Source organism: Photinus pyralis, unplaced genomic scaffold (genome assembly GCF_008802855.1).
Source record: "Photinus pyralis isolate 1611_PpyrPB1 unplaced genomic scaffold, Ppyr1.3 Ppyr1.4_LG10, whole genome shotgun sequence".
Taxonomy (NCBI): domain Eukaryota; kingdom Metazoa; phylum Arthropoda; class Insecta; order Coleoptera; family Lampyridae; genus Photinus; species Photinus pyralis.
Genome location: NW_022170250.1, coordinates 16,871,708 through 16,939,172, shown reverse-complemented (window position 1 = coordinate 16,939,172; position 67,465 = coordinate 16,871,708). Strand labels below are relative to the sequence as shown.

At 42.3% G+C, this 67,465-nt stretch overlaps 11 protein-coding genes and 1 long non-coding RNA gene across 15 annotated transcripts in view; 6 read left to right on the top strand and 6 right to left on the bottom strand.

Annotated features, from left to right (window-relative positions):
• LOC116161157 (flotillin-2) overlaps positions 1-1,719 on the bottom strand; it is a 376,423-nt gene extending 374,704 nt beyond the window's left edge. The window contains exon 1 of the mRNA XM_031474399.1: positions 1,522-1,719. Coding sequence (XP_031330259.1) covers positions 1,522-1,570 — 49 coding nt within the window. The 5' untranslated portion in view covers positions 1,571-1,719. The remainder of the gene's footprint in view (positions 1-1,521) is intronic.
• A 6,786-nt stretch (positions 1,720-8,505) lies between these two features.
• LOC116161138 (serine/threonine-protein phosphatase 4 catalytic subunit) lies at positions 8,506-10,282 on the top strand. The gene is made up of 5 exons (XM_031474374.1): positions 8,506-8,921; positions 8,966-9,118; positions 9,164-9,464; positions 9,609-9,798; positions 9,846-10,282. The coding sequence occupies exons 1-5, from the start codon at positions 8,772-8,774 to the stop codon at positions 9,973-9,975; spliced, it is 924 nt and encodes a 307-aa protein (XP_031330234.1). The 5' UTR covers positions 8,506-8,771; the 3' UTR covers positions 9,976-10,282.
• Positions 10,283-14,449: 4,167 nt separating this feature from the next.
• On the top strand, positions 14,450-19,961 carry LOC116161137 (phosphoglucomutase). Its single transcript, XM_031474373.1, has 10 exons — positions 14,450-14,601; positions 14,730-14,980; positions 15,042-15,123; positions 15,168-15,367; positions 18,346-18,502; positions 18,550-18,743; positions 18,794-18,948; positions 18,993-19,428; positions 19,482-19,610; positions 19,661-19,961. Exons 2-10 carry the CDS (start codon positions 14,738-14,740, stop codon positions 19,748-19,750), a joined length of 1,686 nt encoding a protein of 561 aa, XP_031330233.1. The 5' UTR covers positions 14,450-14,601; positions 14,730-14,737; the 3' UTR covers positions 19,751-19,961.
• Positions 19,962-20,980: 1,019 nt separating this feature from the next.
• On the bottom strand, positions 20,981-45,662 carry LOC116161128 (tyrosine-protein kinase transmembrane receptor Ror-like). Of its 2 annotated transcripts, none has more exons than XM_031474362.1 (15): positions 45,526-45,662; positions 26,710-26,799; positions 26,480-26,661; positions 26,287-26,431; positions 25,925-26,237; positions 25,505-25,878; positions 25,264-25,408; positions 25,130-25,209; positions 24,955-25,076; positions 24,708-24,909; positions 24,450-24,661; positions 22,419-22,515; positions 22,104-22,372; positions 21,862-22,057; positions 20,981-21,812 (listed from the first exon to the last, which is right to left on the bottom strand). In XM_031474362.1, the coding sequence occupies exons 1-15, from the start codon at positions 45,566-45,568 to the stop codon at positions 21,454-21,456; spliced, it is 2,829 nt and encodes a 942-aa protein (XP_031330222.1). In that variant the 5' UTR covers positions 45,569-45,662; the 3' UTR covers positions 20,981-21,453. The 2 variants fall into 2 exon arrangements, with proteins under 2 accessions (XP_031330222.1, XP_031330223.1); XM_031474363.1 differs by having other exon boundaries at positions 25,925-26,204.
• On the bottom strand, positions 28,418-29,240 carry LOC116161136. The gene is made up of 3 exons (XR_004143374.1): positions 28,939-29,240; positions 28,684-28,887; positions 28,418-28,636 (listed from the first exon to the last, which is right to left on the bottom strand). It is a non-coding gene; the product is annotated as an uncharacterized LOC116161136 (long non-coding RNA).
• On the top strand, positions 29,766-41,006 carry LOC116161129. Of its 3 annotated transcripts, XM_031474364.1 has the most exons (5): positions 29,766-29,933; positions 32,335-32,576; positions 36,180-36,268; positions 36,329-36,480; positions 39,274-41,006. In XM_031474364.1, the coding sequence occupies exons 2-5, from the start codon at positions 32,512-32,514 to the stop codon at positions 40,906-40,908; spliced, it is 1,941 nt and encodes a 646-aa protein (XP_031330224.1). In that variant the 5' UTR covers positions 29,766-29,933; positions 32,335-32,511; the 3' UTR covers positions 40,909-41,006. The 3 variants fall into 3 exon arrangements, with proteins under 3 accessions (XP_031330224.1, XP_031330225.1, XP_031330226.1); XM_031474365.1 differs by lacking the exons at positions 29,766-29,933; positions 32,335-32,576; positions 36,180-36,268 and adding an exon at positions 37,432-37,540 and having other exon boundaries at positions 36,343-36,480; XM_031474366.1 differs by lacking the exons at positions 29,766-29,933; positions 32,335-32,576; positions 36,180-36,268; positions 36,329-36,480 and adding an exon at positions 38,672-38,799.
• LOC116161132 (solute carrier family 46 member 3-like) lies at positions 42,426-45,602 on the top strand. The gene is made up of 3 exons (XM_031474368.1): positions 42,426-43,867; positions 44,936-45,419; positions 45,467-45,602. The coding sequence occupies exons 1-3, from the start codon at positions 43,042-43,044 to the stop codon at positions 45,531-45,533; spliced, it is 1,377 nt and encodes a 458-aa protein (XP_031330228.1). The 5' UTR covers positions 42,426-43,041; the 3' UTR covers positions 45,534-45,602.
• Positions 45,663-46,219: 557 nt separating the features above from the next.
• Positions 46,220-47,451, top strand: LOC116161133 (NAD-dependent protein deacylase Sirt4). The gene is made up of 3 exons (XM_031474369.1): positions 46,220-46,435; positions 46,484-46,905; positions 46,959-47,451. Exons 1-3 carry the CDS (start codon positions 46,300-46,302, stop codon positions 47,277-47,279), a joined length of 879 nt encoding a protein of 292 aa, XP_031330229.1. The 5' UTR covers positions 46,220-46,299; the 3' UTR covers positions 47,280-47,451.
• A 35-nt stretch (positions 47,452-47,486) lies between these two features.
• Positions 47,487-48,435, bottom strand: LOC116161134 (vacuolar protein sorting-associated protein 37A). Its single transcript, XM_031474370.1, has 3 exons — positions 48,246-48,435; positions 48,021-48,198; positions 47,487-47,969 (listed from the first exon to the last, which is right to left on the bottom strand). The coding sequence occupies exons 1-3, from the start codon at positions 48,375-48,377 to the stop codon at positions 47,587-47,589; spliced, it is 693 nt and encodes a 230-aa protein (XP_031330230.1). The 5' UTR covers positions 48,378-48,435; the 3' UTR covers positions 47,487-47,586.
• Positions 48,436-48,451: 16 nt separating this feature from the next.
• Positions 48,452-51,928, top strand: LOC116161135 (transcription initiation factor TFIID subunit 7-like). The gene is made up of 4 exons (XM_031474372.1): positions 48,452-48,567; positions 51,258-51,665; positions 51,713-51,764; positions 51,810-51,928. Exons 1-4 carry the CDS (start codon positions 48,523-48,525, stop codon positions 51,887-51,889), a joined length of 585 nt encoding a protein of 194 aa, XP_031330232.1. The 5' UTR covers positions 48,452-48,522; the 3' UTR covers positions 51,890-51,928.
• A 986-nt stretch (positions 51,929-52,914) lies between these two features.
• Positions 52,915-65,596, bottom strand: LOC116161127 (myb-binding protein 1A). Its single transcript, XM_031474361.1, has 5 exons — positions 65,238-65,596; positions 65,002-65,190; positions 64,765-64,947; positions 64,503-64,715; positions 52,915-55,664 (listed from the first exon to the last, which is right to left on the bottom strand). Exons 1-5 carry the CDS (start codon positions 65,394-65,396, stop codon positions 52,959-52,961), a joined length of 3,450 nt encoding a protein of 1,149 aa, XP_031330221.1. The 5' UTR covers positions 65,397-65,596; the 3' UTR covers positions 52,915-52,958.
• Positions 58,998-61,018, bottom strand: LOC116161130 (trehalase-like). Its single transcript, XM_031474367.1, has one exon. It carries the CDS (start codon positions 60,713-60,715, stop codon positions 59,072-59,074), a length of 1,644 nt encoding a protein of 547 aa, XP_031330227.1. The 5' UTR covers positions 60,716-61,018; the 3' UTR covers positions 58,998-59,071.
• Positions 65,597-67,465: the final 1,869 nt, after the last annotated feature.

The window sequence follows — 67,465 nt, the reverse complement described above, 5'->3', positions numbered from 1 at the left end:
TTCGCCATGGAAACCTAGATGACTACAATAAAAACATTTTGTTGCATAAAATGCAATATTGTAAATAATATTTAATAGAAATGTAATAAGTGGTACACTAGGTGATGCATCGAAGTTTAGGAAAAAATTTAAGCTCTTTTCAAAAACTCCAAAATATATAGGGTGGTCCATATGAAAAAACATAGTTTAAGGTTGTATAAGAAAAACCCTCGGAAAAACCAATAATGAGAAAGTTATGGGGCATTAATCGATCAAATTCGAGAAACGACCTCTAGTGGCCGAACGATTAATGATACCTGAATTCTGTTTGCACCAGTGATTTTCTGTTTTAAATTGTGCTGCCGACACCTAGATCCATTTTTTTTCTAACTCTTAAGATAAAGGGTGTTTCCAGAAGAAAGTGTCCAATTTGGACCACCCTGTACACCAAATGTTGAAAAACCCAGCGCCATAAATCGTGATACTACAAATTAATACAATTTTTACAAAGATGCAAAGGCACATTCGGCAGTGTGTTATATCGCTTTTATTGCGACTTTCAATTACATTATGTTCTGAAAATATGTGGCATTCAGCAAAATTTTAGTTCGCACACCTACATGAAAATGATAACGGTAAGTTATCTTTGAGATCGTGTTACAATGCTTTATCAGTAATTAGTCAGCGTCTGCATCTTAGGTTTAACAATCATAAGAAGCAACAGTCTGTATCTGTAGCTAATGTTGACGTCGAAATTTGTTATATTATTTGATTATGATTATCTACATTTGCGGAACCCACTTAAAAAAGATATTCGTCTTTACCCCAGTGCTTGGTGAAATCTACAGCATACATCTTTCATTTTAGCTTGTTTGATTTTAGATTAATAAATAAATAAATGAAACCCAAACATCACCTTGTATTTTTTTATTGACAGGGGGCGCAGGCTGACATTTTGCACCCCGGCGCAGAATATGCTTGAGACGGCCCTGATTTTAACCACCCCCTACTGTCCAGCCCTTTTCCGCATACAACAGGAATAAAAGCAATTCATTGTTGCGGTCATAAACCAACACCCTGTATAAGTTACGTACTTGATTGAGAAAACTTTCCAGCTTCACTAATGATATGCGGTTACGTAATCGGACTTTGATACTGGAATTAAATTAAGAAAAATTATAAATACCGCGTTACTATCAAAAAAATGAGAGAAAAACTTCCTGCACATAACCTAAAAACCAAATTTCGGCTCAACCAATTAAGATCGGCTAATTTGCCAAATGAGGTTAAATGAAATGCGCCAATCGCATTGACGGAAATTGTTGTTGATCATTATTTAATTGCTCAAGGTCGCATTTACAACTCGAAGTGAAAAGGAAAAAAAAACACGGCGGCCACTCCTCCTTTTTAAATGTATGTCAAACAGGTTCTTCTAACGGATTTTCGAGCCCTGATGCGAAACACACACTCGCAAAAAACCGATTAGTTCCATTCAATTCGCAAACGTAAACAAATGTTTTAAATTTTCGGGGGGGCGCTTACCTGATACTATAAGAGCCTCATTTGGTCCGACCGTGTGAATATTTCCCATTGCAACTCCTCGCACTAACAACAAATTCACTCACAACAGACAATTCACTAATTAATTGCAATAAGAGGAGAAGCACGCGCGCGTTTGACAAACCGATTTTAGCGAATAATTTTTGACACGGCCATTCTTCTAATCAGCTGCGCGTGCGCGTCGCGCGTATTGTTTTTATTTATTTCGTTTCAATTTTGTCGCGGAAAAATCGTTTCCGTTTCGCGAGTTTTCCTTCGCTCTAGATCGACGGCGAAATTTCTAAGTCGGCGACTTTGGATTGCAGGGGAGTTGATCAATCGGGAGGTTGAAAGGCGCCAGAAGTGCTAAATAGGGATGGAGTCGTTGACTTGTATGAAAAAAATCAATATTGACGTCATTCCACCCGCTTTTTTCTGCATGCATGTATGCGTAAGGGTGAATAGTTTGTGCACCACGTCTTGGTGACTCTCTTCTAGTAGAATTGTACAGGTGGAAAGGACCTCTTAATTTATTAATTTCTAATTTGCGAAAATTCTAGAAAAGCTTCTGGAAATGTAAGAAAATACACACTGTGTCCAAGATATGGGGATCTCCGAGATACACAATTAAAACAAAATCCAGAAAATTCCGATTACTTCCGAAGATATACCACAAAATCCGAGATTGCCCGACTTTTTTTTATTGCCTTCTGAGGTTATTTGAACAGATTAAAAAAATGATCAAAGTCCTCGTGTGAGATCGAAGGGACTTCAGCGCATTTTTGTGTGGCAGATCAGTGTTTTATTAGCCAATATTGACTCCACCATCAATAAGATCTTGCCGAAAGCTACCACGTTCACTTTGTCGGTACCATTTTCTCACTTACCGTGCACTCGCAATTCGCGTTTGAAGTTTTGACGCCACCATCAGTAAGATCTCGTCGGGGGTTACCATATTCCCTTTGTCGACACCCACTTCCGATCACCCGCAACAATTCGGATTTGAAGTTTCGACTCCACCATCAGTAAGATCTCGTCGGGGGTTACCACATTCCCTTTGTCGATACACAGTTCCGACGTCCCGTTCATTCGTAATTCACATTTTGGTAGATTTCGCTAAAATCCCGGCATAAAATCGTATTCAACTTTTGGGTACTTCACATAGCTCGACCTTCTATTAGTGACACGAGAAAGAGAGACCGCATTCGCGCTGTAAGAAACTTTTGGGCGCCCAAAGTCGACTACCCCTCGAAGCGCGCCGCGCAAAAGATGGTTTATTTCGCCCCTAGGAAAAAAAAACAAAATTCCGCCACGCAGGAGTTGTGCGCGTTGACAAGATCTTCCCGACGACACCAATTTGAAAACAATCGGAGAAAAACTGTAGAAGAAGATAGATAAAAACTGAAAAATCTCCAGGTTAGTATAATACGCTCGGGGATGGCGTCCAGATGTCGTCGACTCCACATCTTGTAGCCCCATCCCTAACGTTCTTAATTACACGGCCCCGATAGTTACATGTACACTCCTTGTCTTTTTACAAGCTTTTTTCTACGGGCGCGCATTTACTGCCAGCCAGCCAGCCAGCCAGCCGACCAGCCAGCCAGCCAGCCAAAGTGAGATTAAAAGCTACTTTTTACAAAAAAATTTTTTGCAAAAATGCGCTAAAAAAATAGAAAACACTTTCTCCTCGCCACTTTTTGAGCATTTGAGCCGTTGAGAGGTTTTCGAAAAATCATCAGCAACTTTATTTTTTTAATATGGCCCGTAAATAAAGTACACACTGTATTGAGTAGCATTTTTCATTACGAATACGGCGATATATGGCACACAAAAAAGAACAAAAGTTGGAAAAATAGAAACTGTTGGTTTCAACAGAATGGTGCAACCGCGCACAACGCCCTAATCGTGCAAGAATGCCTTTTCCTTCCCCTTTCAGGCTTTCTTCATCATTCCTCCACTGCATCGTGCCCTCTCTTATGGTTTCTTTACGACCTCTTTACATCTCCCTCTGATTGCACCTTCACATTTCTGTCACGTCTCAGTGTTCCCTTACATTTCGCTCAGTTTTCCACTCCCACTCCATCCCTGCCAGCATTCCTGTCGTCTTGTTTGTCTCTTTTGCACTTCAGCCAAATCCCATCGCACCTCTCTTTCACTTCTTCTCCAAACTTTCACCAAAATACTCTCCCTATAACTTATTTACGTCCCTCTGTCTCTTTCTGTCTAGTCTCCTTCCCTTCCAGTTTTCCTGACACCTACCTTCACGCCCCACATCCATGCTTCAACAACATTCACGTGTTTTTATTTGACGTCTGTTACACGCCTGCTTCGCGCGTCATTCAAAAATGTTTTCTTCAAGATCTCTTCCCGCCTCCTTTTTCAACTGATCTCAATTTCGCACTCGCCATTTTCCCGCAGTCCGCACACGCCACTGCTTCTACATATTGTTTATGACAACCTCTTCCTTTACTCTACATTCGCACCTCCTCCTTATCTTCACGCGCACATCATGTTAAATTCACCTCCTTTTTAGCGCATTTCCACAAAAATAAAAAACAAATGCGCTATTGTGGCCACTTTGTCCGTCCGTCCGTCCGTCCGCTCGTTTTGCGACGCTACTAGTTCTTTATCTTAAGAGCTATTGTTCTACTTTTTTCGCTATTTGGTTTGTTATGGTGTCGAGGCTTGCACCAAGGAAGGAATTTTTTCTGCGTTTATTGCTAAAAAAGTTATTGTAAAAAAACCAACAAACCGTTTTTTACATGTTCCATAATTTTACACTCTTGCGGTTTACTAACCATCCTAGATATCATTTATAATTTTGTATTGTTGTCTGCCGTCTGTCTGTTGGTCTGTCCGTCTGTTCCTTTGCCTGTCTGTCCCTCTATCTGTCCGTGTGAACGATAATTTTGTTTAGAAATGTCCGATCGCTTTTACATCTCCGTTAGTTATGAACTGAATTGCATGAAATTCAATATGGGCATAGCCTTAGCCATATAATACGCAATGCCAAAAGTTGAGTCGAATCGATTCAAAATTCACAGTGCCCTTTTCGCATCCCGACCATTTATAAACCAAATTGCAAACTTTTTTTCTTATAAAAGTATTTGAATGAAATTTGATACATAGGCACTTGGAATAAAGGAAAATCTAACGCCAATTTCAAAATTTGGTTTTGCGCATGCGCAGTGTCAACTTTTTTATTTATGGAAGAATTTAAACGAAATTTGATACATAGGAACTTGGAATAAAGGAAAATCTAGCGCCAGTTTAAAAATTTTATTTTGCCCATGCGCAGTGCCAACTTTTTTTATCTATGGAAGCATTTAAGTGAAATTTGATACTTTGGCGCTTGGAACAAAGGAAAATCTAACATTAGTTTCAAAATTTAGGTTTGCGCATGCGCAGTTCCAACTTTCTTATTTACAAAAGCATTGAAATGAAATTCTTCTTATAAACTGAAATTGAAATAGCATGTCAAAAATGGATTGCTCATGTGAAACGCTATCTTTCATATTTGTGGGCGGATTTTTACGATTTTAACAGAAGTTGCATCTTACAAATAGGAAATGAATGCAAGTGGAAATGCGCTTTATGTAAATCGTTTACGATTACTTTTTAACTTGTTCTTCTTCCTTTCGGTCTGCTTGGTTCGGACCTCCTCCCCTAAGCTTTCCTCACATCTCACTCCCTTTTTGCTTTTCCTTCACGTTTTCCCGACGTGGAGTTCAGGTATCCATTACGTCCTTCTTTTTTAATAAGCAATTCCCTCTCGCCTCATTTTTACACCTACACCCATCAATTCTTCTACACGTTCCAGCTTTCATCGCGCTAAATCCCCCCCCCCCCACCTTCAGTCTTCGTAAACGCATTCTGCATAATGTCCGTTACGCCTGCTTCACATTTCCTCCACGCATTCTTCAGATCCCCTTCTAGTCCTTTGCACACGCTTCCTGCACCTTTCCTACATGCCCACTTTAAGCCCTCTTCCTTCACTCCCCTTCATGATACTTCAGTGGTCCAGCGTTGGGTTACGTAGCCGGAGGTGGAGAGTTCGAACCTGGGCTGAGGTAAGAATTTTTTTATCTGTAACAGAGATGGGAATTTCACTGGATTAGTCTCGAGCATTCGGCCGGCACGTTCGAATTAAGTTTTCCTAATTCTTAATGTTAACCAGAGTAGTAAAGAACAACTTAAAACCTTCGGCAAGGGCACCTCCAAGGAGCATTATACGGCTCACTCTGTAATTGGGCGAGAGACCGTTGAGGGCCTAGAACAAGAGGTACAATAAATAAATAAGTAAATAAATACACATTTTGATAACACACTTGCATCTTCTTTTCATTTCGTTCACCCCTCGTTAAGAAATAGGAAGGTCTCCACTTTCACATTTATTGGCTGTTCTCCACGAGGACGTGTCCCCTTCAAACCTCGCTTACGACTTTCCTTTCCAAGTCCTTTGAGCCTTCTTCGCACTTCTGTGTCGTCTTCTTCGCCATCACCTCCACCCTTTTCAGCTGATATTTATAACTGCAAAGTTTCCAAGCGCCATAAAAGAACTCGCGCGGGGGGCTCTTGAACAGACGGAAAGGTGGTGCAGTAGCCATGGCCTAGTGCACCTCACTCTTTGAGGACGTTAACTTGGTCTGATCAATTAAGTGAAACATTTGGGAGCCATCATAGACTCCCACCTGACCTGGAAAGGGCACAGTGAGCGAATAAGCAAAAAGGCCACTACTGTATGTCTATGGGCATGTGTAGAAGGACTTCTGGCTGTATATGGGGATTGAACCCTCGACTGGTATATCACTTGTCAGGAGCTGGGAACCGAAAAGAACCGGTACTGGAACCGAAACCGATTGCATTTTATAAATCCCTCACTAGGAACCGGAACCGATACCGGTCCCAAAGAACCAGTATTTTTCGGTTCCATCCATGTTGAAGGTAGAATGGACACGTTGCGCCTTATGAGAATGAGGTCCATCTTATATTGTTGCTCTTAAACTTTGGTTCTGAAGTGGTGGTGGTGGTTTTCTTACATGTAAGTTTTATAACACAAGCGCGAATTTCACTATTTATCACTTCGGCATTGGAACACGATTCAATTTGCTTATGTAGCAAACGAAAAGCTTCTAGAGACTAGAGTCCAAGGCCAATATTCAAAGTTTTTCAGCTTTTAATCAGAGCTGCCACACTACTAGATCAAAAGTTACAGCCCTTTGAATTTTTTGTCGAAATTGGTTTTTTGCCCATAACTTTTGATGGAGACGTTTAATCGAAAAAGTACGAATCGTTTTGGATTCTACGCACCCGAATTAATAAGGAAAAGTTTTTTCCCGAGAAATTTTGGTGCAGTCGATTTTTGGTAAAAAAGGAAGGTAATAACTGCCTTTTTTTCCCAAAAAAAAAAATTATCTCAGATCGACCGGAAAATGTGCCTGTAGAATCCATAATTTCAAACAGTTCCAAGATCGGACTACTAGATCAAAAGTTACAGCCCTTTGAATTTTTTGTCGAAATTGGTTTATCATTGAATAAAAACACTATAAGAAGCCTAACCCCGTGGAAATAAAGCGCGACAGAGATTGAACTGAGAATATAATGGAAACACTGTCAATAGTGTCGATTCTTGAACTGAGAAGAATGAGAATTTGCTTTCCTCCTATTTACCGCAAAGGTGATCACAACCAATGCGGGTGCAAGGGGATTTGTCGCGCTTTCTTCCATAAGCGTTAGGCTTCTTATAGTGTTTTTATTCAATGCCATTATTCAAAGTTTTTGTTGACAGCAATAAAGGGGCCTGTCAGCAGTAAGAAATAAAATACCGTTCTGATCTAATCTTTTTCGCCTGTGCAACCCAATTTCTATTTCTTACCCCCCCCCCCTCCCACTTCTAGTACGCACTGGGTGACTGTATGTGCCACGAACTTGTTTAATCCCCCCCAGAATAAATTTCTACGTACGCCACTGGCTGGGCTGTTTTCGTCAGAGATAGAGCCAAAAATACAGAGCTAGAGCTAAAGATCCTAAGCTCCACTCTCTAATAGTGTGGGATGTTTTTTTCAAGTAACAGTTTGAGATTTTGTGTTCTGCTGACCTGGCACCAGCTAGCGCTGTTATAGATTTTACAATAAATACCTTTACTTTCGGGAAATACTTATTTTAACTTCATCGGATCTAGAGGTAGCTAACACCACTCCCTATTTAGTAGAGGGGCGGCGGGCGGGCATTTGTTCTCCAGCATCACCATTTTGTTTTTTTGTTTTTTAGTAAAATTTTGACGTTTTTTCTTCCGCTGTCCTAGCGTTAATATACAATCACCAAAAAACACATACTTATATAAAACAATAAAACAAACTTTGACGCTTCAATATAAATAGTTACTATCAGAACAACTACGAGTAACGAAAAACATAAAAAATACATAAAATTATACAGAACAGAACACATCAAAATTTTACTCGAAAAGACAAAATGGTGGTGATAGAAAAAAATTGACCGTCACACTATTGGGGGGTGGCGCTAACTCTAAAATTAGAGGCGCTAGGTCAATAGACAACAAAACGTCAGAATTTTACCCGAAAAAACAAAATGATGGTGCTAGGAGAAATTGCCCCCCACACTATTGAAGGGTGGTGCTAGATCTAAAATTTGTGACGCTAGGTCTGACGAACATAGCGCTTGCTTTTGGAAGAGATCGGACGCAATGGTGGTGCTAGCGTTAACATGGAACCCCCCGAAAGTCAAGAGCTTTTTTTTGCAAAATCTATAATGGCGCTAGCTGAATTCAAAATGGCGCTAGCCATAGAGATTCTAGCGCAGTCTTTTTTTAGCCGGAAACGTAAAATGGTGGTGCTAAGTTAACGGACCCCTCTGCGTCTTATTCTCTGACTGTCACTGTCCTTTGTTTGTTTGTGACGCCACTGATTCAGTCGATGACGTCATTAAAATGCGTCACGATCGGTAAATTTTTGTTAACCAAGTCCTACTTTTCAAAACGAGAACGCATGCGCGCGCGCGTAAAACCGTAAAATTAGCGAAGAAAAGTAGTGAATTTTCTAGTTTTTTTTACAAATTTAAATCAATTTCGTGGCCTCAAAAATTCACCCGCCTTGCACATTCTGGCACCTCACATGTGCGCGAATCGCGATTTGCCAAAAGGTCGCTGCGCTGTGTTTTTTAAAACCTAACCTCAAATTTCCCATTTCCCAATAACTTGTACATTTCTAGTTTTTAAAAGGACTCGTCGAATAATGTCGGATACAAGCGATCTAGACCGTCAAATTGAGCAGCTGAAACGGTGCGAGATCATTAAGGAGGCCGAGGTGAAGGCGCTATGCGCGAAGGCACGGGAGATCTTGGTCGAGGAGAGTAACGTTCAGCGTGTCGAATCGCCGGTCACAGTTAAGTATTACCACACGACTACTCCGTACTAAGCGCTTCGTAGGTATGCGGCGACATTCACGGCCAGTTCTACGACCTGAAGGAGCTGTTTAAAGTCGGAGGCGACGTACCCGAAACGAACTACCTATTCATGGGGGACTTCGTCGATCGCGGATTTTACAGCGTCGAAACTTTCCTACTACTACTAGCATTAAAGGTAGGGCCCCGATCGCGTTTCCACCACTAACCGATCGCCCGACAGGTCAGATATCCCGACCGCATCACGTTAATACGCGGCAATCACGAGTCGCGACAGATCACTCAAGTGTACGGATTTTACGACGAGTGTCTTAGGAAATACGGTTCGATTACCGTGTGGCGATACTGCACGGAGATCTTCGATTATCTGTCGCTCTCGGCGATAATCGACGGTAAAATATTCTGCGTTCACGGCGGCCTATCGCCCTCGATACAGACGCTCGATCAGATTAGGACGATCGATCGAAAGCAGGAGGTGCCGCACGACGGGCCGATGTGCGATCTGCTTTGGAGCGATCCCGAAGGTTCGTTCGCGTGCGAGCCCAATAGAATAACTCCGCCTCTGACTTACTTTCACGGGTGCCTCTGGAAAACAGTCGCATAAAAAAGAGGCGGAGTTATCTTTTGGGTTGGCTTTGATTGGCTGTCAATTAATGATCTCATTACAGACACACAAGGCTGGGGTGTATCGCCGCGCGGTGCCGGTTATCTCTTCGGCTCGGACGTGGTGGCTCAATTCAATGCGGCAAACGACATCGACATGATTTGCCGGGCGCATCAGCTCGTTATGGAAGGATACAAATGGCACTTTAACGAGACCGTGCTCACTGTGTGGTCCGCGCCAAATTACTGTTACCGGTACGTACTCGTAATTAATTAAATTAGCGTCAATTGTTTACTTTCAGTTGTGGCAACGTCGCCGCCATTTTAGAATTAAACGAACACCTACAGCGTGACTTCACAATCTTCGAGGCGGCGCCTCAGGAAACGAGAGGGATACCGTCGAAGAAACCGCAAGCCGATTATTTCCTTTAATTTTTAAGTTTTACGTATACGGTCGGACTTGATTTTACAATTGAAATTAGCCTGTTTTAATTACGTTCTAATTAGCCTATTTATTAAATTGTGTTACGAAACGTAAGTAAGCACTCTGCTTGGGTCCAATTCATCAGCCTCGGACGCAGTCGGATAAAAATACTAACAAGATAGGGAATGCTATCGTTATCTATTTGACCAACGAAGTTAGTTTCTTGTTACTCGGTTCATTGCTGTCATTTTAAAGTCGATTGTGTTAAAATGTGTAATTTTGTAACCATTTTTAGTAAAGTTCCAATAAAAGAAATCTGTTTGTTTTGTAAGGCCCCCTAACAAAGTGTGGGCAGATACTAAAAAGAGCCCTCATGAAAATCCTCCTGGGCTGGTTCTTAAAACTTCCTTGAGACCTCTGACAAAGGTTACTTCGGAAAATCTTGAGTCACTGAAAGAAAAACACCATTTTGAAGGCGTAAAAGATTTTGAGAAAAAAGTAGGGGCATGTGAAACAATTCAGGAAGGAGAGGAAACGAAAGCGAGAAAGCATAAGACACAAGTAAAAAGGAAAGTGAAGGAAAATTAGAGGACGGGTTGCGAGGACAATGTAAAAAGGACGTGAAGAATGCGTTAAGGAGGTTTTTACTGATTCGAAAGTAAAGAAGAGATTAAAGTAGAGCAAATGAGATATAAAAGGGCGTTAATAAGGAGGTATGATGAAAGAAAGTTGAAAGGAGGCTGAAGGAGACGTGGAACAGGTGAAAAGGGAGGGCAAACGAGCGTCAAGATTGCTTGAAAGACGCCTGAAGCAGATGAACCTGGGTGTAGGGTGAATAATCAAATCTAAAAGAACCACGAGGAAGGTCTCCTGAAGAAATCCTTGCATCAGAAATCCGTGTACGGAAGGTAAAGAAGCGTCAATAAAACGTAAAAAAGGAAGATATAAGTGGAGGTTCGTTCGGCAATAACGCGCCCTGTATTACTGCTCAGGATAATGTGGGTGTAATATTTGTTCTTTGTATAAGGTGTGCTCAATATAAATGTCATTATTACTGTTATTATAAATTGGTATCAATAGAAATTAATGCGGAACGAGTCGAAAGGAAAGTTCGGCATAAACCATGGCCTGTTTCTTCAACTTTTTGCAGTTCTTCAGGCTATAATCTTTCACAAATTGCATTTTGCTATCGATTTATAGAATGCCAGCTTTTTTTATGAATTTTAGAGGTCTTTGTTAGATTTTTTTGTAGTTTTTCGCTCATGAGCAGTTCAGGTTTTAAAATCTTTCAGCAATGTGGATAGGAGACGAGGGCGGTGAGAAGGAGACGTCAAAGAAGGCGCGTAGAAGACATGCAGTCTTGAATTAGGCCTGAGGAAAGCCTAACAAACACGTACCTAATCAAGAAGTTAGGTGTGAGACAGACGCAGGAAGCGAAAGAAGCGCAAAACAAGGTAAAGGTTGCTTTAAACGTGCCCAAAGAAATGCATACAAGATGTGAAAAAGTGTACAGAGTACGTCAAGAAAAAGTTCGAAGTATGCTTGGTTTTGGAGGGAGGGGGAGATATACAGCCACGTAAAGAAAACTTAAAAGAAATGCGCGAATGATCACCCATGTGAAGTTGGCCCCGCCCACATGAAATAATGTGACAAAAATGCGCCGACAGTTAGTGCTTGAAGCCTATCGTTAGTGCTGCTACATACAATAAAAACGAGTGATGGGCGGGGTCAACTTCATATAATATTTTGGTTTTTTTCGTTTTCCTTGGAAAGATAAAACGTTAGACTCGCAATATTCACACAAACAGCACTAATGATTGTATTAGTTTTTTTTTAGACAACTTCACACAATTGAGAGGTTCCACCCTGTATATACAACTTACGACGATACATACATTTTGAGAGTTGGCAACCATGCAATTTCTAGGTGGGGAAAAGCTGCCTGCGCCACCTAGAAAGCACGAAAGGGAGTTACGTTTGGCATCTTGTCTTGAATGGCGGTCGTGAACGCGTCGCTTCATAAATGTTTGTTGTTATTTTGTGTTATTTAATGCAGGTAGTAATTTTTGCATTTCTTTATATCGTATTTGTGTTTTGTTTGCCGCATTTTATATTTTTTGTGTTTCAATATTTGTTTTTGAAATTTACTTGGTTTAACCGCAATGCAATCATATGTGTGATACCGTTATGCTATTGTTTGTAATTGTTTACATTTTTGGTGTAATGTTTGCTTAATTTATGTTTATTGGTGTTGATAACTTGGTTTTGTCCCTGAAGTAACATTCATGTAAGTTTGGTTCATTTTATTGTAATATGTGGAAATTACTGATTCGTTTGATGTATGTACTGACTTGTTGTTTGTTACTAACAATTTTCTCCGTGAATGAAGCAGTCACGGGGGTGGAAAAAAACTGTAGTCAAATTTGTGTTACGACACCTAATTCCGTGATTGTCTTCGACATCCAACTGTAGGTTCGAAACCCCGAAACCAGGGGCGGACTACCCATCTTGCAGGAGCGAGATTACGCTAATCAAAGCTCTTCAGTTTAGAATCTATGTGCGTTAAATGAGTGGCGATTCAATAAATTCCACATATCTTGTTTTTAGTCAAATTTGCCTACAAGGCCATGTAATTTTCCATTTTGCTTTCAACAAAAGGACTATATTGCACCAAAGATGAGTCACATCCTGTGTATTTCACCCTTCCTCAGAATCTTGGTACCTGTTCCTACCTGACCCATTGTCACCAAAAACTTGCCTTTAACCTTGAGTGTAACCATCCTTGTGTATATGCATTTACTATCTTTGTTAATTACTGCTTAAATTTTTAGAAAATATTTTGTTAATTAACTTTTGGAATGTTTTAATCAAACTGCAAGGTTTTTCTTCGTCGTACTCTTTTTACCCTTGGCAGTGACTTTTGCGAGAGTACGACACATTTTGGCTTTGTTTGTTTTGTTTATATTAATGTACATCAACTAAATTTCCGGGCTTTCACAATCTTAATAATTGCTATCATTATTAAACAATTTTCAGTGTTTTATTTAACGTTCCTTCCCTATTGGACGTGCTTCAGGTCAAAGCGTTGTGTACAACTAACGTAAGGGGGCCCTGCCTTAGATGTTTTATCAAGTGCCACTTTTCCAATTTAAGCGGGATCTTGTTTAGTTTTACAGGGAATAGTCATTCGGGTGGCCATTTTTAAACGTTGCCTGGTTGATTTTATTTCCGTGTTTTTGTAGTGTGAAGTTAGCGTAGAACCTGGGGGTTAAGTACACTACACAATATTTGAGTTTTTTTCGTTTTTCTTGAAAAGGTAAAACGTGAGACCCGCAATATTTGAGCGCAAAAAAGCACTAACGATCGTATGTGCGTTTCTTTAAAAAACGAGTGATGGGCGGGGCCTACTTAACACTATATTTTAGTTTTTTTCGTTTTTCTCGGAAAGATGAAATGCTGAAATCGCAATATTCGAGCACAAAACAGCACTAACAATCACATGTGGTTTCATCTAATTAAAAATGTTTGGGGGGGGGGGGGCTAACTGCACACTTGACTTTTTTAAGAACAGCGAAACAATTTGAGATACTGTTTGCCCGATAAATAAAAGTAAAGTGTAAAGTTGGCCCCGCCTCGGTTTTTTTTTTAATTTTTCTCACATCGTAGCAGCACTAACGATAAGCGTCGAGCACCAACTGTTGGCGCATTTTTGTCAAATATTTCATGTGGGCGGGGACAACTTCACATGGGTCGAATGACCGCCGTGGAAAAGCGTATAGCAAGTAGAGGAGAACGCGTATACCGACGAATGCAGATGTAAAGCAGAAGACTGGAAGGGCAGAAGTGTGAATGGGGGTGCAAGAAATGTGTAAAGATGGCAAGCAATGAAAGGAAGGGGGTTGGAAAGCAATAAATGGCGTGAGGTGCTTGAATGAGAGCCGACAGAACACAGGAGGCTGCTAAAAGGCAACTCAAAAACACCTACCAACAATCCATCACTGGGTCAACTAACAGCTAACAAGGCGAAGACGTTGACCAGCATCTGCTCGCCTCCAGTGGCGGACCACAGGACCCAACTTCAGAAGATCTGGAGGTGAGAACAACCCAGGAGTGGTTGGTCACCTCACTCCCTCATCACCCGTTGTGGGAAGCTGCAAACCTTGAGGTTATACATGGAAGCCTGAGGCTCTTTATTTTAGGAGGGGGTAGGTGCGCAAGAGGTAGAGAAGATAAGGCGGCCCGAAGAAGGTTTCAAACAGGTATGAACTTACACACAAGATGGCGCTGTTTCCATTTGGCTGATTGGTGGACGTTTGTTGGGTGATTAGCACATAGGGAAATAAAACACCTTATTATTCTCAGCCTCAGCTCACCCTGTATATAGGTTTCGACGTTTTGGCCTTTTTTGTACATTACGGTTGTTTGAGCGCAGGTTACTTGATTTAAAAATATTTTGCAAAAATGAGAGAGGAAAAATTCATATCTCTGAACCGAGTTTGCGCGACGAAAAACGTCCTTTTTGACATTGAAACGTTCAAACCAAATCTGCAATTAACTAAAAATCCTTTCCAGTCCAGTTAAAACGAGATACTTGCAAATTATTTCTCGTTTGGAACTTGTAGCGCGAACCTTTTGTAAGTAGAGCCGCCTTTTTTCCCGTTCAATTTTTTCATTTTTCATTTGTTTTTCACCTAACCTCCAATTCTGGCCTACTAAAGCCCTAAATTAAAGCGAAAAGCGTCATGACCTTCATTTTTTACAGCGAGCACAATGTCCCTCACAAGTATCGTGGTTCCGACGACACCTTTCGAAGGTCAAAAGCCGGGCACGAGCGGATTAAGGAAAAAGGTCGCGGTGTTTATGGAGAAACACTACACCGAGAACTTCATTCAGTGTATTCTCGACGCCCAGAAGGGGAAAACTCAGGGCTGCACGCTGATAGTCGGCGGTGACGGTCGGTATTTCACCACCCAGTCGATTAACATTATCATTCGAATTGCCTCGGCAAATGGGGTAAGTTCCCTTGTCCTCCTTCCCCCCCCCCTTTAATTGGCCCCCCCCCCCGATTTCGCAGGTGAGCAAGTTGATAATCGGCCGCCGAGGGCTTCTATCCACGCCGGCGGTCTCGAGCCTAATCCGTACCCACAAATGTTTAGGTAAGTTAAGTCGCATTGATTTGTTGACTCAAAGAGTCCTTCAGGAGGAATTGTTCTGACCGCCTCCCATAATCCGGGCGGTATTCGCAACGATTTCGGAATTAAGTACAACATAGATAACGGCGGTCCGGCACCAGATCAGATGACCAACGACATCTACGAGCTTACGGAAAAGATCACACAGTATCGGATTACGCCCGACCTGGACTGTGACTTCCAGCAACCAGGGGTGCAAAGCTTCGAGGTGCGTAGTTCGTACCTTCTTTTCAAAACAAAATTGTGTTCTTGAAATTAATTTGTTCCGAGATTCCGGTTTCACCTGGAACACCCTGTGTGTAGGTAATGTATAGGGTGTTGAATATACAGGGGGTCCCAGATTATGTGGGATTACAAGAGGAAATGAAGATGGGAATTTAAAAGACAACTGACTTTAATCTGAAATAAGAATTCCATTTAATTTGATAAAATCTGTATAAAGGGGTTTTATGCAAATATCATTCTATCTGTTCAATCTAGTATCTTAGTTCCTAAGATACAGGGTGGAAACGTTGTCATCTTACTACCCATGTAAGATGTAAGACAGAAAAAAGTTAAAACTGCCTGTTTTAGACATTTTTACGGAGAATCCAGTGGCGTAGTCAAAAAAATTTGTGGGCAAGTGATTCTGAGATTTCACCCAAAGTTGATATTTTTCAAATGCAACACTCTGTATATCTTAACGTCATTTGTTTGCATTCCTTTTCCTGATTACATTGATGTATCACAACCTATATTTTTTTTATACAGAGTGGCCCAACAAGAAGTATACAGAGGGCTTTTAGGGTATTAAATTTAGAAATTTCGAAAAATCCTCGAACACGTCAATTTTGTATTCGAGGGGGACAACTTTTGGAATACAAATCATGAACCCAAGTCTTCACCCCTCTACGTAGGGCGCTTAACCCCTAAAATTTTAAATGGAATCCTATGGTAAATGGTACATTATTTGAAAGTCAATTTAATCGTGATTACTAATCTGCTTTGCTTTTTAAATTCTATTGATTCGTTTCGGAGAACTGACAGGTTCAAGGTTCACTTAAGTTTAACAAACAAATTGAAGCGTCTAAATAAAATTTTAATACAAGGTGACTTAGATCGCATTTGTTTTGGTTTTTTTTAGAAAAAACCATTTCAAATGCGAATTAACTCCGAAACGAATCAATAGAATTTAAAAAGCAAAGCAGATTAGTAATCACGATTAAATTGACTTTCAAATAATGTACCATTTGCCATAGGATTCCATTTAAAATTTTAGGGGTTAAGCTCCCTACGTAGAGGTTCGTGATTTGTATTCCAAAAGTTGTCCCCCTCGAATACAAAATTGACGTGTTCGAGGATTTTTCGAAATTTCTAAATTTAATACCCTAAAAGCCCTCTGTATACTTCTCGATGGGCCACTCTGTATAATTATACACTGTGTCCAAGATAAGGACGCCTATCATTGGGATCTCGGAAACCATAGAAGATATGGTAGGAAATTGCTCGATAAATAAGTCGCCTGTGGCGCATGCGCAGTACGATTTTTCGCGAGTGCCATTGTTGCCGCATTCGAATCTGAATGTGGCCGATGAATATGGGAAGCCATTGTAAAAAAAACCATTGGCGTTTTCGAATCAACACCTAAATCGGAAAAAGTGCCATTTGTAGACAATTGGGGGTGGGGTAACAGCTGATCCCAGTGTAGATACCACCTCTCACGTTTGTATAGGACCATTGACACATTGCTCGGCTTCGGCCTCGCGCATTTACCCAAACCGCCGATGGACACTGAAGACCAACGTAAAAAATCGACAAAATATGAAAAAAGTGCCATCTATAGACAATTGGGTGAGGGAGGGGGTAACCGGTCACTTCGAAAGAGCCCTCGAAATCGACGTAAAAACCGCAAGTCGACACGCCCCCCCGTTCCCCCGCCGGGATCTGGGTACCGGGCGCGTTGCGATTCCTCATTTCGTTTCGTCAACTCCGCCTTCTCCAAACGCCATTTCCTATTTTTCTCCGTGGAAAATCCCCCGAAAAGAGTATTCGAAAAATTCACACGCGCTCCGCTTCGTGTCTCGCGCTTTCTGATTCGTACGCACCACTGACCGAGCCAACCGCGCGTAAAGTTTGCGTAACTCCCTTTCATCGGCCACAACTTATGGTAAATTCGGGTTTTTACTTAAAAAAATGCCTCCTGAATGAGGGGGGGGGGAGGTTGAGAAGTGCGCACCACCGGCGGCTACATATTCCGGAAATAGCGACATCCTCTTCCAGGTCTGGAAAAGCGTTATTTCACGTTGCGTTGCGTTTTATCGCAAACACAAGTGGGAGGGGGGGGGGCAGTTTTCTTCTTTTTCGTGTCTACTCCTCGTTAGCATCATTTTAGCAAATTTCATAAACATGTCTCCAGGTTTCGTTTTAGCGTTATCTGCGACAGTCCAAATTCCAACCCCGGCTACGGAGGGGTTCGGTAACCCTCCGATGATGCGCGAACCTCCTACGAATTTCGATTTATGGTAACGACGCTCTCGAGAATTTTGGTTCAATACGTAGCCAACGCAAACAATCTCAACTCGATACCCCCTCCCCCCACGGTCTCGTTTAACTTTCCCTCTATGACGTGGAAGACAAGGGGGGGGGGTCCGTTATATTCTTTCTGCCCTCCCGAAATACTCTTGCCTTACCCAATCCGACGCGCCCATCCTTGCTACCCCCGCGATGATGTCCCCGTGGTGTTTATACCGTTTGCCCTCCGGAGCGATTTTTATGTGAATATAACACAAAAACGGAGGGGAGGGGGCTGCGTATTTATGTGCGGTACATAATTCGCGTAGCACCAGGTCCTGCGGAGGTGTACTGGATGCCTTAGTATAGGACAAGCTCGCCGTGTTGATTCTACTGCTAATTTTGGTGTGATGCGTATCCGCTACCATATGTTCCAGCACTATACAATAAGCAAAACATTCATATTCGAAACCTGAGGGCGTATTTTTCCGATATTAACGAATGGAAAACACCTAAAAAAAGTTGATTGTGTATGCACACAGCCAACTGTTATATATAACAGATAATTAACACCCTAACCTTGAGATATAATGCCGTGACATACGCAACCACCACGACGTAACTAATTTAAGGAAGGGATTGTGACAATAGGCAAATGTTTCAAACTGTTCCCTGATACAACCAACTAAACCGTAGGTGGACGGTCGCGAATTCGTGGTGGAGGTCATCGACCCCGTCGAGGACTACGTGCAATTAATGAAGGCGATTTTCGACTTTGAAAAGTTGCGTTGTCTCCTAAGCGGCACGGAAACGACGCCTCCCTTCAACGTGCTGATCGACTCCATGAACGGAGGTAGGTGAGCCGTCCAGGTCGCGACCTTTTCCAACTTGCAATTCTAGTGACCGGCGTGTACGTGAAACGGATATTCCTGGAGGAATTGGGCAGCAATCAGGATAGCGCCGTGCGAATCATTCCCCTCGATAATTTCGGCGAAATCCATCCCGATCCGAATCTGACCTACGCGAAGGATTTGGTCGATAAGGTGAAGGAGGATACGAGATACGATTTCGGCGCAGCTTTCGACGGCGACGGCGTAAGTGCTCGGCGCGTGCGTCTCCCGGTTGTGATTTAACACGATTTTAGGATCGCAACATGATAATCGGTAAAAATGCATTTTTCGTCACTCCCAGCGATAGCTTGGCGGTGGTCGCGAATAATCTGGACTGCATTCCTTACTTTCGAAAGAACGGCGTTCACGGATTCGCCAGGTCGATGCCGACGGCGGCCGCCGTTGATAGGTAACTCGCCTCGGCTCGGTTTGAGAGTTACAGCGGTTTTGTAGGGTTGCCGAGAGGTTGAAGAAGGAAATGTTCGAAGTGCCGACCGGTTGGAAGTACTTCGGTAATCTCATGGACGCGGGCCGTCTGTCGCTTTGCGGCGAGGAGAGTTTCGGAACGGGATCTGATCACATTCGCGAGAAGGATGGCATCTGGGCCGTTTTGGCCTGGCTGTCCATAATTGAGCATAAAAGAATGAGCGTCGAGGACATCCTGAAGGAGCACTGGAGGACTTACGGTCGCAACTACTTCACCCGCTACGATTACGAAGAGTGCGAGAGCGGGGACGCGAACAAAATGATGAGCCACCTGGAGAGCTTCATAGCCGATCCCCGCGCGACCGGTAAAAGTTTCAGCAGCTGCGGCAAAACTTACGTCATCAAACAGGCCGATAACTTCTCCTACGTTGATCCAATCGACGACAGCGTGGCCAAGAACCAAGTAAGCCCCCCCGCCCCTCAACTTTCACAGCACCCTAACGTTTCAACTTTTAGGGAATTCGAATTTTGTTCGAGGACGGATCAAGACTGATCTACAGGCTGTCGGGCACTGGCAGTAGTGGCGCCACCATTCGCATTTACATTGACAGCTATGAGAAAGTCGACACCACCACGGATGCGCAGGTAAGCGCGACGGTTTCGTCAGGAAAACTTGCCAACCGATCACTTTTCAGGTAACTCTGAAACCGTTGGTGACCATCGCCCTTCAGATTTCCAAACTGAAAGAGTTCACCGGCCGAGAGGAGCCCACCGTAATAACGTAAATTAGGTTTCAGATGATAACACATCACTCTAATTCCTTTAGTTGTTGTTAATCAAAACTTTGTGCATTAGTTCAATATATCGCATAAACGTGCACTTCCTTGTAGATTTTATTGAATGTGCGAATGTGCTACTGCCATAAGGTTGTCGTTGATATTGTAGAGTTTATACATACATTTTTGTTATTAAATTAATAGCTGCTGCATGTTTAAATAAATTTGTTTTCTATGCGTCGTTTTCAAAATTTAGGTTCCGCTACACTACCCCCTCCGTTTTCTCCATCCCGGAATATGAACGTAAGACAAACTGAACCCTGGAAAGAAATCGGATTTAAATCTCCTCCCTCCTCTCACCTCTTCATAACGGCATCTCGCGTTTTTTTTATAGTAATTTTGGATTATCAAAAATATGCAAACAAGTCATAACTGTAGCTGTACACCCAGAATCGCATGGCCTTGCAGTACAAACTCAATGTTTAAAACTACTGCACATTTCGAAGTAAGTGGATCGACTCGTATCGCCCATGCATTCTAAACGGGAGAGTTTCTTGTTAGCAGAGTGCGAGGGTCCCAGCCTATGCTTGAGATTCAAGATCAGTCCCAGCATTAGGTGTCGTTTATTCTCTACCCTTCAAGAAATACCTGTCAAAGTCCAGGATTTTCATAGAGCGAACCCTCGTCCTCTTGTCTATTTTTTTCATTGCAAGACGTTCCCTTGCCTTTGTGCCGCATACTTTCTCCCCCTCCTCAAATCCTTTCGGATATCGCGTGTATATATATATATATATATATACATATGTAAACCGACGTTTACGCACCCAAATACAAATTGGCATACAGGCACCCGGCTCCATTCTCGTTCAAGTTTTCTTTGTTATTTCATTCTCCCTCTCATCCCCCATGCAAACAATAGCGGTGTGTTAGTATTTCGCTGCCTTTCAGTCGCGAATACCCATTCCAACGCGCGCGCAGTTCTTCCAGGTGAAGGGCTTCAAAAAGCTCGAGACCACGGTCAGAGGAGACTTCCACCCATACGCTTGAAAAGCTAAAGAACGCAGCAAAGAATTACACGAATTAGGTTCCATAAAACCGAAATCTTATACCCCAAACGAGTATTACCGAACGCTTGTTTGGAGTGTAAGCTTTCAGTCTTCAATTAGTATAAGTGACGGTATGCCGCTTTACATTCTACCCCAAATCTTAATCTACCGCGCTTTAACGGCAAGACGAGACTTACATTAATTATTTATTTATAAATACTCTCTCATACATGTATACAATACAAAACAAGTAAAGTTATTAAAATTTTTTTCACAATATTACTGTAGAAAAATGTTATAAAAAAATTATTAGTTCACACTTAAAAAACAATTTATTTATATTATACCTAAAATCACTGCCTTATTGTGTAGGGAATCAATAAATAAATTCGAATAAAAACGTAACGAAAAAATCTTATTATTAAAAGGGCACTCAAGTTTATGTTACGCATTTGTACTGAGTCGCCGTCGGGTATTATAAATGCATTTTGTCTTGATATGGCGAATAAAATGATTTCTATCACATATTATGATGAATTGATGGACGATGGTTAAAATTGGCGGGCCTGGTAGGTATTTGGTTAATAAAACGACTAGTAACATCTAAAAAACTGCCATCGAATATCACAAATAAAATTTTATAAATGCGTTTTGAGCAAAAGAAGGTTAAAAAGTCAGTTTGGTTTCGAAAGTATCCCCGTTCGAGTTGACGACAATATTTTTAGGAGCGTATCCCTCTGGAACATTTTCGGGGCGAATATTTTTGTTACTTCGTCTATCGATACTTTTCCTCTTGGAATTTTCGTTACTTAAACTAGTACTTTGAGTCTTATTACTGTTACCTAAACTCGACGAGTGCGATGTTAAGCTGCTTTGGCTTTCGTTGAGCTTGTTCGACGAGACCTTCTTCAGATCCCAAATGTGGGGGGGATCGGCGCTTGAGGCACATACAGTTGGGGAGTCGGACGCGTGGCTCGACTTCGAACTGTGCCTAGGATGCGCTTCGGCCGGTTTGCAGTAAGAGCCTGGAAGTTCACAGGGTAGCTTTGACTCGGAGGGGCGGGGTTTACAAACCAGAGGCGGAGCCATTTTGCTTCCACATTTTCAGTCGTTGCACTATTTCGCCGAAGTTGGGACGCCGCATCGCCAGCTCCGCCCAGCATTCCACCATTAAAACGTAGCAATAGCTGGGGCAGGCGTCTGGACATGGGAGAAGCTTGCGCGAGCGGATCATGCTTATTACCTCCTGGTTGTTGTAACCGTAGTAAGGCTACAAAGCGCCGTTAGTTGGCGGAGGAAGCGCCCGTTATTATTACCTGTAGGCCGTAGCTGTAGATTTCCCACAAGACTACGCCGTAGGACCACACGTCGCTTTCCGTCGTGAATTTCCCATAGAGTATCGACTCTGGAGGCATCCATCTCACTGGTAACAACGACTTTGACTGCACCCTGTAATAGTCGCAGCTGTACATGTCGCGACTGAGCCCGAAGTCGCTAATTTTCACGACGAAGTTCTTCGACACAAGGCAATTTCTCGCGGCTAAGTCTCTGTGAACGTAATGATTATCGGACAGGTACTCCATACCTGAAAGGGGAAGCTAAACGTCGAGTAGTGTGACCAAAGAACTGACCTTGCGCGATTTGGCTGGCTATATGTAGGAATTGGTGCTGCGACAAACTTTTGCCCTCGTTTGGCGAGTTCGCGATCAGAAACTCGTGCAGATCTCCCTAAAATAATCACGGTCGGAAAGGAACTCGAACAAACTACGTGAAGTTAGGACGGTTTTGGAAGCAATTATGCTGCTGATTTTCGCCATTTTCTGTATTTCTATGCTCCTCATACATTTACAGAACCCAAGTGAGAGAGTACATGACTTTCGCTTCTCTCTTCGTTTTTGGTATCAGTCTTTTTGATCGCTTTTTTGTTTATTTTATAAGTATTGGAGTTGATAAAAAGTATTAGATATTTTTGATGAATTGAAAAAAAAACAGGAGATATTGAGCTTGGATGACCTTAATAGTGAAATTTGACAAACAAAAAATGAGGTCACTGACCGCTGATAACCTTGAAAATAAAAATAGATAGCATTACAAAATGGTGTCAACCTTGCAAATGTAATTTGACACCGTAAAAATGGTTTCATTGACCTTGGCTAACTTTGAGTGTAATTATACATCACAAAAAATGAGGTACTCAACCTTGGATTACTTCAAACGTGGTTTAATACCACAAAATGGGGTCCTTGACCTTGTATGCCACCACATAAAAATGAGGTCATTGATCTTGAATGACCTCGAACATTGATTCTGACAACACAATTGGGGTCATTGACCTGGGAAGACCTCGAACAATTTAACACCATAAGGTCAATAACCTCGTATACCATTAACAACGTAATTTAACACTGGGACAATGACCTCGGATGACCTTGAAAATGTAATTTAACACCGCAACAAAACGGGCCCAATGACCTTGAAAATTTATGGGGGTCAATGACATCTGATGGCCTTGAAACTTAATAGGGTCAATGACCTCGGTTGACATTGAAAATTAATGGTACCAATGACCTCGGATGACATTGAAAATGAGGTCATCGCCCACGTGGCCCGGGACTTTCACCTGGACCTAATTCCCAAGGTCACTGCCCACAAAAAATGAGGTACTCGACCTTGGATTACTTCAAACTTGGTTTAATACCACAAAATGGGGTCCTTGACCTTGTATGCCACCACATAAAAATGAGGTCATTGATCTTGAATGACCTCGAACATTGAAAATTGATTCCGACACCACAATTGAGGTCATTGACCTTAGATAGCATTGAAAATGATATTTAACATCACAATTGGGGTCATTGACCTGGGAAGACTTCGAACAATTTAACACCATAAGGTCAATAACCTCGTATACCATTATCAACGTAATTTAACATTGGAACAATGACCTAGGATGACCTTGAAAATGTAATTTAACACCGCAACAAAACGGGGCCAATGACCTTGAAAAGTTATGGGGGTCAATGACATCTGCTAGCCTTGAAACTTAATAGGGTCAATGACCTCGGATGACATTGAAAATGAGGTCACCGCCCTCACCTGAACGCAATCCCCAAGGTCACTGCCCACGTGGTGCTCGACTTTCACCTTGACCTAATTCCCAAGGTCAACCGCGTAACCTTGACCACCAGCGAGCGAGCGACCTTGAACTGAGCCAGTATCCGCCTTGTATAACTACTGAGCAGGACAGAATTTTTTAACGAAAGGTCATTCTTATAGCAATGTGAATATTCTATGGAATGCGTTTTTCATTTCGACGGCTCTCTAAATCTTAAAAGTGAAGATTGTCGACCGCCCAGTAAATCGTAATGTGGAAGGGCCAATTGTCGCACTTGTCCACGGACCGCGAATTTCCAAGGGGCGCTTTTTAAATTAAAAAAAAATAAGAGAATAGTCTGTTTCAGGATAGACCCCAAAATGTGTTTTAATACATTTAGGTCAACGCACAATCTATAAACGGTTGATGGTGCCGAGTGACCTTTCTGGCTCATCACAGACAACAACCTTCAATCGTTAACCAATCGGTGAGAACCACGCCCGAAACCGATATCCAATCAATCTGCTTCCAATATCGTGCTAACTTCACGCACTCACAACCCCTTTACCTCCGACATAAACTCGAATAGCATACACATCGGCTCTTGCTTCACCACCACCCCCAACAAACAGATGATATTTGGATGTTTCAACTCCGAAATCAACTCGATCTCCCTTTGAAAGTCCGCTTGCGTTTTCGCGCTAGCGTTCTCCTTCAACGACTTAACGGCGACGATTATTTTCCCCGCCTTCGTTTTGAGCTCGCCCTTGTAAACTTTACCTGAAAGATCCGATCAGACACGAATGACCCGATCGGGGAAAATTACCGAACGCCCCCTCGCCCAATTCCTCCACGAACGTGACCTCCTTGTAGGTGTACTGGGGGGCCGGCTGAAAGCCGTTACGCTGCGAGCTCTGACTTCTCGGCGGCATGTTGTTGATCCGTGTCGGCAGCAACGTGTTGAGCTCCATCGGCGAGTTAGGGCCGGTGTTGCCGTAGATGTTTTTGTCGGCGGTCGGAACGCTCATCTGAGACGATCGGTCAAAATCGCAGCGACACGGCGCCATACTTACGTTTTGCAGTCTCGTCTTACGCCTTTTTCTCGCTCGGTGGCAGTAAATCGAAAGGATTATCACAACCGCTATTATTAACACTATTAAACCACCAACAATTAGGTACATCCACAGCATACTAGCTGAAAACAAAAGTGGCACATTTCTGCTATCGCGGGGAGAACTGAAGACCTACCACATTTCGGCAACCCGCACACCTCCTTCCGCGTTTGATCCACGAAACAAAACGGCTCCGCCTCAGTTCGGCCTGGGTTTCTAAGGGAAAAAGAATGTCCGCTATTGGGTGATAAAGGCGGACGGATTGCGTACCTGCAGTAGGAGTGCCCGGACAGTTCCGGATACTCGGATAAGGCGATCGTAAACTGATGCGACCAACGAATGCACTTCTTGTTGGAGATGGTCGCGTCGTAAACGCCCCGATACGACTCGCCGTAATCCCAATAGCACAACTCATCTGCAAATTCGGCGGTTGAGTAGACTCGCGACTCGGATGCGTATCCGCTCCCACTTATGACAACTATAGCTAACTCACCTAGCGGATAATACAAACCTTCATTAACATTTTGGGTGCGCTCGACTCCCAAGCTGAGACAGTACATCGAATTCTTATCGCTTTCGTCCGGTAAAAACTCGCACTCGTCCAGCTCGAGCGGTTGGCTAATGATCGGATGTCGCTTCGCGATGGCGTACTCGCGCCTGCACAGCTCCTTCTCCAAAAGCTCGCACTCCTCCTTGCATATGCGCTGCAGGGACATCGACAGTTTGTTCCGCAAGTTCTTAAAGATGCTCTTATCCTGCTCGGCGAGATACTTCTTGGTGAAGTCCTTCTGGTAGTGAGCGACGTGCTTGGGATCGATGCAGATCGGAAACGCGGAGAAGCAAAGACTGGGAATGGCGAATTTGCTGCAGCTCGTCGAGATTTCGCTGCGAACTAAAGCTTGAGAGAGTGGCGCCCGCACGCTGCACTTACTTTGACTGGGACACGACCAGAACCGCCTGTTCGAGTTTGATCTCGATGTTCTCCTGGGTGTAGGGCGGTTGCACGAAGATCAATTTCCCGTCCAGATACTCTCTACACGTGGTACCTTGGTAGGTTTGGCAGAAAGGCTGAGTCACATCGTAATCCGATGTGTTGGCAATCTGAGACAAATCCTCCATGTTGGACGTCGGAAAGATCGGATGCGAGAAGGTATGGAAGTCGCGTTTCGGATCCGGGAAGAACGTGGTTATATCGCTCCGACTGCGAGTATCTTCAAATATGGGTTTAAACGTAACCGACGTCCCTGTGAAACGTCACAACTGCTCCCAGTGTAACACCCCAAGCGTACTTACCCCATCTGTCGTTGGTGACATCGAGAAGGGCCTCCGATCGAATGTCGCCATTACCGTTCGAAGCCATGCAGACGTAGAAGCCCTTGTCGAACGACTCGAGGTTTTTGATTTTCAACGATGACCCATAAATTTGACCCCCAGGTTTCTAGGGAGCAGACGATTAGAGCGACGGACACGCGCGTAATGTCCTCACCTCGTGATGTTTAATCACAATTCGTTTACTCTCGTCGATCTTCGCGTTGTTTTTCCTCCACGTGAATTGAACCCTGGTGTTTGTCGAGTTGGCGTCTAAATTTTTAACCTCGCATGTCAACGTGACGGTCTTCCCGCTAGGTTTGGTTATGTTCGTTAGGTCTTTGATGAATTGTAGCGTACCTAAACGGGGGAGGGTTTAGTAGATGAGGGGTGGGGGGTGGATAATACCGTTCGCGGTAAAGTTGGCCTGGGCTATGTCATCGTAGTCGTACTCGTAGTCGTCCTCCACATCGTTGTTTCCGGTGGTCGTAGTCAGAACTGAAAAAAAATAATGCGAAAATTAAAAAAAATTATGTTACTGAAGTCAATCGGCAAGGCGACAAGAACAGATTGGCTCGCTGCACTACCTTGGTCTTAAAAATGTAGTATCAGGAGACCTAAAACTCGAAGAGGTACTGGTCATAATATAGAACTATACAAAGGTTGAGCGTGCAGATCAGATCAGAAAAACTTTCTACCGACCCACGCGGGGTGGTATTCGTCAATCAGCGGAGTATCAGGAGAACATACTGTGATCGTTTGACTTTCTGGTTCGGCTTCATAAGGACTAGGTACCTATGTTTCTGTACTAATACACGCGTAAAGTATAGGACTTATACCAGGAGCGCATAAATATTGACAGTTTCTTTCTTGTATCAGGAGAGCATCAGCCAGAGTAATTGTTCACATGAAAACTACCTTCACAAAATGTCCTAATTATCTCGTTAAGAAGGTATTCGTCAAACATTACCTCAGAGTGCCAGGAAATCATATTGTGAAGTCTGTAATAGACGTGTCAAGAACAAGATTTGTATCAGGAGTGCACAACCATTCCATCAATCAATTTATCCCACACTTTTCCATAAGGAACTATTTTACTTTCGGGTTCGGCTTCATAAGCACTAGGTACCTATGTTTCTGTAATACACGCGTAAAGTATAGGACTTGTACCAGGAGCGCATAAATATTGACAGTTTCTTTCTTGTATCAGGAGAGCATCAGCCAGAGTAATTGTTCACATGAAAACTACCTTCATAAATGTCCTAATTATCTTGTTAAGAAGGTATTCGTCAAACATTACCTCAGAGTGCCAGGAAAACATATTGTGAACTCTGTAATAGACGTGTCAAGAACAAGATTTGTATCAGGAGTGCACAACCATTCCATCAATCAATTTACCGCACACTTTTCCATAAGGAACTATTTTAATTTCGGGTTCGGCTTCATAAGGACTAGGTACATATGTTTCTATACTAATACACGCGTAAAGTATAGGGCTTGTACTAGGAGCGCATAAATATTGACAGTTTCTTAATTGTATCAGGAGAGCATCAGCCAGAGTAATTGTTCACCTGAAAACTACCTTCACAAAATGTCCTAATTATCTCGTTAAGAAGGTATTCGTCAAACATTACCTCAGAGTGCCAGGAAAACATATTGTGAACTCTGTAATAGACGTGTCAAGAACAAGATTTGTATCAGGAGTGCACAACCATTCCATCAATCAATTTACCCCACACTTTTCCATAAGGAACTATTTTACTTTCGGGTTCGGCTTCATAAGGACTAGGTACCTATGTTTCTGTACTAATACACGCGTAAAGTATAGGATTTGTACCAGGAGCGCATAAATATTGACAGTTTCTTTCTTGTATCAGGAGAGCATCAGCCAGAGTAATTGTTCACATGAAAACTACCTTCATAAATGTCCTAATTATCTCGTTAAGAAGGTATTCGTCAAACATTACCTCAGAGTGTCAGGAGAAACATACTGTGAACTCTGTAATAGACGTGTCAAGAACAAGATTTGTATCAGGAGTGCACAACCATTCCAACAATCAATTTACCCCACACTTTTCCATAAGGAACTATTTTACTTTCAGGGTTCGGCTTCATAAGCACTAAGTACCTATGTTTCTGTACTAATACACGCGTAGTAAGTATAGGACTTGTACCAGGAGCGCATAAATATTGACAGTTTCTTTCTTGTATCAGGAGAGCATCAGCCAGAGTAATTGTTCACATGAAAACTACCTTCATAAATGTCCTAATTATCTTGTTAAGAAGGTATTCGTCAAACATTACCTCAGAGTGCCCGGAAAACATATTGTGAACTCTGTAATAGACGTGTCAAGAACAAGATTTGTATCAGGAGTGCACAACCATTCCAACAATCAATTTACCCCACACTTTTCCATAAGGAACTATTTTACTTTCGGGTTCGGCTTCATAAGGACTAGGTACCAATGTTTCTGTACTAATACACGCGTAAAGTATAGGACTTGTACCAGGAGCGCATAAATATTGACAGTTTCTTTCTTGTATCAGGAGAGCATCAGCCAGAGTAATTGTTCACATCAAAACTACCTTCATAAATGTCCTAATTATCTCGTTAAGAAGGTATTCGTCAAACATTACCTCAGAGTGCCAGGAAAACATATTGTGAAGTCTGTAATAGACGTGTCAAGAACAAGATTTGTATCAGGAGTGCACAGCCATTCCATCAATCAATTTATCCCACATTTTTCCATAAGGAACTATTTTACTTTCAGGTTCGGCTTCATAAGCACTAGGTACCTATGTTTCTGTACTAATACACGCGTAAAGTATAGGACTTGTACCAGGAGCGCATAAATATTGACAGTTTCTTTCTTGTATCAGGAGAGCATCAGCCGGAGTAATATTGTTCACATGAAAACTACCTTCACAAAATGTCCTAATTATCTCGTTAAGAAGGTATTCGTCAAACATTACCTCAGAGTGCCAGGAGAACATACTGTGAACACTGTAATAGACGTGTCAAGTACAAGATTTGTATCAGGAGTCCATCAATCAATTTACCCCACACTTTTCGATAAAGAACTATTGATAGCACATATCGTGCCTCCGCAAAAAAAAACTTAATAACCGCCAACGCAAAATCAACCCGAGTAAATACGAGACGCGCGCCAAAAAGACGCAAATGAGTTTCGACAGATAGCGAAAAAAGAAAAAAACGGCGTTAAGACTAAAATCGATAAAGTCGAAAATTCCCCAAACGCGAAACGAATATCTCGAAATAGTCGAGATAATTTTAGATCTCAAGATATAAACAGGCTCGGGTTGGCGGTGGAGGAGGAAGTTTCGGAATATAGTCCAAATGAGAGGGAGATACGGGCCGTCGTACGGTTGGAGTGGGACAGAGGACTGTTCGAAATTTTAATTATATATGACACAGATGATGATGGTTTTGAGTGTTATGGAAATTTCGCACGGAATGAGGCGCGATTTTTTAGTCGTGCGGAAGTCTACCTACTGGAATGCAACGTGTTGCGTTTCTGTGGCGATGACAGTAGTCGAGTGGTTTCTTGTCACGTTTTTGACTGTACGTGCACTTGGTGAATGTGTTGAGGATACTGACTTGATTGCAAATGGTATGTGATGTGTCTGTCAATAAATTGCGCCTTCGCACTACTGACCTTTTAAACTATTTTCTACTGACTTGGGACCTTGAGCCTCTTTGTCTGACCATTTTCTTACATCTCACTCTCGCCTAGATTTCTCCACTACCCTTTGTTCTATCTCGATGCAGAAACTCAATTGGATCAGATGACTACCACCCTCTCTACCTCCCATTTGGCACAATTTCTCCATCTTTATAACTTCAAATCTCCCCATCCACATTTGGATTCTCTGAGCCCAAATTTTCAGCTCGAAACTCGAATTTGAACCCAAAATTCTACTCTGATCCTTTACTTAAGTTCGAACTGTTCATTTGAAATCAACAGTGGAGTCCAAATTCAAAGCATGCAGTCGCGCAGTGATCTTTGTCAAGCTCAAATCCACATTTGGGATCTCTGAGCTCAAATTTTGACCTTCTTGAACCCAATATCCTACCGTAAAAGTTCGAACTATTCAGTTTAAATGGAAAGCGGAGTCCCAATTCAGAGCATGAAGTCGCCCACTGACATTGGTCTATGCTCAAATCCATATTTGGGATCTCTGAGCTCAAACTTTGAGCTTCAAACGCGAACTTGAACCCAAAATCCTACCGTAAAAGTTCGAACTATTCAGTTTAAATGGAAAGCGGAGTCCCAATTCAGAGCATGAAGTCGCCCACTGACATTGGTGTATGCTCAAATCCATATTTGGGATCTCTGAGCTCAAACTTTGAGCTTCAAACGCGAACTTGAACCCAAAATCCTACCGTAAAAGTTCGAACTATTCAGTTTAAATGGAAAGCGGAGTCTCAATTCAAAGCATGAAGTCGCCCACTGACATTGGTCTATGCTCAAATCCATATTTGGGATCTCTGAGCTCAAATTCTGAGCTTCAAACGCAAACTTGAACCCAAAATCCTACCGTAAAAGTTCGAACTATTCAGTTTAAATGGAAAGCGGAGTCCCAATTTAGAGCATGAAGTCGCCCACTGACTTTGGTCTATGCTCAAATCCATATTTGGGATCTCTGAGCTCAAATTTTGACCTTGTTGAATCCAAAATTCTACCGTGAAAGTTCGAACTATTCAGTTTAAATGGAAAGAGGAGTCCCAATTCAGAGCATGAAGTCGCCCACTGACATTGGTCTATGCTCAAATCCATAATTGGGATCTCTGAGCTCAAATTGTGAGCTTCAAACGCGAACTTGAACCCAATATCCTACCGTAAAAGTTCGAACTATTCAGTTTAAATGGAAAGCGGAGTCCCAATTTAGAGCATGAAGTCGCCCACTGACATTGGTCTATGTTCAAATCCATATTTGGGATCTCTGAGCTCAAATTTTGACCTTGTTGAATCCAAAATTCTACCGTAAAAGTTCGAACTATTCAGTTTAAATGGAAAACGGAGTCCCAATTCGGAGCATGAAGTCGCCCATTAACGTTGGTCTATGCTCAAATCCACATTTGGGATCTCGGAGCTCAAATTTTGAGCTTGAATCTCGAACTTGAACCCAAAAGTGTACCGTAAAAGTTCGAACTGTCCAGTTTAAATAGAACGTAGGGTCCAAATTCAGAGTATGAAGTCGCCCACTGACATTTGTCTGAGCTCAAATCCATATTTGGGATCTCTGAGCTCAAATTTTGACCTTCTTGAACCCAAAATTCCACCGTAAAGTTCGAACTATTCAGTTTAAATGGAAAGTGGAGTTTCAATTCAGAGTATGAAGTCGCCCACTGACCTTTGTCTGAGCTCAAATCCACAGTTGGGATCTCTGAGCTCAAATTTTGAGCTTGAATCTCGAACTTGAACCCAAAAGTGTACCGTAAAAGTTCGAACTGTCCAGTTTAAATGGAACGTAGGGTCCAAATTCAGAGTATGAAGTCGCCCAATGACATTTGTCTGAGCTCAAATCAATATTTGGGATCTCTGAGCTCAAATTTTGACCTTGTTGAACCCAAAATTCTACCGTAAAAGTTCGAACTATTCAGTTTAAATGGAAAGTGGAGTCCCAATTCAGAGCATGAAGTCGCCCACTGACAACGGTCTAAGCTCAAATCCACATTTGGGATCTCTGAGCTCAAATTTTGAGCTTGAAACTCGAACTTGAACCCAGAATTCTACCGTAAAAGTTCGACAGTCAAGTCCAAATTAGTCTCAAACTGAAGAGCTCAGTTCGACTAAAACGGAATCCCTAAAGAATAAGCGACACTCGAATTAAAATTGCATCTGCAAATGATTTATTGATTCTGATTACTACTCGAACCAGACTGAGTCATCGCTAACGTAATAAATAAGCCACCACTCATCTAAAGAGCTTCTCGTTATCAATTTAATTGGTAAACATTTTTAACGCATCGCAACATAACCTAAATTTCTCTCTTTCTCTCACTTCCAGCTACGAACATTCCACAAGACGATTACCGCAAAAAGGGAAGGTGCGCTCAGCTGACTGGAGGGAAGTAGTTTGTACAGAACTGACCGATTATTTATTTGAATCGAAAAACTTCTTAAAATAGAGTATAATATAAACTCGAAGTTATTCTTTGGGAGAGCATTTAAGACACCATCCAGTATGTCAAAGTCGGCAAACATGCTAAGAACGCGACGGAGGGACAACAACGTCAAGCCGAACAGGCGGTAAGTTCGATTTTCGCACGCAACCTAACCTCAAAGTGTCACTAATCCGTTTTGGAATTTCCGCGTGTACGCACTTAACACGCTTTTTTTCCGTTAAAACTAAATTTAGATGCGCGCACACTAAAACCGAGCGAGTGTTTATTATAAAACCGTAATGCCGCTGAAAGTTTTATGGGAGAAAAACGGTTTCTACGCGAGTGGGATAATTAAGTTACACGTCCAGTTATGACCTTATTTTTAGGTGGCGATTTTTTTCTTGAAGCACACCCGTATTGATTTTGACGAAAATGTAAAAAAATTAATACATAAATTTAAAAACCCGTTAGTGGAAGGAGAAATAAGATTCAAAACAAATTTTTTTGATTCAAAAAAGGCACCTTGAAGCACACCCATATCGATTTTGACGAAAAATGATGCATAAATATTTAAAAAAAATTCCTTACTAGAAGGAGAAAGGGCCAAAACAAGGTTCAAAAAAATTTTTTTGATTCAAAAAAGGCATCTTGAGGCACACCCATATCGATTTTGACGAAAAATGATGCATAAATATTTAAAAAAAATTCCTTACTAGAAGGAGAAAGGGCCGAAACAATGTTCAAAAACATTGTTTGGATTCAAAAAAGTATGGACGTGCAATATTCCCGCTAGTTCTCTCTCTCTATTTAGCATATTTTCGTGACACCGTGTAACATATGTATATGCGTTTGCACACGATTGATAGATACAAAACAAATTTTTTTATTAAAAAAAGGTTTGTAAATATTCTAAAAAAAATTTGTGCCCATTGCTCACAATACCGTATAAAATATATGCTGTTGCGCACGATTTCTTACCGTTTAGATTCAAAATAATTTTTTTGTTACATACATTTTCAAAAAATGGTGTTATTCATAAATTTAAAAAAATTTAATGTTTTTTGTTAGCACTAGTCGCAATATCGTCTGTATGTATGCATGATTTTTCATCATTTATTCAAAATAATTTTTTTAATTCAAAAATTGTCGCAACTACCTACCTTTTTTTCACCACGCATCTTCATACGATCCTGTAATCCTGATACTGCAATCACTGAAATTTGTATTAGGAGCAATTTTTTGACAACTAATTTTTTCCATCACACTCCTACGTTCCTGTAGTTCTGATACTGCAATCATCTAAATTTGTATCAGGAGTAGATCTTTGACAAATAACTTTTTTGTAAGTACTGCAAACTTTGAAAATTTGTATCAGGAGAATATAGAACGGTAGGTCTTTGAGAACTGACTTTGTTGAATTCTACAACTTCATGTAATCCTGATACATCCTACATCATTGAAATATGTACCAGGAGAGCATAGTCCAGAAGGTTCCTGACAACTATCTTTTTTAATCCTACACCTTCTGAAGTTTCTGTGAACCTCATACTGCAACCTTTAAAACTTGTATCAGGAGAATATAGTGCGGTAGGTCTTTGACAACTGACCTTTTTTTCAACCCCACACCTCATTTTTCTGCAATCCTGATGCTGAAATGTTTGAAATTTGTATCCGGAGAATCCGGTGCAGTAGGTTCTTAACAACGGATTTTTTACAATCCTACACGTTCTCAAGTTTCTGTAATCCTGATACTGCAATCATTGATATTTGTATCAGGAGAATAGAGTGCAGTAGGCTCTAGACAACTTAACTTTTTTTTGTATTCCTACACCCACTTAAGTTCCTTTAATCCTAATACTGCAATCTTTGACATTTGTATCAGGAGAATATAGTTCGGTAGGTTTTTGACAACAGACTTTTTTTCAATCCTACACCTCCTCCTTTTTTTTCAATCTTGATACTGCAATCTTTGAAATTTGCATCAGGAGAATATAGTGCAGTACGTTCTTGACTGCTAACTTTTTTCAATCCTACACCCTCTTACGTTTGTGTAATCTTGATACTGCAACCTTTGAATCTTGTATGATGAGAATCTGATTCTTGACAAGTAACTTTTTATATCCTACAGCTTCTTTATTTCCTGTAATCTTTGAAATTTGCCTCAGGAGACTGGACTTTTTCAATCCTTAAAACTCTTTCTATCATCTACATTTTTAAAATATGTACCAGGAGCATCTAGTCTAGTAGGCAACTAATTTTTTTCAATCCCACACCATCTTAAGTTTCTATAATCCTGATACTGCAATCATTCAAATTTGTATCAGGAGAATATACTGCGGTAGATTAGTCATTATATTTTTCCTTTGGCATACATATGTACATAGGAGGCGTCAACGAGAAAAAAATAAAATACACACATAAAAATATAAAAACAAAATCACATATTGATCGTTGACAACTAAAATTGTTCAGTCACACACCTTCTCACGTTTCTGTAATCCTGATACTGCAATCTTTAAAATGTGTATCCGGCAAATCTAGCCCAGTAGCCTCTTGACTAACTAACCTAATTTGTCAGGAGAGTAAAGTGGGATAGGTGACTTTTTTTCAATCTTACACCTTAAGTTCCTGTTATCCTGATACTGCAATCAATGCAATTTGTATCAGGAGAATATAGTGCGATAGGTCTTTCACAACTGACTTTTTTCAATTGCAACGCAGAAGACAAGTCAGGAGTACACAATAATATCTTTGGCAATTAGCTTTTAGCCTTACGTTCCTGTGATCCCATCACTGCAATTTTTGGAGATCAGGAGAACATAATGCGACAGGTAACTTTGTTTCACTCTCACCTTCTTACGTTTTTATGATCCTGACATTGCATTTATCAGGAAAACAAATGCTGTCTTTGACAACTACGTTTTTCCCTCCCTTTTTCCCATACCACTCACTCTTACGTTCCTGTGATCCTGACACAGACACAGAATATAGTAGGTCTTTAACAACTACTTCTGTCTGACACTTCTTCGCGTTCATGTGATCTTGGCAGTGAAATCATTGGAAAATAAAATGTATCAGGAGAATATGGTTCAGGTTTGACGTTCTTATGGTTCTGATATTGCATTTTGGCGTAAAATTTGTATCAGGAGAACATAATGCAATATTTGACAACAAATTTTTCCCCTTTTACTTCTTGTGAGTATCACGAGAACATAATGCGGGGGCTCCTTGACAATTCATTTTGATCCATTATCACCTTTATCTTTCCTGTGATCCTGATATTGCATTTTTGGAGCACGAATTGAACGAAGAGGTCTTGCTCATTTTTACGTTCCCGTGGTCATGACACTGCAATCTGTGCAATACATATTTGTATTAAGAGAACAGGAGATATAACACAAATTTGAATCAGGAGAACATAAGGACGTGACCATTTTTCATTTTACACACTCTTGCATTCCTGTGCTCCTAATAAAATTGCCACTATTGTACTAACAATGACAACAGCCACGTGATAAGAGCAGCTTTACGGTAGCGCGAGCGCTGTCAATAATTTTTTTTCTATTCTTAAACAATAACTAAAATTAGCCTCTAAAAGCACGTCATTAATGAAAAAACCAAACATTTAGACACTCGTCTATAAATCAGAAGCGTACAATCATCCGCAACAGCTGCCGTGTGCCTAAATACATCGGCCAAAGTGGTTTTACACGCGATGGCGGCGCTAATCGGCTCTTCTCAATTTTAGATTGGACCGAAAGTCATCGCGTGGAATGCTTTACGAGAATGAGGAGCTCAGACTGAAGACAATTAACATCAACGCGGAGGTCGAGAGAGGTGAGCCGACGAAATTCGGGTTACCTAAATGGACGCGTTCCAAATCGCTTTTTTTTCTAGGTCAGTCCGATATCAAGAAGTTGAAGAGGGAGAATGACCAATTGCGCAGGGAGATTTGGTACCTGAGGGACGAGTACGATAAGTTGGATAAGTTGCTCAGGGAAAAGGGCAGTCTGTGTTCGTCGTCGTCAAGTACGGGATCGAGTGACTCTGTAAGTCGGCACCTGTAGGTAATCATTTTAAGCTTGACTGGAAATTTCAAATTTGAAGCTTGATAGACGTGTTTGGCTTCAAATTAAAATGCAAAATGTGAATAATAAAGACCGCAAAAATTTCAATAAGAACACCCTTTATAGTTTAAAGGTGATTTTTAGCTTCAAATATCAAAATGAAGCCCTCAATCTTTATACTTTAAAGGTCAATTTTAGCTTCAAATTTGTATGTGAAGCCTTCAATCTTAAAATGTGGATCATGAAAATCCGAAAAAGTTCAATGAGAACACTCTGTATACTTCAAAGGTCATTTTTAGCTTCAAATTTCAAGGTGAAGCACTCAATATCTCTACTGTAATGGTCATTTTAACTTCAAATTCTAATGTGAAGCCCTCAATCTTACAATGTGGACCATGAAATTTTTTTTCAGGCCTCAAAAAAAAGGCAGTGTATACACTTCCTTTTTTACCAAAAACGACTGCACCGAAATTTCTCGGGAAAACACTTTTTCGTACTAATTTTGGTGCGTAGAATCCAAAACGAGTCGTACTTAACACCCTTATACTGTAAAGGTCATTTTTAGCTTCAAACTTCAAGGTAAAGTATCCAATATCTCTACTGTAATGGTCATTTTAACTTCAAATTTTAATATGAAGCACTCAATCTTAGAATGTAGACCATGAAATCCGCGAAAAAATTCAATAAGAACACTCCTTATAGGTTAAAGGTCATTGTTAGCTTCAAATTTTAAGGTGAAGCACTCAATATCTCTACTGTAATGGTCATTTTAACTTCAAATTTTAATGTGAAGCCCTCAATCTTACAATGTGGACCGTGAAATCCGCGAAAAATTCAATGAGAACATCCTTTATACTTCAAAGGTCATTTTTAGCTTCAAATTTCAAGGTAAAGTATCCAATATCTCTACTGTAATGGTCATTTTAACTTCAGATTTTAATGCGAAGCCCTCAATCTTACAATGTGGACCATGAAATCCGCGAAAAATTCAATGAGAACATCCTTTATACTTCAAAGGTCATTTTTATCTTCAAATTTCAAGGTAAAGTATCCAATATCTCTACTGTAATGTTCATTTAACTTCAAATTTTAATGTGAAGCCCTCAATCTTACAATGTGCACCGTGAAATCCGCGAAAAATTCAATGAGAACACCCTTTATACTTCAAAGGTCATTTTTAGCTTCAAATTTCAAGGTGAAGCACTCAATATCTATACTGTAATGGTCATTTTAATTTCAAATGTTAATGTGAAGCCCTCAATCTTACAATGTGGACCATGAAATCCGCGAAAAATTCAATGAGGACCATGAAATCCGCGAGAAATTAAATGAGAACATCCTTTATACTTCAAAGGTCATTTTTAGCTTCAAATTTCAAGGTGAAGCACTCAATATCTATACTGTAATGGTCATTTTAATTTCACATGTTAATGTGAAGCCCTCAATCTTACAATGTGGACCATGAAATCCGCGAAAAATTAAATGAGAACACCCTTTATACTTCAAAGGTAATTTTAACTTCAAATTTCAAGGTGAAGCACTCAATATCTCTACTGTAATGGTCATTTTAACTTCAAATTTTAATATGAAGCACTCAATCTTAGAATGTGCACCGTGAAATCCGCGAAAAAATTCAATGAGAACATCCTTTATACTTCAAAAGGTCATTTTTAGCTTCAAACTTCAAGGTAAAGTATCCAATATCTCTACTGTAATGGTCATTTTAACTTCAAATTTTAATATGAAGCACTCCAATCTTAGAATGTAGACCATGAAATCCGCGAAAAAATTCAATAAGAACACTCCTTATAGGTTAAAGGTCATTGTTAGCTTCAAATTTTAAGGTGAAGCACTCAATATCTCTACTGTAATGGTCATTTTAACTTCAAATTTTAATGTGAAGCCCTCAATCTTACAATGTGGACCGTGAAATCCGCGAAAAATTCAATGAGAACATCCTTTATACTTCAAAGGTCATTTTTAGCTTCAAATTTCAAGCTAAGCATCAATATCACTACTGCAATGGTCATTTTAACTTCAAATTTTAATGTGAAGCCCTTAATCTTACAATGTGAACCATGAAATCCGCGAAAAATTCAATGAGAACATCCTTTATACTTCAAAGGTCATTTTTAGCAAATTTCAAGGTAAAGTATCCAATATCTCTACTGTAATGGTCATTTTAACTTCAAATTTTAATGTGAAGCCCTCAATCTTACAATGTGGACCATGAAATCCGCGAAAAATTCAATGAGAACACCCTTTATACTTCAAAGGTCATTTTTAGCTTCAAATTTCAAGGTAAAGTATCCAATATCTCTACTGTAATGTTCATTTTAACTTCAAATTTTAATGTGAAGCCCTCAATCTTACAATGTGCACAGTGAAATCCGCGAAAAATTAAATGAGAACACCCTTTATACTTCAAAGGTGATTTTTAGCTTCAAATTTCAAGGTGAAGCACTCAATATCTCTACTATAATAGTCATTTTAATTTCAAATTTTAATGTGAAGCCCTCAATCTTACAATGTGGACCATGAAATCCGCGAAAAATTCAATGAGAACACCCTTTATACTTTAAAGTATACATTAATATACCAAATTTGGAACTTTATTCTTCACGTGGAAAGCGTTTAAGCTGCACTTCAGATTCGGGGGACTTGCACTCCAAGCTTCCACTCAAAATTTCAAGTTTCAAGCTCCAAATTTGAAGCATCGATAGCCATAATGGATTGTGTGCAAATTTTTCCACTTACTTTATTCTGTTTCTTCAGGATTCATGCAGTTCGTACACTGAAGAATCGGAGGCAGTGGAAACATCTCAAAATATAGAAAACGTGAACAAGACGCACCTGAAGAAGTTGCACGACGACTTCGACCACCTCTCCGTAGTCCAGGAGGAAAATTCGGGAGAGAACTCCGACAAGAATTCCCAAACGAACAACTGCACGTGGACGGAAAACTTGCAACCAGACCAAGATGTAATCAAAGCGGACCAGAGCTATCCAATTTACGCCACCGTCAACAAGGCCGATCCGACCAAATCGCCCATCAGGCACTTCTTCTCGCCCATCGTCAAGCCGAACGACGATTACGTCAACAACCAGTTCCTAGGGCCCGATCTGCCGTATACCGAGCCGGACTATTCGGCCGAAATTTATTACGAGACGCCGGAAACGGCGCAGTACTCGCGCTTCTCGTCCACGTTAGATAAAACCAATCCCGACGTAATCGTCAAGACTGATAATCGGAACTTCAACACGCTAAACAGTTACAGTTCGTTTAGCAACGGGGGCAACCTGGAGGAGTTGCTCAACGATATCGAGACAATTTCGAACGATATCCTCACCATCTCCAACGTCCAAAATCACCATTTTCTCCCGTACCAAGACAGCTATGTTCCAGCAGCCCCCGTTGACAACTACGAGTTTATTGGAGATGAGCAGATCAAGCCCTACAAAAGCGAGCTGAACGTGGTGCTGATGCCGACGCCCATGAAACTGATCGAAATCGAAAAGTACAAAAACATCCAAAAAAGTTGCGAGAGCCTCAACCAAAAATCAATGGAGAACTGCCACTTCAAGCTAACGCCCGAAATCCTCACGCCTAGCCTCCTAATCCCGCCCCACCAATTTTGCGGAACCCCCCTCCAGCCTTACGTGCCCGTACCCCCCAACTGCCCCGAGCCTCGCAGACGCGAGGAAACCAACCCGTTTTTCTTCGGCCCGATGCACCAAGCCCCGACCACCTCCGCCGAAACGCCGAGGCTGAAGGAGAGAGAACTGTACAGCTCCAAAGCGAACCTCTTGGAGACGTCGCACTCCTCCGAGCACGTCTCGAGCGAGAACGAGGAGAAACCGCCCGAGCCCCAGACGCCGCTCGACGAGCCACCGAAACACGAGACCGCCAAACCGAAATCGTCGACCAAGGCGAAGGCGTCGATACACTTCAAGGAGAAAAAGGATAGGCCGAAGATCAAATCGCGCCTCTTCGACATAAAGCTGTCAAAAGACCGGCAGCTTCAGAAGACGCCGAGCGTCGAGTCGAAGCTCTCGATCGCCGAACCGAAGACGCCGACGAGCGCCGACTCGAAAACCTCCACGTCGGAGACGGCCGACGGACCCGAACGCAAGCACAGCAAGAAGGTGCCCAAGCGACAGAAGAGGGGCAAGAATCGTCGACGGTCGGTTAGTAGAGAGCGTAGCTTTTCCGTTTGCACCGACCGCTCGAACATTCTCGACCATCGGATCGGTTTATGTAGTGCGTACGATGATCTTACGACGTCCGATCGGGAAAGGACGAACAGCCTGAGCAGCTGCGATACGTTGAAAGGGCGAAAGATGTCGGTCACGCACTTTCCGACGGGGAAGATACCGTGGTGCGGGTGCTGGGGGAACGGGTGTTTGTGACCGGAAGGCGGCCAATGGAAGACTTCAGTATTATTTAGGTTTTTAGAAGTTTTTGTAATCGATTACAGTTGTTAAATAAAGAACGGAGTTAGATGTTACGGAACACCCTGTAGATGATCGAGATCTGCGCATGCCCCACGTTCTGCTTTTATTAGAAGGATTTGATGAGATGCGCATTCTGGTTGGTCTTGTCGAATTCGTGCATTCGATTTATTAAAGTGTCCTACAATCAAAATTTCGAAAAATAGTCTTAAAAAGAATGTCCCTCGCTATGTTCTAAGTTTTTGAAGCAAACGAGGCGAGGCGGAGCAGCCGCGGAAGCCGAAGTTGTTCCTAATTTCTGATTTTCTCAAAATTAGTCAAGCAGGCCGAGTAGTCGGGGGTCCTAGGTTTGTAAAATAAAAGAGGCGAGACGGCGCAGCCGCCGAAACTATGCTTAACATTTCTATAATTTGTTTAAATACGGGAGGTCAAAATTAAGTAAGTCCCACGTTTGTGATGGATGTGAAGCGAGCCTACGGTGCCTGGAAATCTCGCTTGTATCAATGCTGGAGGAGAGTATTTTGAAAACTTTTAATGTTGCAGAAGGATCCAGTGAGGCGAGACGGTGCAGCCACCGAACACATTCCTGATTGTTTTTAAATCAGACAGGCCCACCGTTCGAGTGTCCAATTTAGATTCCCGATTGAAATCCCGCTTAAGTAACTATTTGAATTGTGCTCTTATTTAGTATATGTACTTATGCCATCTAGGTTTGTAATCCACTAGATTAAGATGTAAGTTCATTTAGTAGATTTCTTATTACCTTAGTTCTTTAGTTTGCCGATAGAGGCCATCCCAATGGTATAGCTTACTTATTACAATACTTCTGTGTCTTGTCCCTATAGTCGCTTTGTATCTTTCTGCACTTAATGCTACCACTTCTTAAGTTTAATATTGCGCGCAGTTGTCTTTCTTTGCCCTCAGTGACGTTTCTGCTTTCGCATTGATTACATGTCAATTTTTCTTTGATACGCAATTATTTTCGCGATAGGTGAGTTTCTACATTACCGGCAGATTTCGGTAAAGCCAAACATGTCATTCTACCTACATTAACCATGTGAATCTACTTCATTCTACCAACATTACTAGCTATTCGAAGAATTTGAACGCAATACAACATTGGTTTATTAAAAAAAACGTGCCACTTAGCTTCCTTTTTGCAAATTGTTGCACCTGTTACACATACACGCGAACGCAATGAATGGCCCCCTTTTTTTCTGTGAAATAGAGAATTCCTTCTACACTTATCGAGAAGGTTAAGCACATGGAATTGTGTTTAGTTTTAGGCTTAGCGTCGATGCCGCAGTAATAAATTTTGAAATTCGTGCGCGTGTAAATAAATAATAATTACCAGTTGTTCTCTTATTTCGATCGCGAAATTAAATTTACGTTACAAATATCATTATTTAATGATAAAAGTGCTCCTCCATTCCAATAAGTTCTTGACTTTTGTTTAAATAATTATAAATAAATACGTTTAACCTTATCCGACAATTTATCGCACAGTATGCGAACTTTTACAAACACTGTAAAATGCAAATGTGCAAGTTTTTTTACTTCCTAATAACGATCAAGTAGGAAACTAGTATTTACACTGTAAAACAAATCTCTATCATTCGCCAACTGGGTGCAAGGTGCATAGTCTATGGAGAAGACTGTTTTTCGTGTGTTACATAAACTAGTGATAGTGATGAATATCAGAAACTGACAGTGTTTTCATAATGAAGGTGAGTAAACATATCAGGGTTAAATGGTTATCCATTTTTGAATGTTGCGAAACCAATGACTACATTACATCAGTTCGCGATTGCATGTTATCTATTGAAAAACGAACCAGGAAGACATTTTGAAAAATTCTGCTCCTAGTGAGAGATATTTTGCAACGAATTATACAGAAATGGTGTTCGGAATCATTTGTGAAGACAAAAGTGGTTCCGCTACAGACCCCTGTGGTACCCCAATCCACCACTGGCCCATATTGCAATGAAGTATTCGATCAGTGGACCAGAACAGTAAATCAGGCCGAAGGACGAAAGTATCTCACAATTGTTTTTAAGCCCCACGTGCTGCATAATCACAGGTTTCGCAGTCATGAAGTTCGTCTACCCGATCGAGCCCGTGATATGTTTAAACATCGCGACAATCGCGATCAGAGAACTGCTGGTGAACAACTTACTAATGGAGACCGCGTGTAAGGTGAACGTGGGGTACAATCGGACGGTATGCGAGTCGATCGCGAGCGGTTTGCACAGGGAGAGAAACTTAACGGAGGCGAACAGCGAAATACAGCGGAGAATCAACGACGCGTTGGGCTGGTGTTTGTCGGCGAACGGCGTGATACCGATCGTCCTGCTGCTCTTCGTCGGCAGCTTCAGCGACGAGCACAAGTCCAGGAAGCCCTTTCTGATACTGCCGACGATAGGGGAACTGATCGCGACCCTCGGATGCATGTTGTGCGTGTGGTTTCGCGAGGTTCTTCCGGTGGAGGTGATCGGGACCGCTCACTACGTCGTGCCGGCCCTGTTCGGAACCGTGCCAATCCTTTACATGGCCGCGTTTGCGTACGTAGCGGACGCAAGCGGCGACAAGACGTGCATCGTTCGGCTGACGGTACTGCAGGTGTCGATCAACGTGTGCAGGACGATCGGGGTCGTAGTGGGAGGGTACCTCTTCATGAGGGTGGGGTACGGTACGTTGATGCAAGTGTGTGTGCTGCTACTAGTAGCGGCATTGTGTTATGGGACATTTGCCGTGGAAGACATTAAGGACGAAAGCAAATCGCCGCCGGTGAGAAACATCTGCAGTTACAAACATGTATGGGAAACCCTTCAATTGTTAACGACAAGTGGAGGCGTTCGTCGTACCAATATTGTCTTTATTTTAGGTTTGCAGTTCCTGGTTGTGCTAGTCTTAATTGGTAAGTTACATGAACTTATTAAACACCTGCTATAGGTAATTTAGAAAAAGATAGATACGCATGCGCGTACTTGACTTGACCGTTTCAAGACAGTATGACCTTCTGTTGCGAAGATATCGTCCAATGGAGTTCTGACTTGAACCAAGAGGCATCTACATCCCAGGTTTCAAGACCCTACGACTTACCGGTCGAGAGTTATCATGTGCGCATGCGGACCAACAATATGTACTTTGGTTACCGTTTGACCCCAAATTCAATAGGGTTCTTATCTCGGCTAAAACACGGTTCGTATGCGCATGCGCACTATTGTATTTGTTTTTTGGAAGGACATACGGTCCAAATTTCTACAAAATAGTCACAGAAGCAACAATTTAAAAAAAAAACTGTCATGCGCATAGCCTACTTTGTCATGGGCACTATTTATTAGAACCATCTTTTACTGATACGTGTTCTATTTGCTTTTAGAAGCACTTATAGTCTAAATTTCTGGAAAATATCAGAGAAACAAGAATCTACTCTGCGCATGCGCGCTTCTTCTGGCATGGGAGCGCCGTTTACTTTATTTTGAAGTATCTACCTGTAAAATTCAAGGAAATCAGGTGACCTGCGCATTTGACTTTTGTTATGCGCGTTCTATTGTTTCTATTATAAGCAACTTGCAGCAATTATTGCATTGCATGCGTTTTTTTTTAGAAAACTACAGATCCTACTGTCAAAGCAAAATCGCTTCAGCATTTAAAACGTTGTACTGCGCATGCACGCTCTATTTTCGGGGACTTAGTATATCAGTGGATTCATAACGCCATGTTTTTACAGGGACCGTGTGTCAAAATTGCAAGAAACAAATATTTTGCGCACGCGCAACCCGATTTGTCACACTTTTATTCAAAAAACTTTATAACATTTAAAATGACGCTGTAGGAAAACACCCTGTATACAATCACAAAGCTTTAACCGCTAGAGGGCGCGTGTCAAATTTGGTACATTATCTTAAGACTCCATTTTCGAGCATTCACTTTGTAAAAACATCCTTTGACTATGGTACTAATGGAACACCCTGTATTCCAGGCGAAGGGAACGTCTTATTTTGGTTCACCCAGCAGACCTACGCGTGGACCAACACCGATTACGCCTACTTTCAGGGAATTCGAAGCGTGCTCAATTCGCTCGCGCTTTCAATCGCTGTACCCGTAACGTCCAAACTGTTCAGTTTGCGTGACATTACGATCGTTGTGCTATCTTTATTCGACAAGGTGATCTCGAATGTCATTTGCGTGACCGTTAAAACCTCGCTCGGTGTCTACCTGGCCACAGCGGTGGGTACACTGACGATTGCCGCGAGCAGCGGAATACGTTCGCTATCGTCGACGTACGTCTCAAAGGGGGACGTCGGCAAAGCACAATCGCTACTGTCGATTGTCGAGGCCGTCGCGACGGGCGTTGCCACGTGGATCTACAATCGAGGCGTCTACTACTACACTCACAACAGTTATCCGTACACGTTCCTACACTTCAGCAGCTCCGTTTGTGTTCTAAGCGCATGCTTGTGCCTGTAAGTACTCGCCATCTCAGAAAGAGACTACCTAAGCGAATTTTCAGGTGGAAAAGCCGCAACGAGCTCAGCGACCAACAAGATTTATGCAATAAGGAAAACTCACCTCCCTGAATGAGAACACATAAAATTAGCTTATAAAGCAGCATTGTCGCAATTAAATTAACATTTTTCGCACTCCGATCACGTTTATTAATTACAGGCGATTAATTAATTTAAAATAAAAATGAGGTTGGGTCGTGTCGAAAGTTCACATTACCGGTTTGTTTTTTGGGTTACGCAAACTTCACAGACGATCTTCAATGAAATGTGTACGCCTTGTACTTTGCCACACATCGATTAATTGTTTATATCGCAAGGTTATGGCATATTACTCATTATTTATTTATTTATTAAAAGGGTACACTGACGTATAACTTGTGTTGACAAACCTACGATGTTTTTAGTGACTTTTAGTTAAACAGGTCTGCCAATCTCTAGTCCAATTGTCATTGTTGGTGATGTACAGGGTACGTAGTTCGGCAAGGTTTAATACACAATGTACGATGTGTTGCCCACCACATTCTAGTGAGCAGGCTAGGGAGTTGTTTTAAAAATGTGTTGAAAGGCGGGAAAGTTTTTGAAAAATCACAAACAAAACTGAATCTGTTGTGATTTTCTGATTATACCGTTGGATCAACATAAGGCCGTTTCCGTAGTAGGTGTCACGCAGGTTTAGCTATACCCCCACCTTGAAATTGGAGTACATCGATTGTTCTACACACTTTGTATAAACTTCAAAATATATGGAGCGTTTACCGTTTGCGGTGTAAGAGTCACAGCTGACAGCTAAACTAACCTCACTTTGTGAATAGTGTTAAAATGTACATAAGAAGTTAAAATGCAGCAGCCACTTCTCCATTTCGTCCCCAAACACCACCCACCCTCCAGGTCCGACGTGCAAACCTTCAAGAATTTCATCGACATAACACAGAAACTATTAGTGCTCACGGGTGCCGGAATCTCTACCGAATCCGGTATGTCTCCAACTGTTGATCGTCCTTTTCGGCAACCGTAACTCGTAGGGATCCCGGACTATCGGTCGGAGGGTGTCGGTTTGTACGCCCGTTCGAATCACAAACCCGTGCAGTACAAACAGTTCCTCGACTCCGAGGAGGTACGTCGTCGTTACTGGGCCCGAAATTACGTCGGCTGGGAGCGCTTCTCGAAGGCCCAGCCGAATTTTGCACACGACTGGTTGAAGGAGTGGGAGGTGGACCGTGGTCGGGTTGGTGCAGTTGTTACACAGAACGTGGATGGTCTCCACGGTAAGGCGGGTAGTGCTAACGTTATCGAGCTGCACGGTACTGCGTACAAGGTGATTTGTCTGAGTTGTAACGAGAGCTACAGCAGGCACAGCGTGCAGCGGACGATACAAGAGTTGAATCCGGGGATGCACGAAGCGACTACGATGATTCGACCCGATGGTGACGTCGAGATATCACAAGTATGCCACCAAATTCCTTCCAGACTTCCATACCATACAGTTTCTAATTTCAGGAGAAGATAGCGCAGTTTAAACCCCCCGAATGTCCCCGATGCAGCGGCGTACTCAAGCCAGACATCGTATTCTTCGGCGATAACATACCTAAAAGTCGAGTATCGAGAGTCGAGGCAGCTGTATGCGAAAGCGATGGAGTTTTGGTTTTAGGTTCTAGTTTATCTGTTTATTCGGCCTATCGTATAATACTGCAGGCCGTGGATCTTAAGAAGAAAGTTGCGATTGTTAACATAGGGAGTACACGGGCCGATCATTGTGCTCACTTTAGAATCTCTGCAAGATGTGGAGACATCTTAAGGCAATTGCAGACTGTTCTTTGATGTTAAATGAATTGTAGTTGCATAATTAGTTGTTTGTTGTAATTTTTGTCGTTCATTATTCAATAGTGATGAAGTCGGAAAAAAACACCAATATCAATCACACCAACTGATTTTATCTAGGGACTTTTGAAGCCCTCTAGTGGTTGTGGAATAAAGCTTCCAGTTACACCAGCGATGTCTTCGACTTCGAGCAATAAAAGCAGGCAACTGAGTAGAAGCCTATATTTAAAAAGTGTTAACATTTTATGTGCGAGCACCTAACATAAAAAATATGTACACGTTGAGAGCATAAGCGGCAGATTTGGTTCTAGTAGTGATTCTGGAAATAATTAATATTTCCGGGCATCGGCATCGAGATCCCGCCGATCGGGTAGGGAACATTCGGCGCCGGATTCGGATTAATACCCGGAAAGTAGTTACTGTTAATGTTAACAGGGGGCGCGTTCACGTAGCTCGGTACATTATTCAGAATCGGATCGCTGGACAGAATTTTCGCCATTTTCTCGGCCTTAATCAGTCTCGTGTGCATCACGATTCGTTTCTCGATGAACTCCTCGAGGAATTGGTCGAGCTCTATTTCGTTGGAGAGAAACTGCGACGTGAGCTTATCGGATTCCTCCTCGGTTTCGCTGGCTGCCGTCTGTAGAAGGGCCAGAGCGGTTTCGAGCGACATATCGCCGGTCTTCTCACCTATGGAGAAACGAATTCACGGGGTCAATCTCACGAGGTGGCCAATCTTACGTATCTCGTTCATTTTCTCCTCCACGGTTTTGTAAATCTCTTCACCGTCAGCTGACAGTTTCTCCACGCGTTCCCTCCCTTCGATTAGCGCGGGTTCCCGAGTCAAGTTGAATTCGGATAGCGAGCTGTTGCTTGCCAGTAAAGTTTCCTTTTCCTGTTCAATCTCTTGCAGATAACTCTGGAAAAGGGGGGGTTGGGTGGAGGACATGAATCACCGCAACTAACCTGATTGAGCCCCTGAAGGAGAGATTCGATTTTCTCTTCATTGTTGATGTATTCGTCCAGCTGATCGTTTGTTAAATTCGACAAGGATCCGAGTGCCCTTTTGGAATCCGCTTGGAAAACTGCTAAGGACATTTTTCACTTTGTTTTTGTTTTGTACAGCTGGGGGAAAATTTTTGACGGTTGGCTACAACTTCAGGTTGGTACTTCACAACTGTCGAATCACGAACATACAGTGTGATTGCGTTTAGTGACAGACGTTTGCTATCAGCATCAAGTTATGGAAAACGAACTGGAAGAGCAGTTTATCTTACGTCTCCCCTCCGTAAGTACCTCCTTTTCTACTTCCTTGACATCTTTGTGTAAACATTTCACAACCCCCACCAACTGTGGGTTGTGCAGACTGGAATTCTTTTGCAATTTCGAAATGCAAAACAGAAAACCTCGACTAAAAAAAGTTTACTCTCAAGCCTTCCATTTGCAGAATTTGAAACAACGTTCTGGAATGTACGGCAAAAACATTCCGGTCCTTATTTTTTCAAAATGAGTTGCTCCTTAGTGATTCAAAATTATTCGAATTTTTGTGGGGGTGGTCATGAATTATAAACGGTCTTGGAGATTCCCATCTCGATTGAAACGCTATATTACGAAAGTGTTGTGACCGCACGTCGCAGACTCCGCAATAACGTCGTCTGATTGGTCCACGCAGTCTCACCCGCGTGCGAGCCCGACCTCGAACTTCCGATTCGACCACCTGTAACCGAGGACACCCGAAGAACCGCTTACAGAACAGCCCGAAAATCCATTGTATATATTGTAAATAAATTCATTGGTAACCTAGCATTTTTTTGGCACCGCCCGCTAAAAAAGAGTTGCCCAGAATCAGATATCGTATCAGGAGCACAACGAAGCTAAACGAAGGCGAGGAGTATCAGGAGCGCAAGATTGTAAGAAAAACGCAAATATCTGATACCATACTGAGCTCCTGATACCTCTCCTCTCATATATAAAAAAAGTAAATTGAGTCAAATACCATAGGTACTCATTGCTTTCTAAAACTATGACTCTGAATCGAAAAAAAAGTAATTCGCAGGCGCTCCTGATACATAATCGCTTGGTTTAACAAAACCATCTAGGGGTCAGTAGCCTCAGGAAGCCGTAATTAAGTCTATATAGCGTGATGGTATCAAAAAGGAATTGTTTCCATTATGCGCCCCTAATATCTCTCGTTTTTATTTAGCGTGAGCACGCGTTCTACATAAACTATTATGATCCTTATTCGTTTAATGTGGCTTCCTACTTTTGTGCGCTAATCAGGAGCGCATGTCAGGTAATTTTTGGTTTCCTTATTCATTCCTAGTTGTCCTTTTTCTTACAACTCTGCGCTCCTGATATCCCTTTAGTTCGTCGCGAGGAGTTTCAAATAAGTTTCAACATTCAAGATCCGCAAACGAAAGATTTTCACCACGCACGTATAACAATTTGGTTCAATTTATAGATCATTGCGCTCCTGATACCACTGATTATTCGATAATCTTGTGGAATTGGGCGAACATGATTTTGTTTTTGATTGTTTTTGTATCAGAAGTGCAAGATACCGTAAAACTGCCCAAAAGCTTTTCGTACGAACACGAGGAGTATTAGATGTGCAGTGCATCCTTGCTCCTTCCTAATACCATAACTCTGAATCACAAAGAAATCAAAAATTGACTGGTATGCGCTCCTGATACAGAAACGCTTGTCCTAAGCAAACACAAGAGCTATAAGGACCGCAAGATTAAAAAACCAAGAATAAAAAAACCAAAAGTTGGCCAGAATGCGTTCCTGATACACAAACGCCCACAATTGGATTATTTGTAGCAAGAGCCTACAATTAACAAAACGTTCAGATTTTATGTGCACCTGGTTCCATAAAATGATGTAATAACATGGTGTACCAGGAGCACAAGACGTCGTAAGGTGGTCTAAATTGTTATTCTGTGCGCGGTAAGCGTATGGGAAACTTGAACCTTAATTACAACACATGCTTACCCCAAATTAAAACCAGAGGCATCAGGAGTGCAGCATCGCAAGAGGAAATGTAAACTGAGTCAAATACCAATTTAATCCTTCCTGACACGACAAATCATGAATGGGGCGAGAACCCAAAGTTCACTGACATGGGCTCTTGATACACAAAAGCCCTCACAATTAAAATAAGCAAGACCAGAGAAATAAAAAGATCGCATTTTATAAAGTCCGCTTAGTTTATCAGGAGGCGCTGTACTAAGCTGATCTAAGTCGTTACAATGAAATGTGGAAGTTAAAATGCAAAAGAAATGTACCAGGGGCACAGGATTATAAGAAAAAACGTAACTTCTTCACGCCTACCTGTTATCACAAGCCGGGAATAGAGTAGAAAACCAAGAATAGGCTGACATTAAGTTCTGATACAGAAACGATCACAATTAAGTTACTTGTATCAAGAGCGCAGTCGTAAAAAAGTAGCTAAAACCTGCAGCATTTCATGTTCGCTTAATTATATAAAATCAACCAAGGAGCCCTAAGCTCGTTTGTGTACGAAAGTTAACTGAAACCCGTGCGCGCGGTAAACGGAAACGAGAAGTATCAGGAGCGCCAGAAAAACCGTATACTGAGTCACTCCCTGCTGACATTAAAAACCAAAACGCGAGATTGACACAACGTCTTATTACTAAACGATCACCATGTTAAATATATGTATCAGGAGCGCAGAATTAAAAAGCAACTTAAAGCAAATGCCTGCACGTTTCATACTCGTACTACCAGAAGCTTTGTGTATTTGCTGTTTTAGTGCTCAATTTACGTTTTTTTACAATCATGCGCTCCTGATACCTCTTGCCTTCGCTTAGTGCTTGCACACATTTCGTTCTGTCATTCTTCTCGCATAGTAGATAATTTTATGCAACCAGGCGAACAGGAAATGCAGTAGGTGGCACCATGGATTAGTTGACGACTTTTTGTGGGGTAAGGTAGTAGTATGTCTTTACTGTACAGAAACAAGCCAAAACCGTCCGTAAGGCGCTACTTAAGGGAAAGAAAAAGAAGTTCAAAAATGTGCTTTCCATTTCGCTCGACAACGACAAGGAGATACGCACGGGCGAGGTGAGGGTGAAGACGGAGACACTTCAGGCGAAAATGGTCAACCTCCCTTGCGTAATCGACTCGAATACCACGACCGATAAGACCTACATCTTCAAGACGGCGAATATTTCGCAGATGTTGGTCTGCGAGAAAACGCCGACGGAGGGCTCTTCGTCCCAACACCCGCACGGCTTGGCGCCGCCCTTAAAGAACGTGAGGAAGCAGAGGTTTCGGAAGGTGTTGCATAACAAGGAAAATATCGAGGAGGTCGTCGAGCTGGAGAGGGAGCTGCTTCTGCTACTGAGGGCCGACAGTGAAGCGGTATGGATAACTTTAAGCGGCACTTGCCTAATCTTCCGTTATTGTAGTGTTCCACTCGGTTTGAGATACGGTACGAAGACCAGCCTCCCATCGTGAACGGTACGGTTCTGACATCATCACAAAGTTTTAATGCACTGCTTACAGAACGTGTCCTCTTTGGGGAGCCCATAAGTGATTCAGGTGGATCCAGCGAATCTTCCGAAGAGGTGGACAACGTGCAATAATTGAGCAAAATGTATAGGTATTTATTTATTGTATCCAGAGAATTCTGTTGTAAATAAAGTTGTAAGCACACAATGCGAGATCCAGAGGATCGAGAATGTGAGAAAGGTTGACGGAATCAAAGATAGGGAGTGTAGCAGATGGCCGCTTTCAAAAAGTATGGTTTTGAGTTTGTATTTTGGTAAACATAGGGAAATTTCCACATACATATACCGCTTCATAGCGAACATGAACGAAAGTATGTCAGGAAATTAAAGCCGATAACACGGTGCTCATTTTGAGATAAGCATTGGGGATATTTTAGACAAGAGACGAGGCTAGCCTTTCATATAGTTCGTAATAGTTCATTTATACATGATAAAATTTACGCGAGGCGACATTTTCGAATTGGAGACGCGATCGGTTAAAAGCAAGTTTATCAAAGTTAAGTGACACATTTGGGCAGCGCTTTTTGTGAAAAATCACATGTTGTATACAAAGGTGTTGGGCGTGAAATTTGAAGACAATTAATTGATACCTTTATTTTTTGTTTGGCATTCATCCGAACATACCGGGACCATATTTCTAAGTGAATTCATCTTTCCAAAGAGAGATAAGATCAATTCGTTACCAGAAGGGATTATTACCTACGTCAATTACTGTAATCTGTTTGGTTTGAAGAAATTTTGATATTCCTAAAGAAATCGACCTGCGAGAAATATTGACAGAAACAGATTTTGTATGGTATTTATTGATAAAAATGAATTTTTTGTTTCATTGATTGAAAATTTTGCGTTTACTTTCAGTAATACTGTTCCTTTGGGTGGATTAAAAGCATTGAGAAGGGGTTGTATGCGTGGTAAAGATAAAATATGAAATTTAGCATGGACATATCACGAGATAAGGAAACAAATTGTTGGCACGTCCATTTTGTTTTGATTAGAAGAACCTACCATCAAAATTTCGATCAAATTGCTCCACAAATATGGCCCAAAAAATGTATTTTCGATGAGCAATAAGGTTTTTCGATGGCGCACAAACTTCAGTATTGTTAAAGAAATAAAAATTTATTTTTTATCATATTTATACATTTCAGGTCTGAGTAATGTTGTGTTTAGCCTTTTTCTTTGAAATCTTCTTGTCTAAATCGCCCATGCTTTTCCGCCGTTTGTGCTCCTTTTGTACACCGTTCACTTTTGGCACACCATCACCCAACTCGCTATCCTCCTCGGCGTTGTCATCAACGTTAGGCTGAAGCGTCGCAAAAGATAAGTTCCCGATACCTTTCGACATACCTTCGATCCGTCTGGTTTTCGCCTCCTTCCTCTGCTTTCCAAGCTTGACCGTCGGCGACTTTTGTCGCTCGTCGTCCAACTCCTGTCGGCTGAACTTGACGATGTTCTCGCTCATTTTGACGACGTGGGGGATGTGCATCGCCTTGCACAGTTGGCTATAGACACTCTTGCCGTCCTTCGATAGCGGCACGTGCGAGCGAAATTCGCGCACTTTTTCCCCGATCGCCGCCCAATCGACATCCGTATTTCGGTCGGGATGCAAAAAGATCGCCCTGAGCAAACCGAAGAGGTTGCAGACGAACTTCTCGCGCATCGCCTTCTCTTGGGGATTCGCGCAGAAGTCGCCCAGTATTCGACGGACCTCGTCCAGAAATCGTCGCTCCTCTTCGCCGAGTGCCTCACGATAGTTCGCGTGCACGCGGCGGTTCTTGTAGAAGATCTGCAGAAGCTCGAGCGCTTGGTTGCGTCTGAACGGTCGTATTTCCTCGTTGAAGACGAAGTTGAGGAGGCGAGGCACGAACTTGAGGCAGCCGTCCCAGTTCATCTGGAAAATCGACTTGAAGAGGAAATAGGGCGTGAGGCAGTCGCGCTGGTTGAAGTAGGTGTCGATGGCCTTCTCCAAAATTTGGCCGATCGCGCGTTCGCACTTGCGCCTCAATTTGGGGGGGAGGGTGTCGTTCTGAGCGCACTTGATCACGTACACGCAGCAGTTGGCGATCTCGTCCGACATCTCCTGGACGAGCATTGCGTTTTTCGTGCCCTTTTCGAGTAAGCTGTCGAGGAAGTTGGCGAGAGTTGTCTCGGTTATGCCGTCGACCGAGCCGAATTTCTTCAAATTGGCCAGCTTGCGTATGCAGTGCCGTGTGCGCGCCAGTAGCGGTTTCTGGTGCTCGTCTTTGATGGCGAACTGAAGCATCTGGAGGAGAGGCAGCATCATCTCCAGGCAGCTGAGCATCGCCGGTTCCGAATCCAGGTAGATCTCGAGCAAGTCCATGACGCGTACCCTGAAGTGCGTCAACGTTTCGTCTTGCTTGCTCTGCTTCTTGCTTTTGCCGCGATTCGGCTTGAACTGCCTGAATGCGTCGGCCAGGGCCGTATCCAGTCGCTCTGCGTCGTCCTCGGTCATGTCATCCAAGTCTACACTCTCCTCGTCCGTTTGATAGCCATTATTTCCTAAAGCCTCGCGAACGGCGGTCCTCAACCGATCGTTAACCGTCTCGTTCTCCTCCTCCGGGTCGCTTCCAGGCCCGTCGCTTTCTTCCGACTCGGACTCAGATTCGTCCTCCTGCGACAGCGGATTCGTGTCGCTGTTCGGGTCCAGGACTGACAATATCTGGTGCATACTCGAAGCCGTCATATACTTACACAAGTAGGGGAACACCGAGCCGACGATGTTGCGCAAGAGCAGCGAGTTGTGCGAGAGCAAGTTCAGGAAGAGATCCACGACTACGTCAATCCAATCGGGATCGTCCGCGTCCTTTTGCTTGTGCGAGACGCGCTCATAGCACATGAACAGTTCGTTTAGCGACGACACCGCCAGCTCCTTTTCGTTGAACAGCTGAAGCCCCATGTGGAGAAAGAGCACGCGAAACACCAAAGCGCACTCGTTCTTCACCTTTTTCCCGATCACCTCGTGCACCTTCCCAAACTGAACCAGTTCGTCTTCCTCGAGCGGGTTCCTCAAGCTCTCCAATTCCGTCTGTAAATACCCGAGGAGTTCGCCCAACACCGAAACCACCTCATCGAGTTTGTTCGACTTCAACAGGTCTAACGCTCGAAAGAAGGTCTCCTTAACGTTTCCGGCCAACTCAATGCCGACATTCGTGTGCTTATTCAAAATGGCGACGTCCATAAGCAACTGAAACTTCTTCACCTTCCATCCCGTTTCGGACTGCACGGCGGGGTGCCCGAGCAACTTGGTGAGCAACTGCGCGGCGTAGATGCGTTCGGAATTGAGCCACGCCTCCGTCCGATCCTCCCCGATCACCTTCTCCTTCTTCATGACCAAGACGTCACGGTACAAACCGCCGAGCTTCTTCACGCTCTCCTTATCCAGCACGCGCACGATCTTCTGCACATTCTTCGACTTGGTCAGGTGCTCGAACATGAACGAGCCCGGGTAGAAGATCAATTTCTTGATCACCTTCAGCTTGGTCTTCACCTCGACGCCCTCCCGCTGCAGCGACCTGCAGAGCGCGTCGAAGAGGGTCGCGATCTCGTTCTGAAACTCGTCGTCCTTCGTGTTGGCCCGATTCGTCCGGTAGTGTTGGAGTAGCTGTCGTACGAACTTGTCGGAGAGCAGCGCGGGAATCTTGGCCGGGTCTTGGCAGTGAGAGAGGAGGGCGCGGATCAGATGCGAGGCGGCCATTAACTTGAGACGGTTGAATCGGTCCAGTTGTCGGTCGAGTTCGGCGACGAAGTTTACGTCGTTGCCGGTGGAGGCGAGCTCCTCGCCGAGAAGGGGGTACAGGTAGTGCTTTAGGGCGGACGTTGATGGAGGATTCTGAAAAGACAAGAGAGTAGTCAACGAGATGAACAAAAAAACATAATAAAGATATTGAGAATTGTGGAAAACTGGAGAGTTTTTAAGGATCTTGAAGGCCCTGGAAGTATTTAAGGATATGAAACGCTCCTGAAGGCTTTTTTCCTAAAGTTCTCCCGAAAACCTTTTAAGGCCTTTGCAGAGTCAATGGATCTCAAAGGCCCTGAAAACCTAAAGATCTGGAGACGTGCATATTTGACGACTTGAAGGTCAGAATGCACGCAGATCCAAAAGTTTAAAGGTTCAAAAAATTGAAGGCACAAACCTGAGCCCATGAGCGAAGGGGCCTGGGGGGGGGGGGGAGGGGGGGGGGGGTAAAAATTAATTTTATCTCTCATTGCATTCTAATTAAAGGTCTCAACGAAAGGAACAGTTTCCTACCAACTACTGCCCTTCTGTCCTCTTATCAAAGTACGGAGTGGAGGGAGAGGGGAGGGGAGAGAGGAGTGGAACTAGTTTTATCCTTCATGGTACTCTAATGAAAGGTCTCAACGAAAGGAATTAATTTCTACCAACCATAGCCCTCCTTCTCGACCTCTTATCGTGATCGGGTATATTCCCTTATACCTCAAGAACGGATTGTCGGAAGAGGGTACTCACAAAGAGCGATTGAAACGTCTGCAAGAAATATATCCATAGGTGATGTCAAAACAAAAGCTATTTCGGTTAAAAAATGCGCTTTATCTGCACAAGACCTGTGCACAAAACCTTTTAAGGCCTTTGCAGAGTCAATGGATCTCAAAGGCTCTTTTGTAGATTTGAAGTCTCATGTGATTTCTTGAGCCTTCTTAAATGACTGTAAAGGGTGTCTTGAAAACATGTAAGCTTGAAGGCCTTGGAAATTATTTAAGATCATTGAAAACCTTCCGAGATTTCAAGGTCTGTTAATGCCCTTTCATATCTTTGAAGGTCTGAAAATCTAAAGATCTGGAGACGTGCATATTTGACGACTTGAAGGTCGGAATGCACGCAGATCCAAAAATTTAAAGGTTCAAAAAATTGAAGGCACAAACCTGGAGTGTCAAGTGTGCTTAAAGCCTTGAAGGCATGAAATCCATTAAATTGAAGACCTAAAAGACTTTGATTACCCACTCCTTCGGCAATGACCCCTTTTATAGCGCATTTTTTAAGAATTAAAAAAAATGTGCTATTGTTTGCGTCCGTCCGTCCGGACTACTTCTAGGGGAATGGTCCTAGGAGTCCTGGAATGTTTTGCAGTAGGTAGCCTATACCTTGAAGGTGTGCCAGGCGACCATTAAATTTCGCTGCCTAAAAGGGGGACCCCCCCCCCCCCACGAATTATTTCCTGAGATGCTGTTTTTGAAAGTAAAACGTGCGTAACTTACGACAACCAATTGGTCTCAGATTTTGCAAACGCATGCCTTTAATGGTGCCAAGTTAAACTTTACAAAATGGGGGGAGGGGAAGGGGTAAACACATATTCTAACCTTCATGGTATTCTAATGAAAGGTCTCATCGAAATAAATTGGTTTGTACAAACTAGAACTTTCCCGTGCGACTCTTTTTCGAGATCAGTGTGCGACGGGGTCTTGATGGGGGGGGGGGGGGGGGTTAAAAATTAATTTTATCTCTCAGTGTATTCTAATTAAAGGTCTCAACGAAAGGAACCCTTTTTTTACAAACTACTACCCTTCTTTTTATCCTCTTATCAAAGTACGGGGAGGAGGGGGAGGGGAAGTGGAACTAGTTTTATCCTTCATGGTACTCTAATGAAAGGTCTCGACGAAAGGAACCGCTTTCTACCAACTACTGCTCTTCTTTCTGCCCTCTTATAAAAGTACGGGCTAGAGGGGGGGGGGGGGGGGGTTGGAACTAGTTTTATCCTTCATTGTACTCTAATGAAAGGTCTCAACGAAAGGAATTAATTTCTACCAACCATAGCCCTCCACCTCCACCTGTTATCGTGATCGGGTATATTCCCTTATACCTCAAGAACGGATTGTCGAAAGAGAGTACTCAAAAAGGGCGACTGAAACGTCTGCAAGAAATATATCCATTGGTGATGTCCAACGAGTACTACTATACGTTGCCGTCGAGCTTCAGTGTTAAGAACGAGGCCTTTTTCATGCCGATGACTTTTTTTTTGTTGGAACCAGTTCAACGAGTACCACGGCACGGCGAAATAGGCACAAATTAGATTACTATCGTGCTGTCGAGCTTCAATGTCAAGAACAAGGTCATTTTTGTGCCGAACTATGATCCCTTATTTTGATTGAAAGTGCACTCAAGCAAAAAAAGTACCAACATTTCCAATCCCGAGCGAGCTGAAGTCCAGTTCGGCACAAATAAGGCTACTACCGTGTCGCCGAACTTCGATGCCATTTTTTTGTGCCGAACTCGCCTGCGGCTCGCTCGGCAATGAGCCCCTTGTTTGGTTGGGACGTTAGTCCAGCACAAACACATTCAATGCTGAGCCAACTTACTGAAGGCGAGTTCGGCACAAATTAAACTACAATCGTGCCGTCGTGCTTCAGTGTCAAGAACTGTGCTTATTTCGTGCCGTACTCGTTTGCGACTCGCTCCGCAATGACACCTATTTTTTGCCGGAGGCGCATTCAAGTAAAATGATTACCAAAACGGTTAATGCTGAAAGAGGCGAAAGCGAGTTCGGCACAAATCGGACTATTTATCGTGCCGCCGAACTCGCCTGCAGCTCGCTCGGCAATGACCCTCTTCTTTGGTCGGAAGTACAAGTTAGGCGAGTACAACAAATTTCAATGCCGAGCGAGCTGAAGGCGAGTACTACAATCGTACCGTCGTGCTTCAGTGTCAAGAACTGTGCTTATTTCGTGCCGTACTCGTTTGCGGTCCGCTCCGCAATGACCCCCTTTTTTTTGTTAAAAGTGTATTCAAGTTCAACGAGTGCCAAAACATTCAAATGCCGAGCGATTCGAAGGCGAGTTCGCCATAAATCAGATTACTATCGTGCTGCCCATTTTCGGTGCCAAGAACGAGGTCTTTTGTGACCTCTTTTTTTGATTGGAAGTTCGATTGAAGTGAAACGAGAGCGCCCAAGGCGAGTTCGACACAAATCAGGGTATACTACCGTGACGTCGAGCTTCTGTGTCAAGAACGAGGCCTATTATGTGCCGAGCGAGCTGAATGCGAGTTCAGAAGAAGTTCTAAAAGAGAACCTTGAGACGTCTTCACAAACGACCTCTCGGTCTTCCAAGTAAACGTCCTGCAACCTTCACGCCTTAGGATCATCAAGTCAGGGTCTAGAAACCACAGACCTTCTAAGGTTTGAAAGGACCTTCAAAGGCAAAAAATGTGTAAAAATTAAGATTGTTTAATGAATAATATATACAGGGTGTTACTTTATTTGAAAAAAAAACGGAACCGAAGTATCACGTATAGAATTGCTTGATAAACTTCAATGCAACACCGTTGGTCCATCCGAATCCTGTCTGCACGCTGTACTCTCCGCCGCCGCCGTACTGTCCCGGCACCGCCGCATCGTATTTCTCGAACATATCGCCCGCCGTCGTGAAACCCAAAATGTTGGCGTCCACCCACCTGTGCGCCAGCTGATTGGCGAGCGAGCGTGCCCTAACGTCGCCGGTCGACCTCAAACCGTTAATGGCGATGTCCTGTAGCGGCGGCCAGGCGTTCGGAAGGTCCCACTGCTCCCCCGAGTTCAGCACCGAGGTCGGTACGCCGCCCAGGTACCCTAAAATGCCCTCCCGTTCCAAATAGCTGACGGTAGCATTGGCCAGCTGCGGCGCACGCTTCGATTCATAGCACCGCGACCAAAGCGGCGCGAGATTGCTACCGTAAAAGTACCTCCTCTGCTTCAGCGATTGCGAGTCCAGGTCGTACCAGGTGCCGTCGTACCGATTCCAAAACGCCACGTGAACCGCCCTCCTCCATTCCGTGTACTTCGCTTTCCAAAAGGCGGAATTGTCCATGTCGCCTATGGCGAGGTACATTTGGGCGATATCCCGAAACGCGCCGCAGAGGTACGCGTTTAGGTCCACGGGGATGGCGCGGCTCGTCATTATAGAGGAAAGATTCGCGTTGTTGCCGCCGTCCTCGTCGAAGAACCACCTAGACGAGAAATCCCACCCAGATTCGGCCCCGCTCTTAAGATCGACGTAGACTTGCTCAACTCCCTTCGCGGTGGCGTAGTCCTCCCGGTACGATTCCGGTCTTGGTCCTGAAGCTGGTACGGAGTAGCGGGCCAGAGTGAGATTGCAACCCCCAACATTGACGGGCACGGTGCGCTTGTCCAACCAAAAGCGCAACTCCTTGGCGATGTTGTGGATGTGCTTACGCACCCATGTGGTGTTCGAGGTGGCGGTGAAATAGCGGTGGGCCATCGCCGTCAGCAGGGGAGGCTGCGAACGGTTGAGGTAGTAGATTCGGCCACCGTTCGGCATAAACCCGTACTTTTCGACGATGAAAATGAAGTTCTCGATCATTCCACGAGCCGTATCGAACATCTCGCTGATCAGCAACCCCTCGAGGATCCAGTACGAGTCCCAGTAGTAAAACTCGCGAAAACGTCCTCCGGGTATAACGAAACCATTGGGCACCGGAATCAGACTGTAACGGTCCAAGTTCGCGCTTACCTCCTCCTTGATCTTCACGGCGAGCAACGGCCACCGACTGGTCAAGTTCTTCGCGAACTCCCTTACGGTTACGTTGCGGATCCTCATCAGGAACGCGGGATTTTCGACGTGATCCGTTGGCGTCCACTTGTCCAGCTCGTTACCGTCGGCGAAGTTGTCGTCGACAAACTTGGCGATCTCCACCTTGCTCGGTTGGTTGTTGGTCGCGTTCATCAAGGTACGAAAGTTAGTCCAGGTCTCTTCGGGAGAGTGCAGCAATTTTTTGTCGACGAAAGTTTTGCTGTCCTCGTAAATGCGGGCCATTTGGACCGTGTGCAGCAACTCGCCGTGACAGTAGATGTCACTGTCGCACGGAGGCGGTAGAGGCTCGCTGCAGGCGCTCGTCGCGCAAAGCACTATTGCAATCGCCAGAGCAAGCATTGCAATGGAGAGTGAAGGGACACAATTTCGCGCGCGATTTTATATTGCCAGTACCTCTCCAAAACTGTTGTCAACTGTATGGATTAGCCACGAGTAGGGTCTAATCTAAATTACTTACTTCAAGTGACGATTGTTTGTGTAAGTGATAAGAGATAAACAGAACTACCGAAAAAAATGTCGAAATCAACGCCGCAGAAGTCAAGGTCCCGAAATTCTTGCACAATGAACATTTTTATAGGTCGCCACGCACGAATTGAATTAAATTATAATGCGTGAACGATTAAAGAAAAATCGTAGTTACGCTTCAGAACGCTTTGCGGTCATTAAGAGCAATTAATTCATTGCATCATCACCAGATGCCACCACCAAGCGATCTTGTTGATAGCTGTTGCACTCGATACTGTTCGCTTTCATTAGAAACACGTATGAAATTTAATAAGACGTTTGAAAACCCACTCGTCGATGTAACACCACTGTAAATGATCAGTCATGGGAAAATAGACCATAGTCGCCATCAATTAGCGAAAACCCGAAGTCTCTAGATGGCCCAGGCGCCGAGATCTAGATGGAACAGACGAGCAAAACCTGAAAAATGTTATTTAAGTTTTTGAAATGGCCGCTAGGGGGCGTAACTGCAATCTGGAATCTAAAAAAGTGATGTTTTTATGAATTCCGCTATATTAACCTAACAAAAAATGTCCGGTCTTTGAACTTGACGATAATCTGAACAATTTTTATTTGACAATTTTTCCTGTATCTCTAAAAATGAAATGGGGGGGGGGGGGGTATTTAAAGGTTTCCGTAAAGAACACCCTGTATCTTCGAAACGGCTGATCCGATTTAAACAAACTCGGGTTAGTTCAAATACTATTTGAAGTTTTGTTAGTTTCACATATCACCGCTTGAGGGCTTTTTTCGACATTCGACAGAAATGGTACATTTTCTCAAAAAAATTAAATGCATTGGTTCGATTTTTTTCATGACAAAGTGGCTAAATGATGCCTAAACAAGTTCGCGAAAACATCATCTCGATATCTTGAGATATATATACAGTGTGTCCCAGATCGGGTGGGATTGCATGGGTAACTTTGTTATTATTAAGGATAGAGTTATATATATTATAGTTATAGATGCTTATTTAAAATTTCCTGTTGGAAATTCAAAATGTCGCATAGGTTCGACGTAAATTCAAAAATACTAAAATTGGTCATTTCCTTGAATGTCTTATATCATCGAAAGTATAAGAGATACAAAAAAAGTTTTATATAAAAGTTACTGTCTTTGATACGTTTAATTTAGAATTGATGTCAAAAAAATTCAAGATGGCTACTTTTGAGGAACATTTACCAACTTCCTAAAGTTAAATAGGCGCCATATGGGATTTTTAGATTACTTGATAGATTTTTTAATTCTCTTTTCAACGAGCCATCATAACATAAGATTGAAAATAAGTATATCAACGGTTTTTATATTTTAATTAAGTAGGCTGTGATGAATTAAAAAAAACAAAACAAAATCTATTCGAGGCAACAAAACAATGAAAATAATTACATCAGAGGTTTAAAAAAATGTACAGTACATTAAATTATAAAGGTAAGTACTTAATTAAAAAATAAAAGTAAAGTGGAAGTAGCTACCACTACAATAATAATAATAATCATCAATGGCAACACGTTGCCTAAACTAAACTGTCTTGAAGTGTGTTTCACAAATAATGGCCAGTATTTTAAACATCTGGTGTAATTACTTTCATTGTTTTGTTGCCTCGAATAGATTTTGTTTTGTTTTTTTTTATTCGTCACAGACTACTTGATTAAAATACAAAAACCGTTAATATAACTGGTATCTTATTTTCAATCTTATGTTATAATAGCTCGTTGAAAAGACAATTAAAAAATCTATCAAGTAATCTAAAAATCCAATATGGCGCCCATTTAACTTTAGGAAGTTGGTACATGTTCCTCAAAAGTGGCCATTTTGAATTTTTTTTTGACATCAATTCTAAATTAAGCGTATCAAAGACAGTCACTTTTATATAAAACTTTTTTGTATATCTCTTATACTTTCGATGATATAAGACATTCAAGGAAATGACCAATTTTAGTTTTTTTGAATTTACGTCGAAGCTATGCGACATTTTGAATTTCCATAAGGAAATTTTAAATAAGCATCCAAAACTGCAAAACATTGCCCATTTAACCAATTCTCTATCTTTAATAATAACAAAGTTACCCATGCAATTCCACCCGATTTGGGACACACTGTATATATATATTTTTTTATATCGTGATGGCCAGCATTTCGAGCCTTTACGGCGGTATTAAAAGCTTCCTTTTTTAAACCGATCCACCTTAGGGCAACAAATTATATAAGAAAAATAATTCCGGAAAAATTAGCTTAAAAAAATAAAATTTTGAGGATATAAAATTTTCTTTGGCCTAAATTTTAGGTTAGGAACGAGATATCGAGATGCGCTTTTCGCGAGCTTGTTTAGCTACTTTTTCATGAAAAAAAATCAAACCAACTCATTTAATTTTTTTTAGAAAATTATCCATTTCTGTCGGAATGTCGAAAAAAGCCCTCAAGCGGCGATATGTGAAACTAACAAAACTTCAAATATTATAATATTTGTAGCTGAAGAATAACTCTTTTCAATTAACCCGAGTTTGTTAAAATCGGCTCAGTCGTTTCGAAGATACAGGGAGTTCTTTACGGAAACCTTTGAATACCCCCCACCACTTCATTTTTAGAGATACAGGAAAAATAGTCAAACAAAAAAGGTTCAGATTATCGTCAACGTCAAAGACCGGACATTTTTTAGTTAGGTTAATAAGGCGGAATTCACAGAAAAATCACTTTTTTATATTCCAGATTGCAGTTACGCCCCCTAGCGGCCATTGCAGAAACTTACAAATATTTTTTAGGTTTTTCTCGTGGCCGTTTTAGTAATAAATTTTACCGCAAGCCTCTACGATGGACAGGTTCCCAGATACAGTACCTGGCATTCTTATTTGGCCACCCTGTACTGCGTGAGCACCGTATACTTGATTTCATCTATGAGAATTTGGTGCTTTTGTTTTTTCCACACCCCCGACAATATAGCTGCCGTGTTGTTGCTTAATTTTGTTTTTTGAATTCTGCCGACTGATCTCTGGTTACCTTAAAAATGTAATGACACCACAAAATGGGTTCTTAAACGGCGAGCAACCCTTGGACTTTGAACGACAACTAACCTTTGGACTTTGAGCGGCGACCAACCTTTGAACTTTGCACAACGAGCAACCTTGTCTTGTAATCGCCGAGTCAAGTTCAAACTAACTTTCCAAGGTCATTATTTCAAAGATAAATATCGTCCCGGACGGACGACCTAACGAGGTCTTGATCTACAGCTCACTTTGGCACTCTTGGACAAAGGGAGAAGTTTAGGGGCCAACAACTGATCGAACAAGGCTTTAACTCATTTTTCAAAATCACTAGAAAGGGAAATTAATCGCGGTGAATGACCGAACAGACTTTCACCTTGACTTACTCTGTAAGGTCACAGCCAAGCGCCTAACGGCCTTTGAACTTCACCCTAACCTATGCAGCACAGCAAAAAATGGTGTCATTAATCTATGCTAACCTTGAAAGCGAATGCCCTTGAGCTTGACTTGCTTTCCAGGTGACAGGCGACCTTTGAACTTAAATTAAAAAATGTCTAAAATGTGTACAGCAAAGCAAAAAATAGTTTGAGTCTCTACTAAGGTTCTTGTCTAAGGCAAGATACCATGATTGTACCAAAACTTACCAGAACAATATAGCAAATTGCCTCCAAATTTGTTTCGCACAATATCTCGGTAGTACCGATAGCTTTCTGCAAGATGGCGCCCTTCAAAACCGCCGGAAAGTGCCTACGCGTAAGCAGCAGCAAGTACAACGTATCGTGAGTCTGACCGGACCACGGCTTCACGACCTCCTGACTTATCAAATACCAGAACTGCCCGAATTGGCCCTCGTCGCTCTAAAAAGGTCGATCGCAAAATTGAGTGCGCTCGGCGATCTCGACTTACCGTCGTAATTAACTCGCTCAGAAACTTGACGGAAGCGAGCGATAAATAACTGCGGCTCCTACCGGCATTCACGAGCATGCGCAGCGCGTGGTCGCACTCCTCCTTCGAGCCGTCGAAAATTCGGTTCGATCGTATCAACGCGCCGCAGGCGAGAATTTGACCCGTGTAAATTTCGGCGGCCTCCTGCACCCAAACAACCAACGTTAAACCCGGCGATTACCGCATTTAGCGACTTACGCTCTTACTACTGCCGCCTTCGGTTTGTAAATTCTGCCGCACGCATTCCAAGACCTCCCGCAGGGACAGGTGAGGGAACAGGCGTAGAAGTCCGACTAGTGTCGAGTAAAAACCGGCGCGCGATGACGCTTTCGAGCCGCCCAAGCCTCGGATTATCCTCTTGAGCGCGTATTTAATCTCCGCCGTGTCCTGCAATGGGGGTTTAGAGGGCAACGGGTGCATCGGACGAGTCTCACCTTATCTCGGCTCGATTTGTACAGATACTGCAGCAGAAGGGAGCCGTTTTTGATACGTTTCGCTTCATTCTCGTTGGAAATGTGAGTAAAATGATCCAATACCGATTTTCTGAGCTTTCGTGTTACAGTTTCAGCGCCAGCATGCTCTTCCACTGCCATGCTTATGACAACATAACCTAAAAATTGCCCTCGGTGTTCTTTCACATATGATTTGCGGGTGACGTATGTAAATAAGGGATGTAATTTAGGGTAGTTTCCTTTCAGTCGGGTCCCAAAACAATGATTTTTGTAGAATTTCAAGTTTCTGGGCTCTATTGTATTTTTTCAAAAATTCAAACGGTGTTTACTAATACGTAAAGGTGTAGTTATTGGTTAACTAGGTTCGTGTCTATTGTATCGCTCTTGCGACACACCCAACAGGGTGACACAAAAGACGGCTAGCAAATCACATTCAAACAATAGGGAAGGCTTTATTTATCGCCAGAATTAGGGGTTTATCCTCTAACGCGTAACGATGTCGTTACACAGCGATTATCGTTCGGCAACGACTTGTTATTTACTATTCTGTATGACATTTAAATAACATAATAACAGTGAGACGGAATAGAGCTGTCGTTCAAGGTCAAATCGTTACTACATATATGATATCGTTTGTTAACGACAATATACAGAATAGACCCCTTAATTCTATTCTCGTTGACTTATTTTGCTCAAAATGTTTTTAGCCAAAGTTTCCAACTCCAAAAACCGTAGACCAGTCATAGAAGGCCTTAAAGTGAATTTAGATGCTCTTGCACCTGGTAAAGGGCACAAAAAGCTGTTAAAAACACGTGTAGTTCCTTAAAGATTCTTTTAAAGTACTCTTAAAAGCTCTTAAAAACTGAAGGAAAGCTCAAAAACTCATGAAAATGTGTGAAAGCCCTCCCTCACTGCTATTAAGGACTCTTGAAGATTTCATAAAACTCCAGAAGGGCCTTGGCCTTTAAAATCAACTCTTTATTGGTCTTAGAAAATGTTTAAAGGCTCTTGGAAACCGTTGCAACCGTTTAAACACTTTCGAAGTACCCTATGACTTAAAAATCGTAAAAACCTTTACCATTTCTTGAGACAGTTTCAGAGCACTTAAGAGTATTTAAGAATGCTTCAGGGTGTTTTACATTTTAAACGCCGTTAAGGTCCTGAGTCAACTTTCAAACACGTTCTAAAATACTATGCGATCAAAAATGAGTTGTTGTCGAGTCACCTTTGGAATTTTTGTTTACATGAAAAATCGTACTTAACTTGAACTTCCAAAGGCAACTTGACAGCAACTCATTTTTGATCTCCCGTTATTCTACAATCTTTAAAATTGTAACTTCTTTAGTTCTTTTAGTTTTTAAGTGCTTTCAGTGGGCGTCAAGAGTCTTCAAGAGTCATCAAAGATAGTTTTTTGAAATCTTCTTGAGGCACCATGAATTGTTTTGGGAATTACATTCATTCACTACTCTAATCCTCTCCGATCTTTCACGACCAGCAAGGACAGATGCTCTTTTCGAGATTTCGATGCACTTCCCTGGGACATTCAAAAAGCATAGAAAACCCTTCAACCCTCTGTCTATCTTGATAACACCCTTCTGAAATATGTCCAAGGTCTCATGAAGATGCTGTTCTAGAATGTAGCGGGGGTTGCAGACAAAGACGTTAAATTCTGGGAGCCTGTAAGAGGATGTGATGTTGTGGAGATGGTAGAATCATTAATAGAAGACAAGAACTGGGAGTAAATAGGGAATAGAACATCGAGTGCATACATATAGAATTGTGAAGAGGAATATCAGAAAAGGAAGAGCAACAGGAATCATAGTAACAGGGGCAAAAAGGAGTAAATTTGAGGCAGTAATGAAAGAGGAGGAAGGCATACAGGAATGACAAGTGGAATTGGAGGAGAAGAAAATGAGAGTGATAACTATATACAACAGAGAAGGAATGAAAAAGAGAAATATGGTCAATGGAGGCGTGGCTAACATTGGCGAAAGATTTAAACGCTGGAACAGGGAATAAAGGAAAATGAGAAGAGATGGGAAGAGGAACACTAGAGACAAAAAGAGAGAAATGTAGTGGATTAGTGTCAGCAAACAGAGGATGGGAAAAATTTAAACGTAAATATATGGAGGGAGATGGAGACGGGCAATACTCATACACGGGAGAAGAAAAGGGAGGTCGGTAATTGATTAGGTACGTACTAGTAAACC

Coding starts and splice junctions, on each gene's coding strand:
- LOC116161138 (XM_031474374.1), top strand. CDS start 8,772: ATGTCGGATACAAGCGATCTAGACCGTCAAATTGAGCAGCTGAAACGG. Junction 8,922..8,965: donor GTGTCGAATCGCCGGTCACA/GTTAAGTATTAC, acceptor AGCGCTTCGTAG/GTATGCGGCGACATTCACGG. Junction 9,799..9,845: donor GCGCCAAATTACTGTTACCG/GTACGTACTCGT, acceptor GTTTACTTTCAG/TTGTGGCAACGTCGCCGCCA.
- LOC116161137 (XM_031474373.1), top strand. CDS start 14,738: ATGTCCCTCACAAGTATCGTGGTTCCGACGACACCTTTCGAAGGTCAA. Junction 18,744..18,793: donor CAGCTTTCGACGGCGACGGC/GTAAGTGCTCGG, acceptor ACACGATTTTAG/GATCGCAACATGATAATCGG. Junction 19,611..19,660: donor ACACCACCACGGATGCGCAG/GTAAGCGCGACG, acceptor ATCACTTTTCAG/GTAACTCTGAAACCGTTGGT.
- LOC116161129 (XM_031474364.1), top strand. CDS start 32,512: ATGTCAAAGTCGGCAAACATGCTAAGAACGCGACGGAGGGACAACAAC. Junction 36,269..36,328: donor CAACGCGGAGGTCGAGAGAG/GTGAGCCGACGA, acceptor TTTTTTTTCTAG/GTCAGTCCGATATCAAGAAG. Junction 36,481..39,273: donor GTACGGGATCGAGTGACTCT/GTAAGTCGGCAC, acceptor CTGTTTCTTCAG/GATTCATGCAGTTCGTACAC.
- LOC116161132 (XM_031474368.1), top strand. CDS start 43,042: ATGAAGTTCGTCTACCCGATCGAGCCCGTGATATGTTTAAACATCGCG. Junction 43,868..44,935: donor GGTTGTGCTAGTCTTAATTG/GTAAGTTACATG, acceptor CCTGTATTCCAG/GCGAAGGGAACGTCTTATTT. Junction 45,420..45,466: donor CTAAGCGCATGCTTGTGCCT/GTAAGTACTCGC, acceptor GCGAATTTTCAG/GTGGAAAAGCCGCAACGAGC.
- LOC116161128 (XM_031474362.1), bottom strand. CDS start 45,568: ATGCTGCTTTATAAGCTAATTTTATGTGTTCTCATTCAGGGAG. Junction 26,662..26,709: donor GGCCAACTTTACCGCGAACG/GTATTATCCACC, acceptor TCCCCCGTTTAG/GTACGCTACAATTCATCAAA. Junction 26,432..26,479: donor TTGTGATTAAACATCACGAG/GTGAGGACATTA, acceptor TCTGCTCCCTAG/AAACCTGGGGGTCAAATTTA.
- LOC116161133 (XM_031474369.1), top strand. CDS start 46,300: ATGCAGCAGCCACTTCTCCATTTCGTCCCCAAACACCACCCACCCTCC. Junction 46,436..46,483: donor CGGAATCTCTACCGAATCCG/GTATGTCTCCAA, acceptor CGTAACTCGTAG/GGATCCCGGACTATCGGTCG. Junction 46,906..46,958: donor GTGACGTCGAGATATCACAA/GTATGCCACCAA, acceptor TTCTAATTTCAG/GAGAAGATAGCGCAGTTTAA.
- LOC116161134 (XM_031474370.1), bottom strand. CDS start 48,377: ATGTCCTTAGCAGTTTTCCAAGCGGATTCCAAAAGGGCACTCGGATCC. Junction 48,199..48,245: donor TCCTTCAGGGGCTCAATCAG/GTTAGTTGCGGT, acceptor CCCCTTTTCCAG/AGTTATCTGCAAGAGATTGA. Junction 47,970..48,020: donor GGAGAAAATGAACGAGATAC/GTAAGATTGGCC, acceptor GTTTCTCCATAG/GTGAGAAGACCGGCGATATG.
- LOC116161135 (XM_031474372.1), top strand. CDS start 48,523: ATGGAAAACGAACTGGAAGAGCAGTTTATCTTACGTCTCCCCTCC. Junction 48,568..51,257: donor TTATCTTACGTCTCCCCTCC/GTAAGTACCTCC, acceptor TTTACTGTACAG/AAACAAGCCAAAACCGTCCG. Junction 51,666..51,712: donor TGAGGGCCGACAGTGAAGCG/GTATGGATAACT, acceptor CCGTTATTGTAG/TGTTCCACTCGGTTTGAGAT.
- LOC116161130 (XM_031474367.1), bottom strand. CDS start 60,715: ATGCTTGCTCTGGCGATTGCAATAGTGCTTTGCGCGACGAGCGCCTGC.
- LOC116161127 (XM_031474361.1), bottom strand. CDS start 65,396: ATGGCAGTGGAAGAGCATGCTGGCGCTGAAACTGTAACACGAAAGCTC. Junction 64,716..64,764: donor TGAGCGAGTTAATTACGACG/GTAAGTCGAGAT, acceptor CGACCTTTTTAG/AGCGACGAGGGCCAATTCGG. Junction 55,665..64,502: donor CAATTTGCTATATTGTTCTG/GTAAGTTTTGGT, acceptor TTGTCTTTTCAG/AATCCTCCATCAACGTCCGC.